Below are 72089 nucleotides of genomic sequence, written 5' to 3'. Positions count from 1 at the left end.
CAGTGTTTAAAAGAATATAAGGAAAAGTTACAAACTGTAACTGCACTGGTTTCCAATGTAGGATAACTATCTGTTTCACCAGCTACACTGTGAGAATAGTCATTTCATAGTTTGTTGCCTAGTTACTATCAATATGAATTCATGTTCCAACTGCAGCATTGACAATGAGTATTTTTCTGAAATTGATTAAGATGCATAGAAATGGCTACAAAAATGTAATAACTATTGTGTATCTATTACTATATGGTGATGACAGACATATATCTGCCGCAATAAGTTTTTTTTTTTGAGGAAAAGCATCCTTTTGTATTTCTAAAACCAGTAGAACAAGGGTATAGCAGCAACAAGCAGAATAGTATGTCAGTAAAGGTGAACTGTTGTATTATGAGCAGTGACAGAAAGCTTTGCTTGAATTGTTATGTTCATATATATCCCTGACTAAAGTACATAGAATTATCAAGGACATACATCATCTCTGTGCCAGTGTAAAAATGCAAAACATATGTAACTCTTTCTCCTGATCGGTTTAGCTGTTTAAAATAACTGCCATTGAGTTGGGGCGTTTAAGTTTTCTCGGTTAGTATAGCCAATCAATAAAGAACAGCATTATGTGTTGCACAGCACAGCTTGTGGTTTACTGTCAAGAAAACACTTCTCAGTAAGGCACTTGCTTTATAAAATAGCAAGTTCTTGGTGGAGGGCTTATTGACAGTGTTTTTGCACTTTTCACAAAGTGTATATATTGTCACGTATGTATATGTTTCCATTAACTACTGTAGTCATTTTGTTATATGTGACAAAAAGTTCACAGTGGATATATTTTTTGGTATCTGCTCTAATTTATATATATCACGTGTGTGCATTAAATGCGCTTTTTAATTTGGTATTTCCTTCAGCATACTTGTGCTGTAGGATGCATTACTGTAGAGGTCATTTACAAGGAAAGGCAGTTCTCTGCAGAATGGCATTGCTTGCTCTTGTTTTCTCTAGTCCTCTTTTCTTTCCACTTCTGCTTCTTCTTAGAGACACGGCAGTGCAAAGTTCAACCTCTTTATGAGCTCCTGCATGATCTGACTTGCACTTTCATCATCTTTTTAAGTGTGACCCAACAATATCTTTTTTATGTTTGCAAAGTTTCACTCATGTTCATTCCATGCATCAGTATGTTAATGATTATATTAGTTTAAACATGCCTGCTTGCTCTGCAGTTCAATGTTTGACCGCACAGATTGTACCCAAACCAGGCAAATATTTAATTTCTGCCCTTGCTGTTCTCTAAATGGCAGATTCAGTCTGTCCATTTCATTTCTATTCTTATTATACAGTGAATGTCACTAATCCCTGTTTTGTCTTGTATAATATTGTACTGCAAAAAGTAATAATATGTATTTTTTATAGGTTCATAGGTAGGTACTAGGCTATCGGCCCAAGGGCCTATGTAAGCCTAGCCAGCAAGGTTCCATAGCTTACGCCACCCAAGAAAGTTATTTTCCTGTGCCACTGTCCAGCAGAGGCACAGAAATGATCCCCGGGGTGTATTTCCTATTTCCCATCCACTCATCAAGAATTTTATTGAAGAGTGCTAATGAAGAACTTTGCTTGACATAGGTGGGTAGCTTGTTCCAGAGTATAGGAAGCCTCTGGGACAGGAATCTATCCCTCCATCATGTCCTGTTTATTGTAGTGACAAGGTTTATGCTTGGGTTGTGTCTGAAAAGGTCCCTGAATCAGTCCAACACCAGATTAACAAGCATATAAGCAAGTAGATAAATGGATAAAAACACACAAACAAATAAATACATACAACCATAAAAGTTATTACATCTTAGTATGAAATTCATTTGTGACCCATTCCAGGGGCAACTACTAGATATTAACATCCTTCAGTCAAGAGCTTGTTCCTTTTCCACGTGTGATCTTCCAAAGTCGCAGTAAGTTGTGGATCCTGATAGCTAACAAGACGCCTCCATCAGTAATTGGTCATTCTCAAATTTCAAATAGCTTGATCACCAGTTGACATCACTCACCAGTCAATGTTTTGGTTCTTTGTGTCTGCTATTCAAGGCTCCATAGTAGAACCATCTTTCAAGTATTAAACTTCCTCTTCCTGGTCATCACCCACAGATATGACATTTCATCCAACTGTGGCTATATTTGCATGCACTTCACAACACCTATATTGTGCAGATATTATGGGCATGTGCCACACTCATCTGCAGCCCCATGGGAGTTGTGGATTACTGATCTTAGTCATACCTCTTAACCTTGTAGAGCAAGAAATCTGGACAAAGCCATAATGGGGGGACAAAGGCCCAAAAATATGGAAAAAAGCTTAAATATTGCTCTTACAAATGTTAAAAGTTGATAGAATAACAGGTTTAGCATTAGCATGAATTTTGTGATAGTATGATGTCTGAAACTCAAATGTCTGTCAATATTTTCTGACTTCAGTCCTCACTGATCTGCCAAAGATCAGCCAGGAAAAAAAAACAGAATTCTATGAGGAACAGACTGTAAATATGAGACAAAAATCTGGACATTCTGTGAAAATCTGGACAACTGAGAAGTGGATAACAAGGAATGTGCAGTGTTAAATATACCATGCACAGGGGCTTTTCAATAACCAACTGTGGACACAGTGGGGGCATCTCAGGCATCTGCCTTGAGAATACTTCATCAGATCCTCAATGCCATGCTGTGGCCTGTTGTGAAGCATTCATGGTTTCTTGGTGTCACAAGAGAAAGATGGCATACCATGTAGGAATTCTTAGATGTAGCCCATTTCCCTTAAGTTATGGGAGACAGAGACTGCACCCACATTGAAATAAAGCCTACACTTCAGGAACTGAGAAGGAAGAATGTGAACAGAAAACACTATCTCTCCCTCCACTGGCAGGCAGTCTGTAATGCAGATATCAGTATCTAGAATGCATGCATAGTCTTCCCAGGTAGTTTCCTTGACTCCCACATATGGCACATCTGTGAGCTATATACCAGTTTGCAAGGGATGATTTTTCCCCATGGCCCTCCTATTGGTGATGTTGGATATGCCATGGAATCCTGAATAATGATGCCCTTAATAAATCCAGAAAATGAAGTAGACCAGGGGTACAGTCTTGCTCATTCACAAACAAGGAACATTACTGAATGTGTGTTTGGGCAGCAGAAGTTATTCTTTCTCTGTCTGGATTAATCTTGTGGTGTCCTTCAATATGACACCAGTACCTGTGAAAAAATATTTACACTATGTGCAATATTACACAAAATTATATCAATGTGGCAGATACAGCAAGAGGGCTACATGCACAAGGAGGCCACTACAGCACATGAGGTAGTGGAAACAGAACAAAATCAGGAGCCAGTGGAGGAAGCAGCTACAGGGGATGACTACATTAGCTGGAGACAGGCACAGTATGTTGCAGCACTCACAAAGGAACATCAGCCTGCATGCAACACTGGCCCATGGAAAAGCAGAGTAAAGAACATTTACTACAGTAAAAATGATGCATGGAAAACCAACAACAGGCTGTGCTTAACAAAGTATAAGCTGGCTACACTGTGCATCAGACTTAGGCAACTCAAGTAACAAAGTACAAAGAGCAGGGCAGAATTATTATTATTTGTGCAGGTGGGGAAGGAAGCACATGTGTGGATGACATTCACATGCAGATGTGTGAGTGTAGAGGACAAGTAAGAGAAAGAGTGCAGTTCTATGTGTGTATGGGATTGGGACACCTTAATGGGAAAAGTACTGCAAAGGGCCACGGTGTAAGTACGGGTTTGTGTGGCCATATGTGTGTGTGTGTGTGTGTGTGTGTGTGTGTGTGTGTGTGTGTGTGTGTGTGTGTGTGTGTGTGTGTGTGTGTGTGTGTGTGTGTGTGTGTGTGTGTGTGTGTGTGTGTGTGTGTGTGTGTGTGTGCTTGTTCTGTGTTCTTCTGGATTGCCTATGGTAATGACTGGGATCGATTTCCTCATGTGTTGTACAATGCAACATCTTTGTCACTTTTTAGTGGGTGTCTTATGATCTTTCGGTTATTGTATATGTAAGGTAGTCCAAAAACACACAGGGCCAAACCAGGAAGCAAACATCCCCACTTACAATTGAAGAAACTAGTTGAATGAAGACAGGAACAGTCCAATTCCAATAACACAGTTTTATTTCAAGTCACAATAAAATGATAATCTTAAAGTGGTGAATAAGCTCTTACTGTGTCATGACTGGCAGAAATGGCTACTGTGCAACCAATCCCATCCTATCCCGCATCCAGGTATTCTCATCCCTGTTTTTTTGTCTATACCTTCTTCTATTAGTTGTCTAGTCTTCCCCATCACCATTGTCTTCCTTCTATGAGTCTGATGTCTCCTTCTCCATTGTGTTACTAATCCCTTATTGGATGAACACCTCCCTTGTCAGACTTGTTTGTTTGTGTACCCCTGTCACCTCTCATCTTCCCTTACTACCTTCGCAAACATAATATCTCCTCATATATATATAAAATGGGCACCTGACCCCCCCCAAAAAAAACACCCTTTGCTCACCTTCATCTTGCTCATTACCTAAGTTTTCATTCTATGTTCTACCCTCTGCTTGCGTCTTCCTTTTATCACTTTCCTTTTTTTTTTCAAATCTTTATTTTATTTTAGTTTCATTATACATATTGTGAAACATAATACCAGCAAATGTTTAACTGGGAATAATCAGTATACATAGACAGAAAAAGCCATTTGTCATTCCGGTAATCAGCAAGTATTCTTAAGATTCATTTTCTCAGTATAAAGAGGAGGAAAAAAAAAACAGAGAAGAATAAATGTACATGTAAGAAGCTTGACAATGTTAACACTGTTAATACAAAATATTGTTCTTGGCACATAGTCAAAAATTCAGTAATTAGCTATATAGTAAAACAGAATAAAGAAAAAAGGGGAAAAACATCACACACAATTATTTACAAGTAGTGCTACATTATAGTATCAAGACTTTAATTACATTTAGTAAAGCTTGATATTTATTTCTTATTTTTCTATTAGCGATATGCACATATGTAACCATTAGAGAGCATAATGGGGTGAGACTCTGTAGAGGGGGGACTGATTATAGTATTTACATAGGATAATAGATATAGAAAACCATTCTATGTTATTTTAGGATGCAATCTAGAGTAATACTCCAGAAACGGAGGAATTTCAGGCGTTTGTTAATATTATTAGAAGTTAGTTTATGAGATAGAATATACTTGGATGTCATGTTTCTAAAGTTATCCCAGTCTAAGTTAGAGCGATCCAACCAGTTCTGTGGAATGTAGAGCTTCATTAACATAAAAAGAGCAATCTGAATCCTAAGTTCAATGGTGGGTATGCCAGAGTGGCCTATGTGTAGTACATCAAATTCCCATGAGTGAGTAGATTTGGCATATCCCATTTTTGTAAGTTTAATCCTTAGGGAGTCCCATAGATTTTGTGCATATTTGCAGTAACATAAGACATGCAAGAGGTTGGCAATCACTGTGGGGCAAAAAGGACAGAAGGGGGAAGTGCTGGAGAGGAAGGTGTTTAAATGTTCTAGTGTATAGTATGCATTATTATTAATCATTAATTGGGTATATAATAGTTTCTTAAAAGGGGCAAATCTGTTCGTATTGTTAATTGCTTGGAAGAGATGGGCATCAGTCAGTTTGGGGTTTTTGTTTCTTCAATATTGTACAAAATTAATAGAAGATTGATATTTAATTGTAGAAACCAGGTTGTAAGTAATTGATAACATCTTCTTTTTAATTATTAGACATTTCAGAAGTGATGTAGCCGTGTTTATTTCTTCTTGCACCTTATTTGGGAAGCTACCTAAAGTAGAGATTAGGTCTTGAATTTATCTCAAAATTATTGTATATTTGTTATTCAGTTTAAATTTAACTTTGATATCATTAAGGGAGTTGTCTTTGAGTTGAAAGAAGTTCCATACAGTTAGGAATTTAATTTGAGTGAATTGGTTCAGGTTTATCATTTTGTTACCCAGTTTTAAGTTTGGGTTCAAGTGAATAAGCTGCATAAGAATGAGTGCGTTTCACAGACCTAGTGAAGAAAAAAGTTTTTGAAATGTGTTGATTTTATGCTTAATCAAATTATGTAGTTTAATTTCTTTTAATAAAAGTTTGTTTATAAAGGGCAGTGACTTGGGGTTTATATTGCATATTTTCACATGTGGATGCCAGAGATCAATCCATTGGGGAGAGTGCATTAATTCACTTAGGTTATGATCTGCAATTAACATGATTCTGCTGGCACAAATTATGTTGTAATACAATCTGAAATCTGGTAACCCCAGTCCACCCTTGTTTTTAGGAAGGATTAATCTGAATAAGGAAATTCTAGGCTTTTTAGGGAACCAGATACATTTAGTTATGGTTTTGTTTATTTTTTTAAAGACGTTTAGAGAGATATTGTTGTCTGTTGCATTGAACTGGAACAGTATTCTAGGTAGGACGTTCATTTTTATTATTTCTCCTTTAGACAGGAGGGGGAATTTCATGTTTTTCCATCTGGTTAAATAATTTTCAATATTTGCCCATGTTCTAAGGAGGTTATTTTGTAGGGGGTTTTTATGACTGTGGTCAAAAATTATCCCCAGATATTTAAGAGTGTAATTCAACTTTATTTGGGTTATAGGAAAAGAAGCTTCTTTATGACTGTTTGGGTTGATTGGAAAGATAAGAGATTTTGAGGGGTCCATTTCATAGTTTGAAGTTTTCAAGAAGATTTCAATTGTGTTTTGAATTTTGGTTAAGTTAGTGTTGGGTAGCTGGAAATATATAATGAGGCCATCCGCAAATGCTGAAAAGGTGTTATTATTACCCAGAATGTTGGATATATGATGAAAGATATTATGGGTTAAATATATAAATAAGGGTTCGATATAAATATTGAAAAGGTAAGGTGAAAGGGGACACCCCTGTCTGGTACCATTATTTAATTTTACTTTGGATGAGTGAAGTTTATTAATGACTAGCATAGTGTATGAAGAGTTATATAGGATTTTAATTGTATTTATGAAGTTGTTTGGAAAGTTGTATTGCTGTAAAGTTAAGAACAAAAATTCATGATTTACCCTATCAAAAGCCTTTGTGGCATCAAGTGCCATGAGATATATGGGAAGTTTGTGTTTTGCAGTAAGCTGTATGGCTGCATCTAGGGTAAGCGCGTTGTCCCATGTTTGTCTTCCCTCCATAAATCCTGACTGCTGTGGGGATATAATTGTATGAAGAATTTTCTTAATTCTATTTGCTAGAGCTGTAGTCATAATTTTAACATCTACATTGATAAGTGAAATAGGTCTGTAATTTGATGGGTTAGATTTGTCGGTATTATGTTTGTGAATGAAGATAGTTTTGGAGTTGTTAAGATATAGCTCAGTAAATCCAGATTAACAAATGTGGTCAAAGACTATCAGAAGGATAGGGGTAAGTTTCATAGCAAATTTTTAATAAAAATTGGAAGTGAACCCATCAGGGCCTGGAGCTTTGTTGCTTTTTAGACTTCTTATTGCCTCCATAATTTCTTCTTTTTTTAAAGGGGACTCGAGGATTTCAAATTGATGATTCTCAATTTTTGGGAATGTAATACTATTGAAGAAATGGTTATAGAATTGAGGATGTATTCCATTCTGTGGGCCATATAGTTTATTGTATATATTTTTGAAGGTAAGCAATATATCTTGTTTATTTTTGAGAATTTCATTATTGTGTTTAATTTGTGAAATCATAGGTGGGTCCTGGTGCACTTTTGTGAGTCTAGCTAGTAGCTTAGAGGGCTGCTGAGTCCATTCAGAATAGTTAGCTAGGAGTTTCATTTCTCAGAAGGAAAGATTACGTTCATGTATTAGGTGTAACTCTTTCTCTTGGTTGAGAAGCTGGGTTTCTAGTTCAGGGCGGAAATTTTCTTGGAGTGATTTTTCACTTTCTTGGATTTTTAGTTCAATTTTGGTTTCATTCTCTCTAGTAAGTTTTTTAAAATAGGAATCTTTTTGGATCAACAGCCCTCTGATTCTGGCTTTTGTGGTTGCCCACAGAATGTCTAGTGTGATGTCTGAGGATGATAAGTTGGCATTAAGTTCATCTAGTATAGTGCTAATTTCATTTATCACCTCTTCTTTGTCTAGGAGATTTGGGTTTAGAGACCAGGAGTGTAAGGTGTTTTGCTTTGGGGTGTTATTTAGAAGGAAAAGTTTCAGAGTTATTTTGGAATGGTCTGATAGAAGTCTTGGACTAGTTGAGTAAAGAGTTTTTTTTTCATTTAGGAGAGATTCTGATACCAGAAAGAAGTCAATCCTAGACCATGATTTATAGCATGGTGAGCAGGATGTAAATTTATCCCTATGACTGGGATGGTTGCTTGAGAGAGAGGGGTCAGTAAAGGTGAATTCTAATATTAGCTCATCTAGAGCAAGTAGGAATTGCTTGTTTTGTTTATTATTATTATTATTATTGGATTTGTCATTTAGGTGATCATTAACCATGTTCCAGTCACCCCCCACTACATAATCATGGTTTGGAATTTTTAACAGTAAATTATATATCTGAACTATGAAATCTTGTTGATTTGTACAGGGGGCATATCTATTTAGAAAAAGTATGGGTTTACGGGTTACAGGATTAGTGCAGCTAAAATAACACCATCTACCAATAGTATCAGTACCATAATCAATAATACCATCTTTAAATATTTTTTTAATCGAAATAGCTACTCCCATTGAGTTGGTTTTACTTCCTGAGGCAATAAATGAGGTTAGCCAAGGTCTAATCCTATCCTTGTTCCAGTCCTCATTTAACAGGTGAGTTTCTTGGAGAAATATAATGTTTGCATGAGACTGGCATACTAAGTGAAGTAGTAGTTTCTTTTTTTAAGCATCTTGCAATCCTTTCACATTCCATGAATCTATCTCCCACAACATAAAAGCTCATAAAGGCTGTTAAGCGATACTATATTTGGCTTTAGAGATTTTTCCTTCCTAAAGTGTTCAGGAAAATTTAAATAGAGATATGGCAAAGTTTGTTGTTTTGTAGCACTACATTTTCTTAGATCTACAATTATGCTTACCCATGTAACTACTAGCTCTAAGAGAGGAATTAGCAAGATACTTTTTGAGTCGAAAAAGTAGCAAAATAATACAGTAGAAGTTACAGTTAAGTATTTTGTAAACCATTTCAATACAAACAAATATAACAAACCTATATACACATTACTCTCCAAAAACCACAAGCACAGCCAGGTGATGAAATAGAGTCGATTTAATAATCCAAAATACTTAGTCACAGTAAGCAGTAAGTGCTTTCATCCAAATCTGACTTCCTCAGACTGAATAATGTGTATAAAAACATTGTACCTTAAATACTTATCTAAAAAGACACATTTCATACTAATAATGATGTAACTTCCTTCTCTTAAGATAGGCTACAAAATCGGATCTATCATTTAGCCCAGGTGGATGGCAAGCATTCAATTGTACCTGCCATACATATTCTTTCCACCCCAACTCATCTTCTGCATCAACTCTGTTGCTAACATTTGTTACTTCATCAAATACAATACAATAAATTTAAAATCTACATGACATCTTATATTATTTTTATAATGTTTACTAAGTGCATTTGTGTCGTCTTTTGTAACAACAGCATACCTATGCTCATATATTCGTCTATTAAGTTGTCTAGTAGTCCGCCCCACATAGAATCACAACACATACATAGTACGAAATAAACAATAAACTTAGATTTACAACTATATCTTCCTTCTATTTTAATGGTGTATCCACTCACTTTTAACTCAATGATATCTGTCATTAAAAAATTGCACATGTTACAATTAAAACATTTTACATTCCTGGATTAGTAACACTATTTTTTAAGGTGAGTGGGGAATTCAATTTAACTTCAAACATATTTCTGAAGCTTTTTCCTTTCTTCTGCACAAATACTGTTTTTTTCACCCATAGGCCTAGCTATCTCTGCATCAGATTTCAACAGCTTCCAATTGTTCATAATAATATTTTTAATCAATGTTGCATCTATACTATTTTCTATCTGCATAGATGTGACATAATCACTAGACGTTACTTTAACATTAATATCCACATTATGTTTTTTTCTATATGATCTACTCTCTTCTAAGGCTTCAACCACTACTTTTTGTGGATATCCTCTATTAACAAATTTTTCACAAAGAGACTCACTTTCTTTGATAAAATCACTTCTTTGTCAGTTAACATATCTATTCTTTTCAACTGACTTTTGATGATATTGTTCTTAGTTTTTTTGGGTTGCAAACTATCATAGTGCAAATAAGCATTATTTTGAGCCTGCTTTTTATAAATAGATGTACAAAGACATTCTCCTTCCTTATAAATGTTTAAATCCAAAAAATTAACACTCTGTCTATACTAGAAGTAAACTTCAGATAGGAACATACTTCATTTAAATAAGATAGAAACAAATGAATGCCATCCCCTCTCCAGATTAAAAACACAGCATCAGTAAAAAAGTTTATAAAACAAAATATTTTTCATAAACGTAGTTTCATAGATATGACATCTTTCCCATTCTTGTATGAAAATATTTGCATAGCTATGGGTGCAGCAAGGGGCCATTGCTGCAGGGTCTATATTATATCCTCGACCGCTTAAAAAAGTGAACGCTGATTGATCTAACTTATTTTCGTGAAACTGCAAAATATCGAAGCAGCAGAAACTCAAATTTTTTCCTAGGGAAAGAATTTGGTTGTCCATTTCTGTTGCTTCGGTATTTTCAGTGTTATGGTGGAAAGTTAACGGTCGGATTCAGGTAAGTGTGCGATTGTGTGGATGTGAGTGTTAGGGTGATTTAGGTGAGTTAGGGTTAGTGCTTGGGTTAGGTGTGTGTGCGATTGAGTGGACATGAGGGTTAGGGCAGATTTAAGTGAGTTAGGGTTAGGGAGCGGGTGAGGTGAGTGTGTGATAGTGACGGACCTTAGGGTTAGGGTTTGGGTTAAGGTAAGTGGGTAGTTAGTGGTGTGTGCATAGTTTAGTGTAGGGTTAGGTATCAGATTTTAGGTGTATGTGTGTGGATTTCTGTTTGTTTGGTGTGCTTGTGTTGTGTGTATGTGTTTTGGATCAGCGATTTTTTTCCCTGGGAAAAAAATCGCTGATCTGACAGTTCGAGATTGTAAGCTTTCGCTTAAATTAGGTCGATCAATCAGCGTTCGCTTTTTTAAGCGTTCGATGATATAATATAGACCCTTGCTGCACCCATAGCTATGCCATTAGTTTGTTTATAAAAATTATTATTGAATTCAAAATAATTGTAACTCAAAATCAAATCAAGCATTTCCATCATAAGGTTAATCATCCCATGTGAAAGTTTATTAGCCCTAATCAATTAAAATCTAACAGTTTCCATTCCCTCATTATTTGGAATGACCGTATACAAAGACTTGATGTCAAGAATAACCAGATAATCATCATCCCTAACTTTTAACTCTTTGATTTTATTTTTAAAGTCAAATGAATCTCGAATATTAGCTTCATTAGCTAGCACTGTGGGTTGCAGATGTTTGTCTACAAAAATGGCCAAAGTTTTAGTCTTGCTCCCACTACTACTTACAATAGGGCGCATCAGCGGATTTTCTAAATTTATTTATTTATTTATTTATTTATTTTATTTATTGCCGTTGGTTTACCAGGATAGTCCATTGGGCCATAAAGAACACGTTTTCAATGGAGTCCTGGGGAGAAAAGCTCCATAACAGAAGGTATTTACAACATTTAACAGTTATAATATTAGTACAGAGAGTTATTAATATTGTGTAAACAAACAAATGTAGAACTCATCAGTTAGAATAGCAGTCATGACAGTTAAAACAATAGGAAGAAATGTACTAGAATTAAATAAATGTAATATAATACTGATAGAGAATAAATGTCAAAGGTATAGAAGTAGAATATGGTATTGAGGGTGAAATAAGTAGAGTTAGTTATGTGGGGTGGGAACAAGAGCATTCCCACTGAGAAGCTAGATGAAAGTGAAGAGACTTTTTGAAGGCAGAGTTGCTAGAGGTGGTGCGGATGAGTGGAGGTAGGGAGTTCCAGAGGCGGCGAGGCTGAAGGAAAGAAGGTTTTGCCTGGGGGATGAGTCGGTCTGTGTACTTCGAGTAGATTTTGATTATTTGACCTTAGAACTCTGTTAGGTAGGTGCATTTTAAAGGCAGAAGAAAGGGAGGGACAGAGGGTAGGGTTGAGAATAAGCTTATGGGCTAGAGTTAGTTGAGTATAAGTTAGTTGATTGGGAAGTTCTAGCCATTTTAGCTTATGGAGGGAGATGCAGTGGTGGGTGGAGGATTTTTGGCTGGTTGCAAATTTTGCAATTTTGTTGTAACAGGAGGTAAGTTGTTGTTTTAAACAGGACTGAAGATTAGTTAGTAGTGGGGCACCATATAGAAGGGATGGTATTAGGAAGGAGGTAGAAAGAGTGATTTTAGTGGCAGATGTGAGGTATGAGTTCTGTCTATAAAGCATGCCAAGTTTCTGGTGTGTTTTTTTGATGTTAATTTGCAGGTGGGAGTTAAATTTCAGTTGGTTATCGATTTGGACCCCAAGAAGCTTGGTTTCTGATACTATTTCAAGAGGTGAGTTGTGTAGAGTAGTAATTGAGAAGGTACCCATGTCGGGAGGGATGGCTTTGGAAGGAGTAAATAACATTAATTTGGTTTTGGAAGCATTGAGAGCTAGATGATTACATAGCATCCATTGTTCTGTGGAAGAGAAGGCATCTTGAGTAAGTTTTTGTAGGGTATTAATAGAAGAGGCAGAACAGATGATAGTTGAGTCATCCGCATATTGGATGATGCTAGAGAAAGGGATAGATTTGTGGAAGTCATTTATAAAGATGTTGAAGAGAAGAGGACCCAGTATGGAGCCTTGGGGAACTCCTGTAGGGGTACCAAGGAAAGATGAGGTAGCTTTTTTCCATTTTACAGCTTGGCTTCTGTTAGATAGGTAGTTAGAGAACCAGTTCAAAGAGGAGGAAGACAGGTGAAGTTTGGAGAGTTTATTTAAGAGCAGGTTATGTGAGATAGTATCGAAGGCTTTGGAGAGGTCAAGAAGTAAGGTAGAAACAATTTTTCCAGAGTCACGGGCTTTATTTACAACCTCAAGGAAGGAGAGGAGGGCTGTCATGGTGTTATGATTGGGTCTGAAACCGTGCTGTGTAGGAGTTATAAGATGGTTGTCTAGGAGGTGAGGAAGGAGCTGAAGTTGGACACATTTTTCTAAGAGTTTAGAAATGGGGGACAGGATGGCTATGGGACGGAAATTAGTAATGTTATTATTGTTACCACCTTTATGTAGAGGTATGATAAAGGCTTGTTTCCAGACTTGGGGAACTGTGTGTTCTTGTAGAGAGCGGTTAATTAAAATGCTAATGGGGTAGGCAAGGGTTTCAGCGGCTATACTGAGAAAGTAGGAAGGGATATTATCAGGAGCATTGGTACATGGTTTCAATTTCTGAAGAAGTTTTTTAATAGTAGATGTTGGTATAGGATTTAATGAGAAGAGGGGGCAGTCAGGAGTGGGGGAGTTTTGGGTAGGTGGAGATGGGGATAGGGTGGATGTAGAAGAGAGGGTAGAGGAGTCAGTGGGTGAGGAGTGTGGTATAGAAATAGGAATAGTGGGGGTGGGTAAGGGTATATTAGATAGTAAAGAGGTGTTAGAGAAAGAGGAGGTTAATTTAGAAATTGAATCAATAAAGAAGGAATTGAATTGGGTGGCTAAGTCATGATCTGTAGCATTTGGGTCTGGGGTGGGAGTATCCGGTTTGCTGGGGTGGAGGAGAGTAGAGATCCCTTTCCAGAATTTCTGTGGGTTGTTTTTATTTTGGTTTTGGAGTGTAGAGAAGTAGTTTTGACGATCAGAAGTAATGAGTTTCTTTACTTTTTTTTGGAGGATTTTATATTCGTTAAGGAGTGATGTTGTCTTGTGTTTTTGGTAGCGTCCCCAGGCTTTGTCTCTATGTCTCATGATAGCAAGAGTAGTTTTGGAGAGCCATGGGGCTGATTTAGTTTTTATTCTTTTAGTCCTTAAAGGGGCTTGGGAGTCGAGTACTTTTAAGAAAGTTGAGTTAAAGTAAGAGACTGCATCATCAAGGGATAGTGTTTTTAGACAGTTCCAATTAATTGCTTGCAGTGAGCTTGAAAAGATTACTGGGTTAAAGTTTTTGTGATCACGGATTGTAATGTGGTTGTGAGTATGCTGAAGGATAGTGGGAAGCCGGTGGGTAAAGGTGGGTAAGTGGTCACCAAGTGGGTCGGGAAGAGTTCCAGTGTTGGTGAAGTAGTGAGGGTGGGAGACTAGAATCCAATCCAATATACTCCCATTGGAGGGGTTTTTAGCAGGGTGGGTTACCAGAGTAATCAGTTGTGAGAAATTGTAGAGGTTGATGTTAGTGGGGTTTGTAGGAGACTGTATAAGGGCCCAGTTAATATTAACATCTCCTAGGATTATGGTTTCATTTTTAATGTTACTAGATAGCCAGGAGGGGATGAGTTCAAGTGTGGAAATATTGTCCCCTGGTGGAATGTAAAGGGAAACTATACATATATGTTTGTGATTGTTGATTTGCAGCATTGTAAGGAGAAGTTCGGCATTGTTAAAGCGTGGAGTAGGTTTGTTATATGGAGTGACTACTAGGGAGGAAGTGTATATAAGGGCTAATCCTCCGCCTTTTTGTGAGGTCTGTCTTTTCTTATGATGGAGTAGTTAGGAGGAACTATTTCAGAGTCTTTAATGTGTGGTTTTAGCCAGGTTTCTGAAATAGTGAGGATGTCAGGTTTATTATGTATGAGCCAAGCATGTAGGTTTGGGACTTTGTTTACTATGCTTTGAGAATTTAAGGAAGTGAATAATAGAGATTTATTTATAGCATTAGTAGTGGTGGGGCCTGGGTTAGGATGGATGTCTCCAGATATGAGAGTGGATATCAGGTGTAATATATAACAGTCTATGTGAGTAGTTAGCAAGGAGATGAGATTGAGTTGTTTTGTGAATTGGAGGGGTTTGTTAACAGTTATGATTGAAAGGTTAGAATAAGAGGAGATAAGCTTATGTCGAAAGAGAAGGAGGTTTTCAGAGGAATATAGGTGGGGGGAAATAAGAGAGTATGAGGGTGAGAAGGCTGTGTTGTGAGGGTTAGTTATATGAAAGGCTTGGGAGTGGGTGGAAATTGTAGGTTGAGAGAGACAGTAGAAGAAGGATAAGGAGAATAGAAATAATAGTGAAAGGAAGGTGAAGGGGTGTTTAGAGGGCATAGTGGAGAGGAGTTATTAGAGTAGTGGAATTGGGATAGAGGAATATGCAATATAGCAGATACTATATGAATAGCAACTGGATATATCTGGTCAGATGTAGTGTGTTAGATTGTAATATAGAACTGCTATGTGATAGATGGGGTAAATGTTTGAGCAAGAGAGATAAGTTTATATAGGAGTAGTTATATATGAGTGTATAAGGTTGGTGGTGGAAAGAAGAGTTGGGATAGGAGTAGGTGAGAAGGGATAGAATGCCTTAAGTGATATAGCTGAGGCAGATAATTAGAGGTTAATGTGGGTGGTGATAGGGAGGGGTAGTTGGTGTTAACAAGTATTTAATTGGATGTGAGTGTCAGAGGGTGTGGTTATGGGGAAGATAAATGTAGATGCACTGGGGGTGGGTGGGATTTGGGGGTAGGGTAGGGGAGCGGAGTGAGCCCGCAGGGCGAACGGAGCGGGAAGAACCAAGAGGTCCCGAGGGTTCCGGGGTCAATCAGAGAAAGAAGGTTCACAGTGGGGCAAGTAGGAAGGAAGAAGGACCTAAGGTGTTGGGCAGGAGTGAAGTATGAGAAGCTAGAGGGAGAGATTAGAAGGAGCTGTGATTACAGCTAGAGTGGCCTAGAAGAGTTAGGAAATATAATACAAGGGGAGAGGTCAGATTGAAGACAGAAACATAGAGATCTGCAGAGGAGTCTGAGGTCTTGTGCCACTTAGAATATCTTAGGGGCAATACTTGGAAAAAGAGTACAGCTAGTGTGGATCGGGTGGGGGGGGGAGCTAAGGCTGCTGGCTATCCTGGCAGGCTAGAGTACTACCAAACATTTATTAGACCAAAACATTAGTGATTAATGGTTAACTGCAGTTACACATACTTTCTTAGATTCCCGTAGGTGAAAAGTCCCAAAAAAACAAGGGGGTGTGAGGCAGCTGAGAAGCCTGCTTAGCTGTTTGATATTTTCTGGAGCAGTTAGGAGAGCTGAGTTTTGAAGGTAGGTTTACAGGTATCCTCGAAGTTTAACTTGCAGGGGTAACTCAGGGCAGAGAGTTTCTTAGATTCCCGTAGGTGAAAAGTCCCAAAAAAACAAGGGGGTGTGAGGCAGCTGAGAAGCCTGCTTAGCTGTTTGATATTTTCTGGAGCAGTTAGGAGAGCTGAGTTTTGAAGGTAGGTTTACAGGTATCCTCGAAGTTTAACTTGCAGGGGTAACTCAGGGCAGAGAGTTTCTTAGATTCCCGTGGGTGAAAAGTCCCAAAAACAAGGGGTGTGAGGCAGCTGAGAAGCCTGCTTAGCTGTTTGATATTTTCTGGAGCAGTTAGGAGAGCTGAGTTTTGAAGGTAGGTTTACAGGTATCCTCAAGTTTAACTTGCAGGGGTAACTCAGGGCAGAGAGTTTCTTAGATTCCCGTAGGTGAAGAGTCCCAAAAACAAGGGGTGTGAGGCAGCTGAGAAGCCTGCTTAGCTGTTTGATATTTTCTGGAGCAGTTAGGAGAGCTGAGTTTTGAAGGTAGGTTTACAGGTATCCTCGAAGTTTAACTTGCAGGGGTAACTCAGGGCAGAGAGTTTCTTAGATTCCCGTAGGTGAAAAGTCCCAAATAAACAAGGGGGTGTGAGGCAGCTGAGAAGCCTGCTTAGCTGTTTGATATTTTCTGGAGCAGTTAGGAGAGCTGAGTTTTGAAGATAGGTTTACAGGTATCCTCGAAGTTTAACTTGCAGGGGTAACTCAGGGCAGAGAGTTTCTTAGATTCCCATAGGTGAAAAGTCCCAAAAAAACAAGGGGGTGTGAGGCAGCTGAGAAGCCTGCTTAGCTGTTTGATATTTTCTGGAGCAGTTAGGAGAGCTGAGTTTTGAAGGTAGGTTTACAGGTATCCTCGAAGTTTAACTTGCAGGGGTAAATCAGGGCAGAGAGTTTCTTAGATTCCCGTAGGTGAAAAGTCCCAAAAAAACAAGGGGGTGTGAGGCAGCTGAGAAGCCTGCTTAGCTGTTTGATATTTTCTGGAGCAGTTAGGAGATCTGAGTTTTGAAGGTAGGTTTACAGGTATCCTCGAAGTTTAACTTGCAGGGGCAACTCAGGGCAGAGAGTTTCTTAGATTCCCGTAGGTGAAAAGTCCCAAAAAAAAGGGGTGTGAGGCAGCTGAGAAGCCTGCTTAGCTGTTTGATATTTTCTGGAGCAGTTAGGAGAGCTGAGTTTTGAAGGTAGGTTTACAGGTATCCTCGAAGTTTAACTTGCAGGGGTAACTCAGGGCAGAGAGTTTCTTAGATTCCCATAGGTGAAAAGTCCCAAAAAAACAAGGGGGTGTGAGGCAGCTGAGAAGCCTGCTTAGCTGTTTGATATTTTCTGGAGCAGTTAGGAGAGCTGAGTTTTGAAGGTAGGTTTACAGGTATCCTCGAAGTTTAACTTGCAGGGGCAACTCAGGGCAGAGAGATTTTTAGATTCCCGTAGGTGAAAAGTCCCAAAAAAACAAGGGGGTGTGAGGCAGCTGAGAAGCCTGCTTAGCTGTTTGATATTTTCTGGAGCAGTTAGGAGAGCTGAGTTTTGAAGGTAGGTTTACAGGTATCCTCGAAGTTTAACTTGCAGGGGTAACTCAGGGCAGAGAGTTTCTTAGATTCCCGTAGGTGAAAAGTCCCAAAAAAACAAGGGGGTGTGAGGCAGCTGAGAAGCCTGCTTAGCTGTTTGATATTTTCTGGAGCAGTTAGGAGAGCTGAGTTTTGAAGGTAGGTTTACAGGTATCCTCGAAGTTTAACTTGCAGGGGTAACTCAGGGCAGAGAGTTTCTTAGATTCCCGTAGGTGAAAAGTCCCAAAAAACAAGGGGTTGTGAGGCAGCTGAGAAGCCTGCTTAGCTGTTTGATATTTTCTGGAGCAGTTAGGAGAGCTGAGTTTTGAAGGTAGGTTTACAGGTATCCTCGAAGTTTAACTTGCAGGGGTAACTCAGGGCAGAGAGTTTCTTAGATTCCCATAGGTGAAAAGTCCCAAAAAACAAGGGGGTGTGAGGCAGCTGAGAAGCCTGCTTAGCTGTTTGATATTTTCTGGAGCAGTTAGGAGAGCTGAGTTTTGAAGGTAGGTTTACAGGTATCCTCGAAGTTTAACTTGCAGGGGTAACTCAGGGCAGAGAGTTTCTTAGATTCCCGTGGGTGAAAAGTCCCAAAAAACAAGCGGGTGTGAGGCAGCTGAGAAGCCTGCTTAGCTGTTTGATATTTTCTGGAGCAGTTAGGAGAGCTGAGTTTTGAAGGTAGGTTTACAGGTATCCTCGAAGTTTAACTTGCAGGGGTAACTCAGGGCAGAGAGTTTCTTAGATTCCCATAGGTGAAAAGTCCCAAAAAAACAAGGGGGTGTGAGGCAGCTGAGAAGCCTGCTTAGCTGTTTGATATTTTCTGGAGCAGTTAGGAGAGCTGAGTTTTGAAGGTAGGTTTACAGGTATCCTCGAAGTTTAACTTGCAGGGGTAACTCAGGGCAGAGAGTTTCTTAGATTCCCATAGGTGAAAAGTCCCAAAAAAACAAGGGGGTGTGAGGCAGCTGAGAAGCCTGCTTAGCTGTTTGATATTTTCTGGAGCAGTTAGGAGAGCTGAGTTTTGAAGGTAGGTTTACAGGTATCCTCGAAGTTTAACTTGCAGGGACAACTCAGGGCAGAGAGTTTTTTAGATTCCCGTAGGTGAAAAGTCCCAAAAAAACAAGGGGGTGTGAGGCAGCTGAGAAGCCTGCTTAGCTGTTTGATATTTTCTGGAGCAGTTAGGAGAGCTGAGTTTTGAAGGTAGGTTTACAGGTATCCTCGAAGTTTAACTTGCAGGGGTAACTCAGGGCAGAGAGTTTCTTAGATTCCCATAGGTGAAAAGTCCCAAAAAAACAAGGGGGTGTGAGGCAGCTGAGAAGCCTGCTTAGCTGTTTGATATTTTCTGGAGCAGTTAGGAGAGCTGAGTTTTGAAGGTAGGTTTACAGGTATCCTCGAAGTTTAACTTGCAGGGGTAACTCAGGGCAGAGAGTTTCTTAGATTCCCGTAGGTGAAAAGTCCCAAAAAACAAGGGGTGTGAGGCAGCTGAGAAGCCTGCTTAGCTGTTTGATATTTTCTGGAGCAGTTAGGAGAGCTGAGTTTTGAAGGTAGGTTTACAGGTATCCTCGAAGTTTAACTTGCAGGGGTAAATCAGGGCAGAGAGTTTCTTAGATTCCCGTAGGTTAAAAGTCCCGAAAAACAAGGGGTGTGAGGCAGCTGAGAAGCCTGCTTAGCTGTTTGATATTTTCTGGAGCAGTTAGGAGAGCTGAGTTTTGAAGGTAGGTTTACAGGTATCCTCGAAGTTTAACTTGCAGGGGTAACTCAGGGCAGAGAGTTTCTTAGATGCCTGTGGGTGAAAAAGTGGCATAATACAAGGGGGTGTGAGGCAGCTGAGAAGCCTGCTTAGCTGTTTGATATTTTCTGGAGCAGTTAGGAGAGCTGAGTTTTGAAGGTAGGTTTACAGGTATCCTCGAAGTTTAACTTGCAGGGGTAACTCAGGGCAGAGAGTTTCTTAGATTCCCGTGGGTGAAAAGTCCCAAAAACAAGCGGCTGTGAGGCAGCTGAGAAGCCTGCTTAGCTGTTTGATATTTTCTGGAGCAGTTAGGAGAGCTGAGTTTTGAAGGTAGGTTTACAGGTATCCTCGAAGTTTAACTTGCAGGGGCAACTCAGGGCAGAGAGTTTCTTAGATTCCCGTAGGTGAAAAGTCCCAAAAAAACAAGGGGGTGTGAGGCAGCTGAGAAGCCTGCTTAGCTGTTTGATATTTTCTGGAGCAGTTAGGAGAGCTGAGTTTTGAAGGTAGGTTTACAGGTATCCTCGAAGTTTAACTTGCAGGGGTAACTCAGGGCAGAGAGTTTCTTAGATTCCCGTAGGTGAAAAGTCCCAAAAAAACAAGGGGGTGTGAGGCAGCTGAGAAGCCTGCTTAGCTGTTTGATATTTTCTGGAGCAGTTAGGAGAGCTGAGTTTTGAAGGTAGGTTTACAGGTATCCTCGAAGTTTAACTTGCAGGGGTAACTCAGGGCAGAGAGTTTCTTAGATTCCCGTAGGTGAAAAGTCCCAAAAACAAGGGGTGTGAGGCAGCTGAGAAGCCTGCTTAGCTGTTTGATATTTTCTGGAGCAGTTAGGAGAGCTGAGTTTTGAAGGTAGGTTTACAGGTATCCTCGAAGTTTAACTTGCAGGGGTAACTCAGGGCAGAGAGAGCGGTAGTACTCGCGCAGCTAGAGTGCACAGCAGCAGAGTAGGGAAGGTTTAAAAAAATCATTTTGTATTTTAGGCTGACCAAATATCCTGCTTATTTTAGGGGCTTGTACTCTCAAATAACGCCCAGTTTGGTCAGTTATGCATCCAGTCATACACCATTCTTCTATTTGGCCATCTATAAACATATATTATTTTTTAAATTCTGTGAAATAAACTTTTTTTATAAAAAGTTACATCTGATAACATTTCTTCCATTTTATTAACATGCATATTCCTATCTAAAATAACTAAAACATTCCCCTTATCTGCCTTAGTAACTAAAATAGCTTCATTATTTAATAAATCATTCAGCATTTCTTTCTGCTTAACACTTAGTTAAAATACTTAAATTCTGCTTTATTATTAAACAACTCAATAATCTGCTGTTCACATAACATAAGAAATACTTCCAACTCCTGTTTTAATGGAGGATTATGAACATTAGGTTGTACAAAACTTAATTGTTGTTTACCAGAATTAGGAAATAATAACTTAAAGTTTAATTTCCTAACATATTCTCTCAATGCTTTGATGGTATTGGATTTATCTGCCCTTTTCGAAGGAACAAAATTCCACCCTTTTTTCAGCCCTTGGCAGAGCTCTTGATTAATAAATATACTGGATAAGTTAACTATAACAAAAGCTGTGTCAACAGTACCTTGTGTGCTCAACGTTTGGAGAATTTCTTTTTGACATTGCACTGTATATTGTTGCTGGGTGATGCTGTTTCTTCTGCCCACGCTCTGTTCTCTTTCCCATTGCGCTGATACACCTTCACTGATTGACTGTAATTCTGCTTCTGAAAACCCTTATTCCCATTTTCCGACACATTGTTAATGGAATTCACTGCCATTTCTTCTTGAGACGTACTTGCATTCTCACCACGTTGAGCTATTCTTTTAGATTTCCTTGGGACGTTATCCCCCGTCTGCACAGTCTCTGTCTCGCTATGCTCACCCGTTGATGATGTTGCTACTGACACATTTGCTCCTCTTTCTCCCTCTGATGGTTTAGGCTCTTTCACACCCACATAATCAGCCTTATCATGAACGAACTTGATAATTTTACATTTTTTTAGTAGTTTGTTCTCTTTCTCCAATTTTATTTGGACTGCAGTCAATTTAGATTGAAAATTATCTGCACTAAGGGAATCTTTAAGTTTAAAAAATGTAGACCTAATATTTTTGTTCAGGTCTTCCATTTTATTTTTGTTATATTCAAGAAGCATTTCTACATATTGTAGCCCAGTTCTTTGGTTCAGCTCTAGCCATTTGTTCAGAAATTCAAACGGATAATCTGTACCTGCTGGCATAACAGAGACGCTATGTCCTTTAGGTACTCTGCATTTGTAAGCAGCATTCAAAATAAACATTATCCATTGCAATCATTTTAACTTAAATAAGTCTTTCTCCAAATGACCAAACATTTCATAATAATTAAAGGACACTGTAGATGCATTATTGGAAATGCCCCTATTAGGCAGACTACTAGACTACTTAATAGAGGAATATATGAGCATAGGTATGCTGTCCTTACAAAAGACGACAAAAATGCACTTAGTAAACATTATAAAAATAATATAAGATGTCATGCAGATTTTAAACTTATTGTATTGGATGAAGTAACAAATGTTAGCAATAGATTTGATGCAGAAGATGAGTTGGGGTGGAAAGAATATGTATGGCAGGTAAAATTGAATGCTTGCTATCTACCTGGGCTAAATGATAGATCCGATTTTGTAGCCTATCTTAAGAGAAGGAAGTTACATCATTATTAGTATGGCATGTCTTTTTAGATAAGTATTTAAGGTACAATGTTTTTTATACACATTATTCAGTCTGAGGAAGTCCGATTTGGATGAAAGTGCTTACTGTTTACTGTGACTAAGTATTTTGGATTATTAAATCAACTCTATTTCATCACCTGGCTGTGCTTGTGGTTTTTGGAGAGATTTTTCTGTTCCACTGAGGTGTGTTTTTTGTGACTATATACACATTATATACAAAATCTTGAGCACAAGATGTGCAAACCTACCCACTTAGAATGTCCCCCCTTAAAAGCTCCGGTGTGAGTTAGTCAAAAGGTAACCTTCATAAACTACTGGAGTTATAACTACATATGCTAGGAGATTAGCTAATAAAACCATTAATATGTTTTATGCAATTGCAAAAAAAAAATATTTATTTTCTTTTTTATAGTTCTGCATTACTCAAATTGTTCCACTGTGAATAAATGTATTGCAAGCAATAGCATATAAAATTTCCCTTTAAGAATCTTTTAACAAAAAAAACATGCCCCAGATCTGAATAAGACATTGGGATCTGACTGTATACAACATTTGCAATCAATTCTCTTAGCTTCAGAGAGAGAAAAAAAGTAGCTATAAATATCACAATACTACTATTATAGCGTCATCTTAGTGTATGCTGTTTGTGCTTTAAACCACAGCTTATTGTATCACGTAGCATATTACTAACCATGTTACTTTAAGTCTCAGTTCTTTCTCACTAGTACAACAAGTTACTGTTCATTAAACTTTACTTAGGTTGCCTTTAAATCCTGTATTTACCAGGTCTTAATGAGTAGTTGCAGGCTTCTTTAATAAACATGATCATTCATATGTCTCTAGTGGAAGTGCTGCCTTGTTTTCAGCCTGATTCTCCTTTTGGATCTTCCTAAAACGATCTAAAACAGAGACTGCTGGCTGGAATGCGTATTTCCCAGTGATTCAGTGCAAGGAGGAAGTAGACAAGGCTGCACCACCTTTTAATGTGCCCCCCTTGGTATGTGAGGTTAACAAAAGGACAAAAAAGTTGCGGACTCGTTACCTGGTGGGACAGAATTAACTGTAACCATTATTGGTTTAGAACATTGCAACGGGAGCCTTGGCCTGTTATTTGGAGCCAGTACTGGTCATGTTTTACTGAAAATGAAGTTTGAAGTTATAAAAAGGCAGCATGCATCACAAAGAGTCTTCTGAAGGATTTTGAACCATACTTCACATCCCAAACAAGCCAATATATCACATGGGTATTTTTTTTTCTTGAATTTGTCAGGCTTCAGGCAAAGAAAAGTACATTTTAAATTTATTTAAGACTTTGGAAGTTCCCTGAATGCCTTAATAAAGGCAATTTTGGCTTCTGAAATATTTTTGGCTATGTATTTCTGATCATTACTTGTAAAAGCAAGGGTACTGGGGTATTTCATTTGAAATTTTATTTTTTTGGTGATGAGAACAGCACAGTAGGGTGCCAGTTGCTGTCTTGCTTGCTTGATAGACATTGGTAAATCCTGTGCAAAAGTTATTTTGTGCCCCTTCCACACTAAAGCACCCTTTTGTTTTGCGGCATGGAGAATTTATTGTACATGTTGAAAGTTCAAGATTTTTGCATAGACTTGTCGTGGATACTTTGGGTCTTGGGATCTTCGGAGAGCTCTGTGGGTTCTTTCCATCACAATATCATTGGCCCTCAGTTGTTTATCCATCAGTGCAGTAAATAACTTTTTGAGGGTATCCTGGAGTTTTGATTGATCAACAGATTCTGGACTTCCATGTATAAGAATATTGTTTCTCCTACTACGAGCCTTAAGATCTGTGATTTTTTGCTGTATTTCCTCTAGGACATTCATATTATTTTTTAGTTATTTTTGGAGTTCTTCTATTTTAACTTCATTTGCTGCAGACTTGGCTTCAGCATGGACAAGGCGAGTAACTATTTGTTCCAGTGTAGATCCAAATTTAGTAATTTGTTCTGAAAAGTTTTGGATGGCAGATTGTATGGGCATTAAAGCAGTTTTCAGTTCATCCATAAAATAGGCCCCTTCAGGCTTATTTTTGACAGTGGATTTTTTGTTGTCTCCTGTTGTTTTTGAGTTCGCTGTCTTTTAATTAAAGTTTCTTTTTCAGGTGAAAATAATTGTGATAGTTTAGTTTTGGTTGTTTGTGAATCCATTTGGTCCTGGTCGTTAGGCATCTTCAGGTGATTTATTTGAGCAGTAAGTTATTGAGAGCAGGTTGTTGTACTGTGCTGGGTTAAGTATAAGGTCTCAATCTGCCATGCGGTTAGCTGTGACAGAGTTCAAGATTTAAAATATAGAGAATGTACATTGTAGAAGTAAGAAATTTTCCCCACTGCTTAAACCAGATACTTGGCTGAGTAAATTGCTGTCCGTTCTGGGGGAGAATCAACGATTAATAAGTCTTGATTACGAAGATTCAAATTGATGTATGTGGAGCTATAGGGAGAGTGTTCACAGGCTGACCACCATCTTGGTATCCCCCCTTTTATCACTTTCCCATATTCCCATTTCAAACTTTATTTTGTTCAGAAATAGAAATGCATGCCTAATCTATGACCCTATATGGCTTCCAGATTACTTCTTGTCACCACTTTATGTGGAGGCCATTCAGACCTTCATCAAAGAACACACACTACCTATAAGCAATGTTTATGCTATTATTTCCCTCCAGCCACAACTTAGTAGCATGTGATTTACCCACAATCCCTGCAGCAGCCACTAGCATGGTATTTAATGAGCTCATTTCCATATGCTGTTTCCTCATTCTGTTCATTCATAATGAGCATTGCACTTCATGATGCAAATTAGGCAAACATTGGTGAGCTAGCAATGACCTCACCCACCATCTTTCTGAATGCCAGGATTAGCCACTTAGCCTTGTTAGTTCTAGCCATTATGACACAAAAACCTCATCTGTAATCAATCAGGATTGCTGCATTAAATGTCCATGGAAGAGGAAAGTTTTGACTTTGCAAAAATTGTATTTTTCCTTCTTTATTTTGTTCAATGGAGTGAAAAGCGCATTTGCTTTTTGTCATACCCTTCATATCAAGATAGATTTAAAATCTTAAAAATTCTGCAATCCAAGGAATTTATTGCTGAACTCAGTCATACATTAAATTTGTTGTTAAAAGTAAACTATTAATTACATATGCATTTCCCAACAGTGCCATAAACTTGCATTGTTTTTGGAGTTCTTTCTATTTATGGCAACCTTTATTGGGTTTCAAGAATTAACTAAAGGTTCACCATAGATGTAAGCCATAAAATCAAGTTGTTAGAAGTTGTGCAAATGAGGAATGTAAATAAAATCCTAAGTATCTGAAATGTTTACAACACAGTATGTTGCTGGAAGTAGCACCTTCCTAGTCAGTTGTTGTTGACATTTATGATGGCAGTTATAAATGCAACATATTAAATGGGCTTTTTGGAAAGATGTTTGAACACAAAATCAGATACTATTTAGTGGATTTTGTGCAGTGAATGTATTGCACAGCAAACTACAGCATACATTTGCTGCATTCCATTGACTTTGCAGGTGTATTTAATAATTGCTAGTAATAAACATTTTTTTCCATATTACATTGCATATTTAATCAAGGCAAAACAGTAAGGGAATAGAAATCAACTAAGGAAGAGGAGAAAAATAACTGTGCGCTAGAAGGTGCTAGAAAGTCATTAATTAACAACTAGGTTAGTTGATGGAGTTTCTTATGCCTCAACTATGGTATTAACATTTTCAACAGTAAATCCCAAATACATGCATAAGGTCACACAAACCACAAAAAATCACGACAAACTAGTTAAAAACAAAAATGCGAACTGTAAACCAATGAGAGCGATAGAAACCAGGTTTAATTTAACGATAAAACAAGTGAATGAATAACACACTTTCGGTAAAGGCTGTGCTTCACCTTCATCAGAATACAAAATACAAAGTGTAAAATCACACATCTTTTAAAATATCGCCAGAAAGTAGTTAAAAACATCACTTCCCTTCCAAAGAAGGCGTGTTAGGTACCTGGCGTTACGAAACAAAGGTATGAATATTTTATATAATGAAAGGACATTTGCCAAAATATATTTAAAAGTTGATAGCTCCTTTTCCAATGTGTAAAATAAATAAAATGAATTAAACAAGCAAATCTTCAACAGCACAAGGCTATTAAAAAGCCCTACATATTAACACCTTACTAAATCCAGCAGCAAAGACATTCAATAACAGTTTAAATAAACGTCATTGTCAGAAAACTAGAAAAAGCCTTTAAGTAAATTGTTAACAGTGTTTCTCTAAGAAGGATCTTTTATCTTGCTTGTGTGCAAGAAATTTGATGCATTACCTTCATCAAAAAATTAGTTTAATCAATTAAGGACACTTATGGTCTATTTTCCATCTATATTTGGAAATTCAATGCAATATTTTAGATAATAAATAAGTTAAATAATATTTAAAGTTTAAATTCATATTCATATATGTCATGTATGTTGGATGTTTTGATATTTTAAATGCGTGACGTGCTTGTAAAAAATGTGTGTGTTTAAAAATTAATAAGTATTAATAAATAGTAAGGTAATCCATTTAAGTTGTTAAATAAATAAATTTGTATTTCTAAACCTATAAATAATGAAATTTGAAATGCTGTGATGTTCTTGCTAAGTTAAATAAAGTATGTATATCTCTTATTATCTTTTAAGGGCTAGCAATTTTATCGAACATTTTCAACAGTTCTTGGTGAAAAAGAGAATTTTCAATTAAACCAGTAGGGTATCACCATTGGCGTAAACCCTTAGGTATAACGTTTTTCTCTATGCACTCTTGTAGATAGGCAACTTCTAGTTGTAGCTTTCTACAATGAAAAAGTTTGTAATCAAAATCATTAACAGTAGTGGATAAAGTACTTACAGTAGGCTGGCTCTGCTGTTGACTGCCAGTTTGATTCCCAAGGGTGAAAAAGTTGTTGTTATCCAAAAAAGAAGTAATAGACGGTGAGCCGCTTTCTTGTATTACGGCTTCTACATGAGGAGTGCTCCGCCCAGCTAGATGTCCATTCATTGAACCTGTGCTGTTGTCTACTTGAGTGGTAGGTGAAATAACTGGGGTAGCCACATTCTGGTTAGGTGCTGCATTCCGGTTAGGTGCTACATTTGGCACTGCAATGTTCCTTATATTTTCGATGTTAAAAGTCCAGCTTTGCTGCTGTAAATTAGCACCATGGGAAACTGGTGCGTCAAGTATTTGTGTTAGAGCATCGACTCACCCCAACAGTACTTGGACAAGTGCTGTTAGATTTCCAATCGAGTTGTCGAAATTCGAGGTTTCCTGGTTAGGAATACGTGGATTGTTCTCTTCATCTTGAGAAAAAAGAACTTGACTACCTGCTCCGGTTTTGTTCGCCATGAATTACACACAAACCACAAAAAATCACAACAAACTAGTTAAAAACAAAAATGCGAACTGAAAACCAATGAGAGCGGTAGAAACCAGGTTTAATTTAGCGATAAAACAAGTGAATGAATAACACGCTTTCGGTAAAGGCTGTGCTTCACCTTCATCAGAATACAAAATACAAAGTGTAAAATTCACATCTTTTAAAATATCGCCAGAAAGTAGTTAAAAACGTCACTTCCCTTCCAAAGAAGGCGTGTTAGGTACCTGGCGTTACGAAACAAAGATATGAATATTTTATATAATGAATGGACATTTGCCAAAATATATTTAAAAGTTAAAAGCTCCTTTTCCAATGTGTAAAATAAATAAAATGAATTAAACAAGCAAATCTTCAACAGCACAAGGCTATTAAAAAGCCCTACATATTAACACCTTACTAAATCCAGCAGCAAAGACATTCAATAACAGTTTAAATAAACGTCATTGTCAGAAAACTAGAAAAAGCCTTTAAGTAAATTGTTAACAGTGTTTCTCTAAGAAAGATCTTTTATCTTGCTTGTGTGCAAGATAGTTGCCTATCTGCAAGAATGCATAGAGAAAAAAGTTATACCTAAGGGTTTACGCCAATGGTGATACCCTACTGGTTTAATTGAAAATTCTCTTTTTCACCAAGAACTGTTGAAAATGTTCGATAGGCAGGGTTTAGAATTTCTGAATGGATTGATTAATCATTATAAAACTGAGATTGTGGACCTGAAGGCTGACTTGGAAATCTTGGAACATATTATTAAAATGCACGAAGAATTTCCAAGGTATAAATACGAATATGCCCGCATTTTCTCAAGTATAGATGCAACCATCACAAAGTTGCTAACAAACAAAAAGAAAAAAATAACGCGGGATGTTTCGGATTATAGTAACAACAAGGCATACCCTAGGCCTCCAGTTTTCCATCCTAGAATTTTTAATGCCTCTAACCAACCTATCAGTCTTCTCGACGAAAACAATTTAGAACTAATAGACAATGAAACTAACAACGACCTCACCCTCGATGAGCCACAAATACAACAACTGAGGCGCAGCGAAAGACTAAATAGTAACAAAAATAACAGAAATAACAACATGGTTAACAACAACAACCAACAGGGTAGTTCTAATAACAACCATAATAATAACGCTGATGGGTCAACTCAGGGTTTTCACAGGAACCCCAATGGTCCTCAGAACAATCATCAATCGAACAAGAGACAATATCCACCCAGGAACAGGAGGAGACAGAGGAGGAGATAATCAATCAAACAACGCTAAATGTTTACCCCTTAATACTTAAAAGTACAGGGGGCGACTTTAGTGTTTATAACTTTACAGAACTTGATATTAAACAAGAATGGGTCGACTTTTTTTCAAAAGGCCTTTCCTTTGTTCCCAGCAAAAAGATGGACCTAGTTAAAACTATCATAGATGTAAAATTGTTTGTTCGTAAACTGAACTTAGATGTTCTAATAGGCAATAGCACATCTTTAGTTAATTCTAGAAGAGTTTCTAGTGTATTTTATCCTGCACTGCACCCCACTCTTGGGTTATTCGAAAGAATGTGCGAAATGGACCTTAGGGATTTGCAAAGAATTAGTGATAGCCAGTTTGACAACAATACTAACACCAAAACATCAGAATACGAAATAATTAACCTTTTGCAAATATGTCAAATACGTGCAATGAAACCAGATAAGGGTGGTGGGTTAGTTCTAATGAATCAGGAGGCATACGTTAAAGCCATGCTTAAACATCTGAACACAGACGTTTACACAAAAGCATCAGTTAATGAGCTCAACATAGCCTATAGGCGAATTAAGAACATACTTGAAGACCTCTTCTTAGAAGCATACATTGACCTAGATTTGTACCAATATTTATTGATGATAGCACCTAGAGTTCCAGCCCTTTTTGGGGTTCCTAAACTACACAAATCCATCAGTAATCCACCATTTAGACCTATAGTTGATGGGAGAGGTTTGGTGACATATGCATGTGCCAAACAAGTTGACAACCTATTGAAGCCCCTCATTCAATCTGAACCTCAAATTTGCAAAGATTCATGGAGCTTCTTACACAATATTAACAATGTAGAATACCATGCTGAAGCACATTTTTTTAACTATAGATGTCAAGGACCTCTACAGGGTCATCCCCCAACATTTAGGTATGGAATGATTTAGAGATTATTTGATTTCTAAAAAGGTCACTGACAACACCATCTACTTAATTGAAACACTGCTTGAAGTAGTATTGTCCAATAACTTTATGATGTTTGAAGGAGATCTGTATTTGCAAAAATCTGGCGTAGCTATGGGCTCCCCATGTGCTGGGAGCTTTGCGAATGCCATCATGGCACATTGGGAAAACACCTTACTTTTCCCCCACCCAATGTTTAAAGAACATGTCTCCTGGTACACTAGATACCAGGACGACATGTTTTTGATCTGGAAGGGACCAAAAGTCCTAGTCCCTTCTTTTATTACAAGTATTACGGAGCTTACCGATTTTTTGCAATTTACTTTTAACATAGAAGAAAACAGTATTAACTTTCTAGACATCTTACTTATTAAAGACAAACAAAACTCAAGTACATTAGTAAGATTTACAGGAAACCCACATACTCCAATGCCTTTCTGCATTTTAGTAGCTGCCATCCTTTCCATCAGAAAAAAGCAGTTGTCAAAGGCCAAATGGTCAGAGCAGCAAGAATGATATAAACTCTCTCAGATTTCGAATATGAATGTGAGAATTTGGAGAATATGTTCACAAATAGAGGGTATCCTTTTAAACTAGTAGCTAGTATTAGGGATGAGGTCAGGTCAAAAAGACTTTCAGGACATTTTACACCTTTATTAAGTGAGCGATCCACCAACATTAGCCTACTGGATGAACAACTTGTAGAAACTCATTCCCTTACAAATGACACTCATAAAAGCAGTTTTTTATGCACTTTTTCTAGTGACCATAAACACATTAGAGGTATTATGAATAAGAATTGGAGAATCATCTGTGAAGACCCAGTATTGTATAACAAGCTAGGGTCGCAACTCAAAGTCATTTATAGAAGAAATTATAACTTGAAAGTTCTTTTAGAAAAAAAGATGAAACCACAATTTATTCCATCAAATGGCATGTACAAATGCGGCACTTGCCCACAATGCACATCAATTTTAGTAACAAAAGAAGCAGTCATTAATGACAGGGTATACAAAATAAATAAAAGATATAATTGTGAGTGCAAAGGAGTTGTTTATGCAGCACTATGCGAACAATGTAAGGCCTTCTATATAGGCAAAACTGAGAGAAAAATTAAGCAAAGAATTTACGAACATAGGTATGCTATCGGCAAAAAGGATATCAATAACGCTTTGGCAAAGCATATACTTGAGTACCCTAACCACAATTTTAAATTTGTTATTTTACATCAAAGAACAAATGACCCAAGAGGTGGCCCATGGCAGTTAACTTTGGAGATAGACGAGTTAATGTGGCAAATTAGGACCACCGCAAGCGCATACCCTGGACTTAACGAACACATATCCATTAAATGTATTCTTAAATTGCTAGCCCTTAAAAGATAATAAGAGATATACATACTTTATTTAACTTAGCAAGAACATCATAGCATTGCAAATTTCATTATTTATAGGTTTAGAAATACAAATTTATTTATTTAACAACTTAAATGGATTACCTTACAATTTATTAATACTTATTAATTTTTAAACACACACATTTTTTACAAGCACGTCACGCGTTTAAAATATCAAAACATCCAACATACGTGACATATATGAATATGAATTTAAACTTTAAATATTATTTAACTTATTTATTATCTAAAATATTGCATTGAATTTCCAAATATAGATGGAAAATAGACTGTAAGTGTCCTTAATTGATTAAACTAATTTTTTGATGAAGGTAATGCATCAAATTTCTTGCACACAAGCAAGATAAAAGATCCTTCTTAGAGAAACACTGTTAACAATTTACTTAAAGGCTTTTTCTAGTTTTCTGACAATGACGTTTATTTAAACTGTTATTGAATGTCTTTGCTGCTGGATTTAGTAAGGTGTTAATATGTAGGGCTTTTTAATAGCCTTGTGCTGTTGAAGATTTGCTTGTTTAATTCATTTTATTTATTTTACACATTGGAAAAGGAGCTATCAACTTTTAAATATATTTTGGCAAATGTCCTTTCATTATATAAAATATTCATACCTTTGTTTCGTAACGCCAGGTACCTAACACACCTTCTTTGGAAGGGAAGTGACATTTTTAACTACTTTCTGGTGATATTTTAAAAGATGTGTGATTTTACACTTTGTATTTTGTATTCTGATGAAGGTGAAGCACAGCCTTTACCGAAAGCATTTTATTCATTCACTTGTTTTATCGCTAAATTAAACCTGGTTTCTACCGCTCTCATTGGTTTTCAGTTCGCATTTTTGTTTTTAACTTTGTTTTAGACATGCATAAGGTCAACAACAGACTGTGAATATTTGAATAAAATAATGTTGAGATAAGAAAATATTATGAAAAGTAATTCTTGAAGTACTTAATGATGTGAACATTCTGAAAAGCTCTTCAAATACTGAACTACCCAATATTAGTTCAAAATGCATGCACACAGGTTTAATTTTGTTGCTATGCTGCATGTGAATTTAGACAAAATAAAGAGAAAACAAATGACTAGTGATTTTCTGTTGCTATCACATATATTGTAATGTTGTTATTTCACAATCTAAAACATTAGTACGACCTCACTTCCCAGGTAGCTCTATTGTTGTCTACTTGCAAAACCAATATTTCAAAACAGATTGAGTTTAACTAAGGATAAGCTCTGTATAGCAATAAAATAAACACACACACACACACACACACACACACACACACACACACACACACACACACACACACACACACACACACACACACACACACACACACACAATATACCTCTCCACCTGCGCACAATGAAAATAAGAACAAATGCCCTTGAAAAGCAAATACATCCATCCAAAAATCTGAACATCTAATTAACATAACATTTGAATACAAATAACACATCGTTCTTCCTGCTTCAAGTAGGAATGTAGGTTTTGTTGGATACTACTCAGAAATACTTGTTTAAAAAATAGAGAGGCAAAATGCTAGAAAAATCTAAGCACATTGTCAAAGAGTCATTGTATATATAGATTTTAATGAACTGCATTGCAAAACTGACAACACCATCATTTCTTTTTGATTATGAAAAATGTAGATGTAAGGTGTGTGTCCTCTGCCCCTAAAGTATCAGTGCCACTAGTGTATCAGTCATGTAATTTGTTTCGCCATGTACTTGACAGATTCAAAAATCACATATGATGAGGGGGATTCAGAAAATTGTGTGAAATGGCAAAGCAAGCCTGAAAATAAGTTCATACTTCCAAAAATAAATCAGGCCTACAAACTGGGCCATTCCACCAAACTAGGGAGAGCTGAGGTCTGACACACATCACACACACACACACACACACATATATATATATATATATATATATATATATATATATATATATATATATATAGATATAGATAGATAGATAGATAGATAGATAGATACAATGAAAACTCTAACTTGACTTCATTTTTCTTGTACTTTAAATATATATATATATATATATATATATTTATATATATATATATATATATATATATATATATATATATATATATATATATATATATATATATACACACATATATATATATATATATATATATATATATATATACACACACTCAGAGAGTGCATGTGTGTGTGTGTGTGTGTGTGTGTGTGTGTGAGTGTCTGCACATGTTTACAGTAACTAACATGAAAAGCACAGTAAGGTGGTGCAGGGAAGAGAAGTCTTTTTGAATTTACTAACAGTAGGTTTTGTGAAATGATCTGAAAAGAAAAGTGCTTTCATTTTGTGATGGGTTTTTCTTTTGATATTGTACGTTTTTGAAAAGGTGAGTTTTAATTTCTAGTTTTCAATTACAGTATATTAAAAAACTAGTGTATCAACTAGTGTAAGCTGTTTTGTATTTATATCTATATCTATATCTATAGCTATCTCTCTCTCACTATATATCTATCTATATATATATATATATATATATATATATATATATATATATATATATATATATAGATATATATATACAGACATACATATGGATGTGTGTGTGTGTGTGTGTGTGTGTGTGTGTGTGTGTGTGTGTGTGTGTGTGTGTGTATATATATATATATATCAATGTTTGTATATATATATATATATATATATATATATATATTTATATATATATATATATATATATTGCTATAGATAGATAATGATATAGGGAGTGAAAGGAAAGCAAGGAAATTATTAAAGATACACAGAGTGAAATATGCCTAGCCAAGACAGGTGATTTGTATGTATCTTTCTGTCTATTCCCCTAGCTGATTGCTTTCATTTTCCAATAAGCTTCAAAGTGCCGGTGTTACTGCAATAAACTGCATAAGAACAGGTTCAGCAGTTGTCAGGATTAATTATTCTTGTAAAATTATGTATTGTTTAAGAAACTAGAGAAGCAAGGGACACATTCCTTTAGAGTATAGCAGCCCCAAATAATTCAATGGCATGAGCATCTTAAAAGTCAAAGACAACATCATAATGAAACTTTAGTAACAGCATAAAGAAAAAATCATAGAATTATTGTTTACACTGGTTGTAAATATATGTGGAGACAACTATTATGACAATACCATATGGTTCTGGCACTTTTCTCTTGTCTAAGGTAGGGAGAGTATGAAAAAATGTGCAATTGTCATGATCTGTCAAATGAACATGTATGACAGCTCTGAATAAAGTCAAAGGGCATGTCACTGCCTGATGTGTGCAGGATTCAGTGTGTAATTAACAATGCCTCACTGTAAGATATTCAGATTAAAATGAAGTTTCTAAAGCGCATTGAGAAACTGCATTAAAGTTTTCATTAACTGACATAATGTAAACATTTCTTAACATTTTTGATGTCTTAGAAATCCATTGCAGAGATGGGTATGACATTATTTTCACTGCTCTGTCGTGTCTGTAATTTTAGCCTTTAAATTTACAGCTACTAGTGAAATCTGATGCTGCTCAGTGTTTCTGATTTCCATTTTCATGCCTGTTTTTTAGCCTGCATATATTCTTCTCATCTAATCCTCTGTAACAAGAAGGATTACATGTGATTGGTTAAGCAGAAATCAACAAGAAGCAGTTCATTTACCATCTGTACCACTGACTACCTCAAGGATAATAAGAAAAGAATTACTTCCATTAGTTTTGCTTTCATAAAATCTAGACACCAAAATATACCTCAGAGAGATTTTGCTTATTATATGGATTCCTGAGCCCTGCATTTCAAATTGACTGTCTGTATGCTTTATTATCCTCTCTCTTTCTGTCTCTCTTTCTCTCTCTCTATATTTATCTATATATATATATATATATATATATATATATATATATATATATATATATATATATATATCTCAACTATACTTAATGAACTGAACTGAAGTTTTTATGTACTTTGTTCAGATAGTGTGCATTGGACTAATATGAAGAAGAAAGTATTTATGGATTATACTTTTAACTTGGAATGGCAAGGAGAAACATTTTATTTCATTGAATATCATGAAGAATATAGAATTTAATGATAGTTTCTTAAAATATTTTCCATAAATGAAGCAAATTATTTTTTTAAAATATGGGAACATGGAGGAGGAAATCAAGATGAATATTCATAAATATTCATGTTTATCTTATTTCTATCAGGATTATACAGGTGGAATTCAAAGTTCCACGCTTCATAGTTCTGTAAAGAAAATCTGTGAATCGTGCCACTATGCTTGAATTTTAGTGCATACAGGGAGTGCTGGGTATAGAAGTTCACAGCCTTTTTTAGGGTATGCCCAGTACAGTCTTGTAAATATGAACTGGTGCAAACTGACATGAAAGAGGTTTAGCTATCTGTGGACAAGTCTGTATGTTCATAAATTCATGAATTCATTAATTCATGAATGATGCCCCATCACCTCACTAACACCTTCTCCACTGCAGCCTCAACCAGGTCCTGAGGCCTAGACTGCTGCCTAGCCAGGCTGCTACCCAAAGTTCTCGAGCTACTGCTTCCACTCTGTGAAGCGGCCCCTGTATGGGAAGGGGGAGGTGGTGAATATTTTCACATCAGAGAGCCCTTTGATTGAACTTCCCAGGGCACTTCTAGACCTGCAGAAAGCAGAACAAAAAAGGGAGGAAAGAAAGAAAGAAAAAGAGTTAGACACACGAAAACAACAAAATACCTCATAAGTGTTAAATAGCAAATGCCTTTATAATGATACAAAAATCCAAGCTGTAACTATTTTATTAATGAATAATAAACTGCCAGTAACTAAATATACCTTGCAATACATAATATCATGAGTTAATAGTGACAAATCGTTCCAGTTCAGGTTCAAAACAGGCATAGTGAGCCTTGTGGAAGCAAGTAATGGCTAAGCAAGCTGCCATAGGGGAAATGAACTGCATCTTGGCATAGTGAAGGAAAGGAGTTGATGATATGTTGGGAAATACCAGGAGAGAGGCTGGACAACAAACAATTGCATGTGGCAATGCTGTAGTCTGTAGTAGCTTTGGTGGTAAACCTTCCACTGTCCAACCTTTAAAACCTGATGAGAATTACATGCTGTCTATAAGTGGTGATCACTTTGATGCAAAGGAGTATGGTGCAAGAATCATTTGCAGACACCTCCAATGTTCACATGCAAGCAGTGCAGAAGATCAGTGTTTTTTAGTTATTGCTAATTTCAGGTTAAGTGTGCATGCCATGTTATCTGCATACATATAAAACTTGAATGTTTCCTCATCAGGAACTCCATCAACAAAAGGGTCACCAACAGAAACAATGTCATGCTCTGCTGCAGCACAACAGGCTAATGCTGACAGCAAAATGGCTGTTAATGATACCATAGTTCTCATTCAATGATATTCCCTCAGGAAAGTGGTACACAGTCACAGAATGTACTGGCAGGAATCACTCTCCACAGCTGGCGTATTACTGTAGGCAATGACACAGGCTCATACACTCAGCATAATGAGGAAAGTACATTACAATGCAGTGGGGGCACCATGTAGTGCAAGACCTTTTTCTTTGGCACAACTTGGACTCCTTAATGAAGAGGCAATGCTATTAATGGCAGCAGTACATACTGTCATACCTATACACTGGGGTGCCAGATGAAGGCATTTTTCAACATTAGTTTAAGAGACATGCAAGGCTGTATCTGCCCAGTAGAAGATGTGCTGAGACATAGTTAAGACACAGGCTACTGCCACTGAAAGTGAGTTAGAGATGGTTAGAGTACTGTGCAGTATGTATGAGGAAATTGACCAATGCATGGGAATGATGGAAGCCAGAAGCAATGTCATCATGATCGTCGTGTGCAGTACAGCTGCACTTGTGGCATTCAAGTCAGGCTTATAGAAGCACTGGTAAGGATTTACCTGATGAATGCTGGGGACATTGCCTGACATTGATGGAGTGTTCACATGTGTGATGCATGAGTAAGTCATTCACTACATGTATCTTAAGTAACCGCTGCAAGCATTCATGTAGATTCCTCAAAGAAGAAGGGAATCAGGCCCTGTCAGACTTCCACAACACGTGGTATAACCCCTCACTCAAGGTCTTGGACCCAAAGCACTGTTAGGGCCACATGAAGAGGCTCTCCTGCACTCAGTAGATTCCATCATTGGAGCAACAAAGCGTTAAGCTCACATGCTAACACTTGCTCATGATCTGTAGGCGCAACACCATTATCTTTGAGGGACACTGTGTACAACACCTTACAAATGTAAGTTAAAGTTTGAAAATGAGTGATAAAATCACTGATCATTTTTACTGCCAGAGCTGAATACATATCTGCCGTAATCAGCTCTACACACAGAAAGATAATGAACACACTCTTTGCACACCTCAACTATCTGCAGGTAGAATCACAGTAAGTTTAATAGTAATTATAATAATAACACAGATACCTTGCATCACTGAACACAAATACCTAGGCCTTATACCGGACTGTACTCTATCCTTTACCACCCACACAAGAATTATATCTAATAAAGTTGTTGCCTAATTTAAAGTATGTTACAATATCAGACACCTCCTTTTACCAACTATTCATAGGGATATTGCTGAAAATATTTTAATAATATTTTAATAAACAAACTGAAATATGGCCTTTCTTTTCTGATTATGCATTCAGCCCACAATACTCAAGGAATATAGACTGCTGAGAATAAAATATGCAGATTCCTTCTATTAGAAGACCCTGAGATGCACCACTGCAACTTGCTAAAAATTCCAGATGTCTTTCAATATCTCAAAGAGCTATTTTTTTTCAAAGTATTCTCATTTACAAGGTTCTAAAGCACATTCAGTACCCCCAACTAAGAGTAAAACTACCTTTACAAGACCACTCTTATGAACTTAGAAGTACGCAGGATAAGAATTTCTCTCCAATATGCCCTCTATTTAAAACTGCTGTAGGTGAGACAGCCTTCCCTTATCTGGGACCAGTTACTTGCTACTGCCTGCTAACTGGCATCAAAAACCTGGAAACCATAAAAAGCTTCAAAAGATGCACAAAAAGTATATCTTTACAGAATTTAACAGCATCAAAACTGTGAAAAACATGAAAAACTTCAAAAACACATACAAAGAGCATGTCTTTATAGAATCTAACTGCAAATACTGCCATGACAATGATTAGATAACTTACCACCCTATAACATAGATGATAACAGAATAAATTAACTTTTACAAGCTTCATAGTGTGATATTTTGTACATTTATATTTCATATGTATATTTGACAATATGTTTATATTTTTTTATGTATGATTGTATTGTATTATATTATTCACAGATATTGGCTGGTATTTTTCCTTTGTAGTTCTCCCAGTTGTAGTGGTTTCAGATTTTTTAATCTTGCCTAGTCTGGATTGAATGTATCTTCATGTACTGAATTCTGCATTTTTCTCATTCTGCGTATCTTTGAGTATGGGTTGTGGCTGAAAAGGTCAGTCGAACAGCCCACTTACCAGGTAAACAAACAGCAATAAATATCAAATGAATGCAGAACTTACGCTCTATGAAGTTACTTCATAAACATTAGGTATATGCATTTAACAAATGCTGAAAGAAAAAAGAAAAACAAATCGAGCAGCAAAGACACATATTATGTTGGTAAACAAAATGCACTTGTTTTACCTGGTAAATATGACTTCATTAACTCTGCAGTGATCTAATCAAGGTATAGCTTTAAACTGTTTCATAACAAGTGCTCTGTTACTATTCACACACAGTCTACAAGTATAACTGGCACTTGTCACTGACCACAGAACAGTGTACTAATGATGGCCTGAATTCAGGAAAAGCCACTGCCCATGTCAAACACTAATATGGGCTGTTGCCTCTCATAGCACTCATAGCAGCCCTTTTTGATTTAGAGAAAGATCTACCACGGAGATATTGTAAGTAGATCTATAGATTCATCCAAAAAAAAAAAATCTATTTTTCACTATCAAATTTAACATGAGAAGAAAAAAAAGCTCCCTATTCTAACTGGGAGTCCTCAAATGAGGAAGCACTAACTATGTCTTCTGTGTCACACCCTAATATTGATGTGCTAATGTGATGAACAGAAAAAAAAAAAAACGTTAAAAAATAAAAAAAATCAGCATTGGTGCTCACAACTGTGCCCCCTAACAACTTGTGCCTAGAGCATCTGCTCCCTTTATCTGCACTAGCTTATGCTTCTGTCTATGTTGTCTCTAGCATCGTTTAGGTGGGCCATCTCCACAGCTGGACAATATGCTAATAAGGCATTCCAGGGGAGTGGCCTATGTTAATTAGCCATGTAATCTCCACCAGAATTGCCTGTTCTAAGGCATTTACACAGTGTAAATTAGTTTGGCCAACCAAATTAATTAACTCAGAGAAAAGTTCACATGCACCGATTACTTCCGTTAACTGAGACTGCATTAGAAGTAACTGCCTGGCAGTTTAGTAGACAGCCAACAGTGGTTGTGTGGGTACATGTGTGCATGTGTGTCACTGCATGTGTGAGGGTATGAAAAGGGTTGAGTGGTCTCAGCTGTGTGTGCTTGTGTGTGGGTATGTATGTGTATACAAATGTGAGAATGTATGTGTGTGGCTGTGAGTGGGGTGTCCTGTCTGTAAACTCAACTAGAGTAACAAGCAAATCCTGCAAAATTGTGGGGATGCACAATATACCATGGATGCTAAAAACATTTATAGAAGATCAGCTTTCCAGCAATATATAGATATGGATGAGGGGGACATTAAATACAAGAGATACTTAAAAAGGTAACAGAACATTAATTTTATAGCTCAATAGCTGTATGACTGGGGGAGGTGGACGACTAGATAAAAGGGATACTTAAGCAGAACAGCAGTGTTCAGAACGAATGGTGTATGGTCAGGGGAGATTACTAGATACCAAGGGTTTATGTGATTACAATAAGCCACAATCGAAATAAGGAAAAAGCTTTGAACCCTCTACTCTCAGCACACAAAACAGCTCCTTAATAGAGCTTTAGTCCTCTGCAATATCTCTAGATATTAGGTACTCTCTTAATATATTACCTTAAGTCTCTGGAAAAAAAAGTTAGAAGTACAAAGGATGAAGAGATTCAAGCCCTGCACTGTTAGCATAGAAAGCAGTTTATTATCAATTCCAAGCCCTTTTGTATAAATTAACTGAGGAAGGCTTATGCTGAGGTGTATTGTTCAAACTAAAAGAAGTGTGAAACTCTTAATGTCTGATTTTACTGACTGACAGCAAGGGCTGCAAGCCAAGAGGGGCAGGGAAAATATAAGAGGTAAAATCAGGATGTTTCTGTAAAATCAGGGACACTTGAGAGGAATGATTGTGTGGCTTTGTGGGGGTGCCATACTTGTAAATGCCTGTGCTGATGACTTTGGGACAAATCAAAGTCTTCACAGTGTTAACATCTTCTGCCTAGGACCAAGGAATTTACTGTTTTCCAAGAGAAAAACAATCAGAAACTTGTCTCACCACAAGTGCATCTCGCTTGGTCTTATTGCAAGTCCCTCTCATCCAGGGAACCATCTAAATGCTCTGTAGTGTTAACACCTTCTGCCCAGGACCAAGGAATTTACTGTTTTCCAAGAGAAAAACAATCAGAAACTTGTCTCACCACAAGTGCATGTAAGCTCCAGTGGTCTTTGTAAAATCGTAAAGTAAATACTGTATGTCACCTCTGTTTGAGCACTCCCTGGTAGCATGCACACTAGCAGGGACCCCCATCTCCCGATATTCTCTGCCTGTACCACCAATAGTCTACCAGTAGGTGCTAGCAGAACTCCATTACTTCCCCCCTACCAGTCAGCCATCCCTACCAGTACAGATCCCCAATGCCCTGCTGCTTCCTTCCGATCCAAAAGGGATCAGACAGCACCTCTCCGTAATCTAACAGTCCAGCAATGAAGCCATTAGCCAGTTTCATTTAAACCGCTTCTTTAGAGGCTGTAATGGACTGTTAGTTTCTTGTTTCTTTTAAATAAACAAAGCTAAGACAAAAACAGCCAAAGGTACACAGTTCTCACAAACATTACATAGCTACTACCTGCATTGTTATCATACCTCTCAACTGTCCCTGATTTTCAGGGACGTCCCTGATTTTGACTTAAATTTTAACTCTGTCCCTCTTAATGCCTCCTAAAACTAGTGACTTTTGGAGAAAAGGTGGTGAATTACACTTAATGAATAATGACAATAATTAAGAGTTATAAACTTCTTTTACCTCAGAAAATGTGCATTAATTCACATGCTCTGATTCTGTCAATGTTTCAAGTTAAAAGCACTAATATTTTAAAAGTGTCCCTGACTGTCCCTGATTTTTTTCTTGACTTGTCCTTGATTCTGTTGAAATTTGTCCCCAGTTGGTTGAGAGGTCTGATTGTTATAAGCTATCACTGATAGATACTTTATCACATCTACTACACATAATTACCCTGCTAACCTCTCTTACTTATCTTACTTATCTCACACAACTCCCTGACCCCAGCCATACCTCACCTTCACATTCCACAACAACTGTCCAACTTAATATCACACCTCCTTTCACCACCATAACACACAAACTCTACTCTTATAACCCAACCCTTCTATTTAACTACAAAATCTTACCCATCCCACCATCACATACACACCCTCAAGCAAACCGTGACAAATCCACCCACTTCCAAAGCTCAAACCCTGCATCGACACTAAACTACCTTAAACTCAACCTCCACCAAATTTTCCTTTCACTCTGGTGACATTTATCCCAACCCTGGGCACACTAACACAACACTAACCACTAACTCCACTCCCACACAGCCTCAGACTCCCAAATCTATTCACCACAAATGCCAAAATGCCCAAAAGCCTCAGAAATAGAATACCCAACCTCAGTGCCTGGCTTTCCCACAATAGCCCTGACATAATAGCCATCCTAGAGACTTGGCTTAAAACCTTCACAAAGGATAATGACATTCTTCCACCAGGCTATCAGATGATTCCCAATGACAGACTTAACAAGACAGGTGGAGGTGTAGCTATTATCAACTCATCCTCCTATACCATCACCCCATACACCAATCAAATTCCAAACTTTGCCAATGCTGAAATAACCATAGCTCTACTAAAAATAAAAAATCACAAGTCGATAGGCATAGCTGCTCTCTATATGCACCCAGGCAATAACATCCCAGTACTAGAGGATATTTTCTGCTGGTTTTCCTCCAACATTAAAAATGAAACATACATCCTAGGTGACGCAAACATTAACTGGGCCACAATAAATTCACAAGCCCCTTCTCACACAGTCAGCCTCTTCAGCTGCATCCAACTAATAAACTCTCCTACCAGGCCAAACAAAGATAGGACCTCTGGCACCATCATTGACTGGATCTTAACATCCCATCCCAACCTTATCTCTAATTCTGGAATCCTTCCAAACCCTCTCAGCTGACAGCGACCACCTGCCTGCTTTTGCCGACCGTCACCCCTCTCCTCTTCAAAAGCAACATCACTACATTAAAACTTGCAGATTCTCCTATTTCAACCCACAAACTTTTTCCGAAAGTCTAAAACTTACTGACTGGTCTCCCCTAAGAACCCTGCCCCTTGACAATGCTGTCACCTACTTCAATGATGCATTCTTAAACCTACTCAACAACCACACTCCTCTTAGAACCAAATGAGTCAAGGCCAAAGCCTCCCCCTGGCTATCAAAAGAAACCAAACTTACCATGCTCCAAAGAGACAAAATATGGAAAAAAATACCAAAAAATAAAAAACATAACTCCTTCCTTGAATTCAAACAACTCTGAAACTCCATAAAAAAATTAATAACTAGAGACTGTAAAGCATACTACTCCAAATTTCAATCCAAACACTCAATGAACTGAATTAATTCTGGGACTCAATCTCCTCCCTCCTCCACCAGGTAACAAAGAGAACTCCTGTCCTAACCTGTACCTTACTGATCTTGAAACTGCCACCCAATTCAACTTCTTCTTTGTTAATTGTATAGTTAAATTGCCCTCCTCTTCCCTCACACCCCCCAACCCCTACCTCACCTGCTCCCCACCCTCCAATCACATACCTCCTACCTCCCCTTTCAACCTAAAATACATTCCCACAAATACTAGAAACAAATATACTCTTACAACTAAAACCTAGCTGCAATGCACCTGATAATCTACCATCAGCAGTCCTCAAACTATCTGCTGACAGCATTGTCTTTCCCATTTCCATCTTAATAAACAGATCCATCCAAGATGCATGTGCCCATCTATCTAGCAACATGCCTACATCATCTCCATTTATAAGGGAGGCAAAAACACAGACACCACCAATTTTAGGCCTTTTGCCATCCTTTCCCCACGTTCTAAAATCCTGGAGAAATTTATCTATGCACAACTGATGCCATATCTAATATACAACAACCTATCACCCCCACTCAACATGGATTTCGCCCTGGCTACAGTACCATGACTGCCCTCTTATCCTTTCTCAAGACCATTAACCAAGCACATGACTCCGGCAAACTCATATCTTCCCTGTTCCTTGACCTATACGATGCTTTTGACACTGTCTCCCACCCTTTACTCCTATCCCAACTCTCCTCTCTCAACCTCTCTACTTTAACCATAGCCTGTTTCTCTAGATACCTCTCTGAATGACAACAAGCAGACCAATGGAAATCCTCAACCTCTCCCTTCCTTCACAAGGTGTTCTGTTCTAGGTCCTCTACTCTTCAATATATTTATCAATAATTACCATCGCACCTGCCCTGAATCCTCACTAGTCCACTAAGCAGATGATTCAGTAATCACCAGCATACTCCCCCTCTGACCTACTTCTACAAACTCAATCAGCCTTCTCTAAAACAGAAACCTGGATGCAAAACAATCACCTGGTCCTAAACACTAATAAAACTGAACTAATGATCTTTTGTCCCTCTAAAAACTTCCCTATTGACAAAAACTCATTTTCCATACTCAGTCAGAATAACATCCCTATCGAAATTGTGTCAAACACCAAACTGCTTGGTGTCATCACTGATGAACATCTAAAGTTTGACACCCATATCCAAACCACCATCAAAACAAACACCAAAAGCTTAGGCTTCTGTACAGACAGAACCGCTACCTCACACATCCACCAAAAAAACCCTAGCTTCCTCCTACCTTCTCCCCTCTCTTATGTACGGTGCTGCCCTACTAATCAATTTCCAACTTGGCCTACAATCCAATCTCGAATCCCGCTACAATAAAATAAGCAAATTTTCTTCCAATTCAAAAAATTCATCACACCATTGCCACTCTCTCCATACTCTGCAATGGCTTGAACTGCCCAATTACCTGAACTTCCTTAAACTCACCACTACCCACAAGCTCAAGTTCAAACCTTCCAGCTGTCCCTCTCTCTCTAATGCCTTAATCCTCTACATTCCTAACTGCTCACTCAGATCAGAAAATCAACAACTCCTACAAATCTACAAACCTTCATGACCCCCTGGCAACCTCCTGCTATCCCGCTCTTTATCTTAACTATGGAACTCTCTCCCTCCCTCCCTTTGCAATACATCAAACCACATCAACTTTAAATCTCTCTTGTTCTTGCATCTATCCTCATAATGAACATGCCCATGCCACTCTCCAACATAACTTCCCCCTCTACCACTCTCCTCTCCATCCTCTGCTACACCTACATCTCACACTTTTACTTGCCTACTACAAGATTCCATTTAACCCATACTGGACAGTCTCATATTGCACCTTGCCTAATCCTATTTAGATGCTCTTATATCTAACTGTATCTAACTTTGTATATACAAAACCTCCACCTATATCTCATTATCTGTATTTCTTTGCATGTGTTTAATGTACCTCAGATGTATTATACTGTATTTCTCAGCCTATGAAAAGAATTGTATAGCTTTGTATGTCTGTTATTGTCATTGGAGCTTTTCTCCCCAGGCCTCCACTGAAAAACTGGGTCTTCTTGGCCTAGTGGACTTCCCAGTTATCAACTGAAATCAATCACTCAATCAATCAATCAATCAATCAATCAATCAATCAATCAATCAATCAATCAATCAATCAGGGAAGAACACTAGATGACACCAGAGAGAAGTTTAAAACATTAGTTTGAGTCACTCAGAAAGTTCATAGTGCAACAGGTCTAACACTATGATGTGCTTTCCAAACAATAAGAATGACATTCTATTATCTGGCATTACTGACCTACTGCAGGGATTTGAGATTTATGAGGGCAGGAAAGAAAATTAGAGGATACATCTGGGCTGTTTTATTAACTCATAGAATGGTGTGTGTGTGTGTGTGTGTGTGTGTGTGTGTGTGTGTGTGTGTGTGTGTGTGTGTGTGTGTGTGTGTGTGTGCGTGTGAGAGAAAATAATTAAAATAATTGAGGGGGTTCCTGTGCCAATATAATGCATGCACTTCCAGAGTAGCTTACCATGGGAAAGTGCTGATTAGCTCTAGGGGTAACACAGTGGGATTCAGAGACATGCAAATTAGCTAATAATGAGGACTTTTTTTTAATCTGGCTAGTTTGTCTCTGAATTGCATTTTTTGCTATTGCGGAACCAGCCCCTTTTGGCAACAGGTCTTGTGACCAGTGGTAGGATTCTTTCTGAATTCCATGGAATAACAGCTAATACTATATGGTCACTATATGCATGATATGTGAAGAAATGTATGATGTTTACTTAAAGCTGACTATGTACCATTCAGCATAGCCCACAAATAACACTGTATGCACCAAGTTCTATATTTCTATGTTTGTACTGTCATGTAGTAAATGACATTCCCCATAGTTGTGAATGAGATGCTGCCTCTTTGCCTACACAGCTCTGTACCATGCACAAGCCTGCCAGAGGGGTTGCTGTTCTAATGTCATCATCTTGCAACCCTTGCTATCATCACTGGTGGGCAATCTATCAGTGAATGGCTGTGACAGTTGCTCACCAGACTGACAAATCATCATGTTATGCAGAATGCAGCAGATCATAAACATTCTGCATGCAGTAGCAGGATCAAACTGCAGTCCCGCCTGACTTCTCCAGGCAAAGGAAGTGGTCTTTGAGCATGCCAAATATTCACTTAGTGGCTGTCCATGTTTGGGAGAGGGCAGTGTTGAAGTTCTCCTTAGCAGCTCCTTGAGGGTTCTAGATTGGTGTCTTTAGCAATGATTTCAATAGGTAGCCTTTCTCACCTGGAAAATAAAACAAGTATGGGAAGTACAACAAAATGGGGGGGTAATTACTTAATACTACCTATTCCACTACAGAGAAACAACAACCTCTTGCCAGTGATAGCAGTAAACATATTAGTAATAACAGTATATATAACAAAAAAAAAACATGTCACTGTGATTCTACATCCTTGAATTTAAAAGATCATTTTCAAGGATGTTAATACTTCTGACCAAGAAATATCAAAGCACTGGAATTAATCTTGAAGTGGTAGGCTGTTCCAGAAAGGGAGATGAGATGAAGCTGAAAAGTTATGCGGTAATAGACAAACAACAGCAAGAAGGGATTTTGCCCAAAATCTTCTTCATCAGATTGTCTTCTGCTTTTCTGCACATGTGCCTGAACCACTGTAATCTGTTGTCTTTGACCTTTTCTGCAATTGGAGCTACTTCGGCTTCTGCTCTTACATTCACATTTCTTCGTCTGTCCCACAGTGTGCATCCAACCACCCATCTCACGCACACCATTCCCATCACTTTTAGCTTCCTCAACTACTCTGCCTTTACTGCCCAGGTTTCTATATCATGCAGTGGTACTGGTCACACCACTGTTTTATGCACTTTACTTTTCAGTTTCTTTGACATTCTTCTGTCACACACTACACCTGACACGCTGTGCCAGCTGGCTGCACTCCCACTGTTTCTAGGTTTGTCCTCCTCATTCAGACTTACTTTCTACTCAACCACCCCTCCTAGATACTTGAAGCTGTTAACCTGTTTCACTGTTTTCCATTTTATCTCAGTTCTCAGCTTCTTCTGATTTCCCCCATTTGCTGCCACTACAACTGTCTTATCTGTACTTAGTCTCATCCCATGTGCCTTCTGTTTTGCATTCCATTCCCCTTGCCTTTGCTGAAGTTCTTGTTCAGTTTGCCTGTAATGTCACATCATCTGCATACAGCAACTTTGTTGATCTGTCCCCTTCAACCTGTTTGCTAATTTAGTTCATCATCAGTATGAACAGCAGTGGGCTCATAGATGAACTCTAATCCACATCCACTCCTACTGGGAACCCGTCTGTGAGACCAAACACTGTCTATACTTGAGTATTTGGGTCCCTGTACTTAGCTTGCACTAATTTTACCAATATTTCTGGGAATTTGAACTGCTGCCAGACTACCAAAATCAGCTTTCTCGGGATCATATCATCTTCTTCTTCTTCTTCTTTCGGCTGCTCCTATTAGGGGTCGCCACAGCAGATCAACTGTTTCCATTTCTTCCTGTCCTCTGCATCTTGCTCTGCCACACCAACCACCTGCATATCCTCTCTCATCACATCCATAAACCTTATCTTAGGCCTTCCTCTTTTCCTTTTACCTGGCAGCTTCATCCTTAGCATCTTGTTCCCAATATATTCACATCCCTCCTCAAAACATTTCCAAACCAATGTAATCTTGCCTCTCTGGCTTTGTCTCCAAACCTTTCAACCTGGGCTGACCATCTAATATACTTATTCCTAATCCTGTCCATCCTCGTCACACCCAGTGCAAATCTTACCATCTTCAACTCTGCCACGTCAAGCTCTGACTCCTGCCTTTTTGTCAATGCCACTGTCTCCAACCCATATAACATAGCTGGTCTCACTACCCTCTTGTAGACCTTCCCTTTCACGCTTACTGTTACTCGTCTGTCACAAATCACTCCTGACACTCTTCTCCACCCACTCCATCCTGTCTGTACTCTCTTCTTCACCTCTCTTCCACACTCACCATTACTCTGAACTGTTGATCCCAAGTACTAAAACTCATCCACCTTCGCCACCTCTACTCCCTGCATCCTCACCATTCCTCTATCCTCCCTCTCATTCACACACATATATTCTGTCTTAGTCCTGCTGACCTTCATTCCTCTTCTCTCTAGAGCATATCTCCACCTCTCCAGGGTCTCCTCCACATGTTACATACTCTCACTACAGATCACAATGTCATCTGCAAACATCATAGTCCACGGGGACTCCTGTCTGATCTTGTCTGTCAACCTGTCCATCACCATTGCAAATAAGAAAGGAATAAGAGCTGATCCTTGATGTAATCCCACCTCCACCTTAAACGCATCCATCACTCCCACCTCAGACCTCACCGCTGTCACACTACTCTCGTACATATCCTGTACCACTCTTACATACTTCTCTGACACTCCTGACTTCCTCATACAATACCACAATTCCTCTAGGCCTCTAGGCACCCTGTCATATGCTTTCTCTAAATCCACAAAGACACAATGCAACTCCTTCTGACCTTCTCTGTACTTCTCCATCAACACTCTCAGAGCAAACATCACATCTGTAGTGCTCTTTCCCGGCATGAAACCATACTGCTGATCACTAATCATCACCTCCCTTAATAACCTAGCTTCCACTACTCTTTCCCATAACTTCTTGCTGTGACTGATCAGTTTAATCCTTCTGTAGTTACTACAGCTCTGCACATCACCCTTATTCTTAAAAATTGGTACCAAAACACTTTTTCTCCATTCCTCAGGCATCCTCTGACTTTCCAAGATTTCATTAAACAATCTAGTTAAAAACTCCACTGCCATTTCACCTAAACACCTCCATGCTTCCACAGGTATGTCATCTGGACCAACAGCCTTTCTGTTCTTCATCCTCTTCATAGCTATCCTTACTTCCTCCTTGCGAATCCACTGCACTTCATGATTCACTATCCGCACCTCATCCAACCTTCTCTCCCTCTCATTCTCTTCATTCATCAACCCCTCAAAGTACTCTTTCCATCTGCTCAACACACTCTCCTCGCTTGTGAGTACATTTCCCTCATTATCCTTTATCACCCTTACCTGCTGCACATCTTTACTAGCTCGGTCTCTCTGTCTAGCCAATCAGTACAGGTTTTTTTCTTCCTCCTTAGTGTACAACCTTTTATAAAACTCTTCATACACTTTATCCTTAGCCTTCACCACTTCTCTCTTTGCCATGCACCTCATCTCCTTACACTCTTGTCTACTTTCCTCATCTCTTTGACAATCCCACTTCTTCTTCGCCAACCTCTTTCTCTGTATACTCTCCTGTACTTCTTCATTCCACCAACAGGTCTCCTTGTCCTCCTTCCTCTTTCCAGATGTCACACCAAGCTCCCTTCTAGCCATCTCTCTTACTAGCTCTGCTGTAGTTACCCAGCTATTTGGTAACTCTTTACTGCCGCCCAGTGCCTGTCTTAACTCTTCCCTGAACATCACCTCACAATTACCCTTTTTAAATTTCCACCATTTGATGCTTGGTGCTGCCCTCACACTCATCCTCCTCTTCTTGATCACCAATGTCATCCTACAAACCACCATCCTATGCTGCCTAACTACACTTTCCCCTGCCACTACTTTACACTCTCCAATCTCCTTCAGATTGGCCCTTCTACATAAGATATAATCCACCTGTGTGCATCTTCCTCCACTCTTGTATGTCTCCCTATCCTCCTCCCTCTTGTTAAAATACACATTCATCACAGCCATGTACATCCTTTTCACAAAATCCACTACCATCTGACCTTCTGCATTCCTTTGCTTAACACCATACCTACCCATCACTTCCTCATCCCCTCTGTTCCCTTCACCAACATGCCCAATGAAATCTGCTCCAATCACCAGTCTCTCACCCTTGGGTAGAGTCATCACCACTTCATCCAACTCACTCCAAAATATTTCTTTCTCATCCATCGCACACCAAACTTGTGGAGCATATGCATTAACAACATTCATCATTACACCATCAATTTCCAGCTTCATAAACATCACTCTATCCGACACTCTTTTCACCTCCAAAACACTCTTAGCATACTGTTCCTTCAGAATAATGCCTATGCCATTTCTCCTCCCAGCCACACCATGATAAAACAATTTGAAACCGCCTCTGATACAACTAGCCTTGCTCCCCTTCCATCTGGTCTCTTGCACACACAATATACCAACCTTCCTTCGGTCCATCATATCAGCTAGTTCTCTCCCTATATCAGTCATACTGCCAACATTCAAAGTTCTGACCCTCACTGTCACAGTCCTAGCCTTTACCAGCCTTCGGGCATGCCTTCCCCCTGTTCTCCTCCTTCGGCCAACAGTAGCCCAATTTCTGTCAGCACCCTGTTGGCCAACAGTACTGGTGGTTGCTTTTCCAATTCTAAAAATGCCAAGATGGACTCACTTCTCATCTCTAGCTTCTTTTCAGCTATCTGTCTCACTGCAAACATCAGGTCAGTTGTGCTGCATCCTGATCTGAATCCAAACTGCTTATCTCCTGTCCTGCTTTCTACTGTTCTGCATATTCATTTATAGATCACCCTGTTCAGAACTTTCATGCAGCATGACAGGAGTTTAATACCTCTTTACTGCCCACAGTTGCAAATGTCCATTTAGTTCTTTAACACTGATACTGGTATGAATATTCTCCAGTTATGTGAGATATTACTTTTCCGCACTGCAGTGAGTACCCTCAGGAGCCATTTCTTCCCTTTCTCACTCAGAAAACTATCATATCTTGACTTAATTTTCCTTAGTGCTGTTCTTACTTCATCTTGGGTGGGCTCCTCTGTTTCTTTCACCTTAGGTTGTGTCTGGGGCAGTAGAGCTTCTGTGGGGTTTTCTTCATTCTGAAGCTGCTGGAAGTACTCCTTCCATGTGCCTTTGATATCCTGTGGACTGGTGAACAGGTTGTTGCTGGCATCCCTTTATGAAGGGTGTCTGTCTATCTTCTTTATTTTTCTGTCTTTGCCTTCACCCTGTTATAGTTTCTGTGTGCCATCTACTGAGTCACTTTCCAGAAGCTGATAGAGTTCCTCTGATGTATTGATTTTGCCATTGCAACTCCACTCTTAGCCTCTTTGTTAACTGACCAGTATTCCTTCCAAGTCTGGTCCATCCTTTCTATCTCCCATTTTTCCTGCACTCCTTCATTTTTAAGACTTCCTAGAATTCTGAATTTGACCACCAGCTATCCTTATGTACCTTATTTCCATACCTGATTTGACCGCATATCTGTTCTGTAGTCCTCACACATGCTGTTTTGAGGTGATGCCATTCTTCTTACGTTTCACTTATTTCCCCTCTTTCTTGAAGTACCAGAGTCCATAGTAATTCCTTGAACTGTTGTGCTTTCTTTGCTATCAACTTTAAGGTCTTCATCCTGGTCTCTATTCACTTCAGAGCCTTCTCTGAACACTACTTGCAGCTGATTGTGGGAACTAGTAGTTTATGCATTGGGCCAACACTTTCCCTGGTAATGACTTCCCAATCACTGATTCTACCCAATACCCTCTTATATGTGATCTTGTGACTGTTTCTCTTTGTGAACCGTGTTTTGGCTACTATCAAGCCATCTGCCAGACATAAGTCTAGAAAGGCTTTATTCCTGTTGCCCCATCCATGTGGGCCGAGGCAATCCTTATATCCTGTTCTGTCTATCCTGATATGTGCATTCATGTCACTCATTATCAACACCAATTTATGTTGTCCTGCTTTATCTAGTAGGTCCTGGAACTGCTGTCTGAATGCACTGTTTTCCTTACTATCAGACCTCTGCTGCAGGGTAGAGGCTGAGATTATGAATATTGCCCTATCCTTACACTGGAGTCTGATTGCCATGAGTATGTAACTAATTTTGATGACATCCTTCACTGTCATCTAAAGTTTATCCTTTACCACAATTCCCACACCATTTCTAGTCTGTCCTCCTGAGTAGTAGACTCTGTATCCCAAGCCAAGTGGCTTTGCTGCACCGCCCTTCCATCTTGTCTCTTGGATACAGAGGATGTCCACCTACTCTATACCATCAAGTCATCCACCTCCAAGTGTCATCCTGCCAGTGAACCTACACTGAGTACAGGATTTCTTAGTTCATATTTGTCAGGTTGATTGCTTTTATGTCCAGCTTTTGCACATCAGAGCTTCCCCAGGTAACTCAAGCTGGGCAACTGGTTATTGACTGGCCAGTAGCTTATTGACCTAGAGCTACTGGGATTCATGGTGGGCACACACTCATCAAAAGGGGCACATACTCTGTTCCCATCATTAGCATGGGTCCCTGGCATAAGTTGTAGTAGGCCAGGTCCTCAACCCAATTATCACTGGCAAATACCCATGCCCATTTAGCAGCATTCAATATCACCTAGAATCATATTTTACACTACCAAGTGGTTAGCCTCTCATGGTATGCATTATGTGATCCATGTTCTCCTATCTTGAGGATGCTGCACACCACTATAGATGCCCAATGCATTCAGTCTGTACAACTCTTCTCCCAATAGGATACCACATAGAGTCTGTTCTGCTACCCACATTTCTATTCTTTGGTGAGCTTGAGATGAAAACACTCAACTTGTTTTTTGAAGGTGAGCGGAACACTGCAGATTCACAGGGAGAGCATGCAAACTCCAAACAGGCATTGGACAGTGATCTGGATCAAACCTTGTACCTTGTGTGTGGTAGGTCAAGATTTTAACAATTATGCCAACTGGCTCTTTTAAACATCAGCATGGAGTAATTGGTAGCCTTAGGCTTTATAAGTATTACAGCATGAGTTTAGTAATAGAACTTTGACATAATTTGAATTAACTTACTCATTTTTGAGACTTTGGTTTCTAGATTATGGATCTATTGATGCAGATGGTCATTTATAGATCTTAGCATAGCTTTATTTATTGGTGGATAGCCTGATCATAAAGAAAAAGCTAATAAGCTTGAACTGGGATTCCATGCTTACTCCAAGCATCTGTGAATGTCTGATTGACAGAAAATGTGAGGCTAGCTCAAACAATGTCATAGACTGGAAATGATGAAAGAAATATTCCCCAGTTTATCAATCCTGAATAAGGAATTTTTTTTTTTTTTTTTTTTTTTTTTTTACTTTTGCATGTGTGACATCAAATTATCCATAGACTTTATAATTACCATAAAATGTGATGACATCAAATTTGTGTGATTGAAATGAACATAGAAGGTGGAAAACTCAAAAACACAGCTCTGTGACACCAAACATAAAAGTGCAAGTTTAAAATGCATGTGGAATCATTTGTAAGGATAAACAACAAATCCAAAAGGCGAGTTTTCGTTATGAGTTCTCCTGTACTGAGCAAGTAGCTTTGCCTCTATTTGATGACTATAAAGACCTAGGTATAATTGTAGATAATTACCTACATTTCTCTCCTTTCAATGAAAATACTTACCTATCAGCCAATAAAACTATGGCAGGAATCCACTGAGTTCAAAGGGAAGAACATCCTTGGTGAGGTATAATTGTTCTAGTTTGCTGCCATATTGAGATCATGTTTAGAATGTGCTACAAGGGCACATATAAAGTGTGATTTGATTTCTAAAACTGAGACCAGAAAACGAAGATAAAGCCCATCATCAGATTAATCCATCTTAACTATCAATATTCCTATGCACATTTAAACTCTTGTTCATGTCTTACAGAACAGGTGAGAAAATCTGGCTATTCTGCATGTCACAATGAATGACTGCTACGTTTTGATTAAATTTACATAGGTGCAAGTACTCTGTGTATCTCACTTATGAATGGCTGTGACTGTTTAGATAAATTTACACATAAACAGATGTGTGTATATCACATTTACAAATGACTGTAACTTTTTCAGGAAATATATACAAAAGCAGTACTCTGCATTTCACACTTATGAACGAGCATGACTTTTTGGATAAATTTACACAAGAGATCTTCCACCTTACAAAATTATTTGTATTTAGCTAATTGAGTAAATTTTTATGTTTAGCTCATATTCTAAGGGGGGTTTAATTCTTCTTGATGCAGCACAAAGAAATATTTACTAGAACACGTTTTACCCCCTCCAGGCATATGTGATGTTTACCATCTTAGCTGTTCTGACAGATTTCAAGTCTTGGGCTTATTTTCATTTACTGCTTCTTCGTGAGAGACAGGTTATGCTTTGTGTTTAAATCCTTACACATTTAGAAGTTAAGAATTTTGCAGGGTTTGGAGTTACTTATTCTGAAGAATCACAATGAGTTAGTAATGTTTGTTAACATTTTGGTATGCATAGAACTATAAGATGTTCCAAATTCATTTCTCACACAATTGCTGGCTTAAACAATAAACTTCCAACTCCAACTCAGTGACTATATTTAAGATGTCAGCAGATTTTTGGCTTGGTCATTTAGTATATTCTATAAGTACAGAGTTTGCATTCTGACATCACCTCTGGCCTGAGCACAGGTATACCTTGAACTATGAACTCTTGACATTTTAGTTAAAGTTGAAGACTCATCTTAATTGCATATTTTCCAGGGGTAACCTGAGGATGCTCAGTTGTGTAGAAACGTGGAGAGTTATACTAAAAGGTTGTGTGTGAAAGACAGCAATTTGCATAACATGAATCTATTTACTTTTATTGGTCATAGGATTTAACAAAATGCTAATATCATGCTTTTGAAGAGTAGACTTCTCATTTTCAGTATTCATTTGTATGCAATGCTAAGAGAACCATTCTGAATGCCATGCAACGTATGTAGTTCAAACTGTTATCTCAGCCAACTTTAGAAACAATCTGGAGCGGTACTCTTCTCAGATAAGAGATGAGTACAGACCTCAGTAGATTAATCTGCTTAACAGACTATCTAACAAATAGCTCTTAAAACAAAAGTAAAGTCAATTATAATGACTATTGCGAGCACCTCAAATGTCCACTACCAACCCTTTTGAGAAAGAAATACACAAATGAACAAGAGTAAGTATTTCTGTGGTTTTTGCATATAAGTTGATAAAAAAGTGTTTAGTCACCCAATCAACAGTTGTTACACTGAGGTTAGATTAATTATTCTTTTGAGAAATGATCAGAGCTTTTTTACTTTGGAAATCATAACACTCCATGAGGTTTTATGACTCTGGAGTTAATTATAATTATACTGAGGTGGCGGATGTATGTACTCCCGTCTCATGAGGGGTAAGGATGAAATCCTACAGGTCAGTTCAGACTATGACCAAGAAAAGTTATGTAAAATGGTCATCAAATATCTGTGTTTAAAAAAATGCACCATTTATGAAATATAAGGAAAAGTCAAAGGAGAGAGACAGAAACAAGCAGGAATAGAAACTAGAAAAGCAAACACTCATACTAAAGGAAAGAAAGTGAAACAATTGGGAAATTAGGCAATTTTATGAATAAAGAAGGAAAGAAAAAAACAAAATATGGGATTAAAGGTGCCATTGCGCTGAAATGACAATGGTACTTAAAGAGCATGTGTCCTTTGATTTATCAAATCATAATTCAGCATGGAATCAGTTTCTGTTGTCTTTTCCTTACTAATGAAAGAAGAGATTCATGAAACAATAAATTGAATATAATCTAGTCTGTACCCTTGGAACAGAATTAACAAGCAGAAAACAAATAATGAAAAGTGTATATACATATAAATAGTCAGAGAAATTTATAGCTGCTCGGGTAAGCAGCATTCCCCAGGATTCACGAATCCTCCGTGTAAGACTAAATAAGTCTTACTCAGAAACTGCAGTTGAACGGTAGGACGTCAGCGTGCCATGCATTTTCATGAGGGCATGCTGGCTCTACTCCAAGTCTAACATGGACCGTGCAGGAAGGCAGGGGGTGTGTCTGACTGCCGAGCAGTCCAAAGGTCCACTCCCCTGCAAGTGTCTGAATTGTGAAATGTGAACACACATGAGCGAGTCCGCTCAAATGTCTACATACCCAACACTACACTCCCTCACATTGTAAACTCCCAGTACAGTTATAAAATGTAAAACTTTTCTTTTTTTTATCATTCTCGATATAGCTGCCTGTATTTGTGCGTGTTTGCACTGGTGTGCCCATTGCTTAGCCACAGTTAACAATTTTGACATTGAAGAGCATAATAAGAAATGTTTATGCAAATTAAGCCAACTAGCAATAGCGTAGTGGTAGAACCTTCGCACAAAGAGGAGGCATTCATGGTTCGAGTCCTACCACTCCCCTTTCCATTTTATGTTTTAAATTAGTATATGAAATAATTCCTGACATATATGAATACAATTTTACTAAAATGCATTGAAATGGCCTATGTATCAGTGAACAAAATGTATATATATATATATATATAAATATAAAAAGGATCCTGACATATAATTGCCTGTAGCTAAGCAGCGCTTTACCCAGCGCAATATAGTTGCCCATAGCCAAGGAGCACATTAACCAGCGCAATATAGTTGCCCATAGCTAAGCAGCGCTTTACCTAGTGCAATAGGTTTGCACGGAGCTGCGCACCACGCTAACCAGTGCACCATATGGCAACGTGGAGCAACATAGAGCAAAGTCGCTTAAACACAGCCACAACCCCTAGCCTATCTGGATAGTAGTAAAATAAAAAGCAATGATAAGGTTCGAACCCAGGGCACTGTGCACCATAATCAAAGTACTGAACCACTAAGCCATGACAGCTTAGGATAAACATGCACTGTTAACATACATATACTTATAAATGGAAGATTAACCATTGCTAAGCAGGTCTGCAGTCAACCGAGAAATTTCAAAAACGGCCAATCACAATAAAGTGTGGGAGATGCGGCATATTTAAGCTCCATAGGCGGGAATACTCGCCATAACTGATTGTAGCTCCCATCTGCAATCAGAGTGGGTGGTGCTGGAGACGGTACTCACTTTTGAGCACAACGCTGGGACATTGAGGAGTCAAAATACATTGTTTGGCTCCTTGTCCACCGTCATGAGTCAAGACTCCTGCAGGGCCAGTTCCAAGGGACAGAGTACAAAGCAGAGGCTTGGAACCGGTTAGCTCATGATCTCACCAGTGCCACAGGTGTCCCTCTGACTGGTGAGCAGGTCCGTCACCACTATGCAGACCTGAAGAGATGGAAGCAGGGCCTACTGAACCAGTGGATACAAGAGGCCCGTGACATGCAAGATGCCCCACTACTGAGTAGGTAGCCATGGAATGAAGTATGTAAGACATGCAAATTTAGTCTATATAATGGATAGGTATGTCTCAATATCCCTTCATTTACTTCACAGCTGCAGGTGTCCGTGCTGCGAATCAGCAAGCCTATGCAGATAGGCTGCTAAGGCTGCGTCACCAGGCAGGTTAGTAATTATTCTGCATGTATTGTTATGTAAAATAGGTGAGAGAGCCTGAAAAAAAGTGTTGTAGCCCAATAATAAAGCCATAAAATGACCGGAATCACTTTCTGCATGTACTGTTATATAAAATAAGTCAGAGAGCCAGAAAAAGAGTGTAGTAACCCATTAATAAAGGCAAAATAAGTCCGGAATAATATCTCTGCATGTACTGGTATATAACATAAGTAAGCAAGCCTGAAAAAGAGTGTTGTAACTTATTAATAAAGGTATAATATGTCTTGAATAAGTCTTCTGTATGCACTGTAATATCAAATAAATAAGAGAGCCTGTAGAAAACTGTGTAATCTAATTAATAAAGGTATAATACTTGGAGTATGTCTGTGTCACGTACTTTGAAATGTTGTTGTACCCTTGCATTATGTAAATAGTACTGTTGCATTAAGTGCTGTCAACCCACAGTTGGGCAGTCCCATATAAAGTGGATGAAGGAAGTGCCAGTAGTTGTGAAGCATATATACAGTCCTCAACAGTTGGTTATTGGCAGGCATGCACAGGTAAATCTGGCACATGAGTAGCTTGTTAATGTGTTCCCCAAAAATGTGAGTGTGCTACATGAAATATAGGTTTCTGTAGAAATATAACTGAAAATGTCACATGAACACATCCAGATATGTAGATATATAAATATAAATAAAATATATAAGTATGTAGCAGTAACATCAGCATCTTGGACAATTAGCATGTCAGATATAGGTCAGGTATATAATGAACTAGCCAAACCCATTGCACAACCTAATGCACGTTGCCTACTGTAATAATACATGTAGGGGATATACACCTGGAGTCAATAGGAATGTAGTGTAGACTAAAAGTATTTATAAGATGTTAATGGAGGTATCTTTTTACACCCTACTGTATGTGCATAAACAATGCAATTCCACACCTCAATGGGTATGTCTAATCTCACAACATTTGTTGGGACATATGTCCTATTGTTCTATAAGTATCTGCATATACTTTGATGCATGTTCCCTGTTCAAACACCACAATCTTGGTGGCCTGTTGCCACCAATCATCCCTGCATGCTGTTGGAATGTCCTCTGTCGTTTAATATATGCATGTGTTATGCTTGCTGTTCAACTGTTGGAACCCTGGTGTGTTGGGTTAATGGGAATATTACTGCATACCGTTACAACTAATTTGGAATGCTGTTGTCTATGTTGTAATTAAACACACCTAAACACAGAACGTATGGGAAGGCCGGTCCCAGCTGACCCACCTGTCCCTCCTCAGCTGGCGATTGCACCTGGCACCATCAGGTCCGGTGCCCAGCCCGGGCTCCCCTCCTCCGTTGGTCCTGTGCCACCTTTGGGTGGAAGCGCTGCAGGGAATGGGGCTTGCCCCCCCCATGCAAGCATGGGCAGAGAAGGGCCACCTGTCACCCTCCAAAGGGTCCGGGCTGTGGTGCGTAGGGAGATCCAGCATTCAGTCGCTGATCCCCTACGCCAGCTCAAGGCGAGAGTGGTGCGACTCACGGATAAGCCTGCCCCTCCTATGCAGCCCCCAGCACAGCCACTCTCGGGGCTGTGAAGGTGCAGTGGTGACTGCCCATGGGTGGGGATCTCAGTTCCACTGTTACCATCTGTGGGCTCATGAGCTTGCGATTTCCAAACATCCGTCCCCGTCAATTGTGTCCACCCACACCATGTGTCATATTCCACCCCTGTATGCGTCTTGTTTGTCTTGTCTGTTTACCTCCCCAACCTACCTCTCCAAATATACCTACTTCCTCTACCTCACATTCCACTCTCACCTGAAAAAAAAAAAAAGGGCAGTCTGTTCCCACAAAAAAATTACGCTCCATACATAGCTGCCCATTTCGCACACATGTCCGCCGGACATGTAAACTGATAATTATAATTGGCAGTACAACATACTCTGTTGTCCTCACCCCTCTCTCAGGGGTGGAAGGTTTCAAATTTCACTCCAAATTTCTAACATATGCACAGCTGTTGCTGGTAAAGAAATGGGCAGCTATGGACCTTCCCTACACCCATCCTGCACATCCCGAGCTGGTTTTCCTACTGTCTTTCCCTCTTTGTGCCCCCTTTTTCACCACTTTCCTATCTCCCCATTTTCTTTTCTTTCAAAGAAATTAGTGTGGGGGTTAGTGTGAGTAAACACTTTTAAGCAGTAGTTAGAGGGTTTGCACGAGTGTGCACTTGTGTGCTTAGCTATGTATTGCTAAGCATTGCACAAACCCTCTTACAACTGCTTAAAAGTGTCTTAGTCACTCTGTATGTCAAGGCCCTTGTTCTGCTCGGTAGCAAAAAAAAACACCTCTGTTAGTCTTGAACCCCATACCTTGGACACACTGCACTGCATGAAGTACTACTAAGCCACAGCATAAATGCAATAACTTGGTGCTGAAATAAATATATCATGCATTATAATGAGTGAATGTAAAGGAAAAATAGGAAGGCCATAACACAAAGCTTGTTCTGTGGATCTTTGCCAGCAATTGTTGTGGAATTGCATTACATGAGTGTGATAAGAGAAGCAGCCATTCTAGCAGCAAATAATGAAACAGAGGCACTTTACAACCCCCACACAGTATCATAGCCGGACAAACACTGGCATATCTGATTAGGGCAGAGACCATACTTCCTAACTGTGACTACTTTTCAGGGATGTCCCTGATTGTGAAACATATTTTAGCATCTGAATCCCTCTGAAAAGTACTAACGTTAGTCAGAAAGGTGGGGTATTACACAATGAATACTGACGATAATAATAGTAGACACCGCTTGTACTTCATAAAAGATGTACTAATCCATATGCACTGCTTCACTCAAGTCTACACTTACTGTCTCTATTATTTGGAAGGTGTACCTCACTTTTAACTACCTATCCCTGACTCCATGCTAATATGTATCTGAGTGTTTCATAGGCCTGGCAGAGGCACAAACACACAGGCATATCAGCTATTCTGCTGTTACATACTCTGCAAATAGCTTTGGGAGGACTTTCACAAGCATACCCTTATGTAGGAGTACAACACAGAAATACCAAAGGATGTAGCCATGTACTGGTAGCAACTGACTGTAACAATGCCATTGTACCAGTGCTGAAAACACTTGTGCGTTGCACAGACAAAGAATAACAGTCTAAGATCTGGCTACCATCTTGATAGGTTCATAGTTGGGAACTATGCAGACAGACCACCTGCCTTGATAAACTAACAGGTACACACCAATCCTTTAAGTCCAGTAAGATAACATTCACACAATAATACATAATGCTCTCTGTATGTCTGCACCCCCCCCCACAATTAAAATATACTTGTGTGTTTAGGGTCTACCAAGGATGTAGGTAGGCATACTCAGTACTGGAATTGTCCAGTTTTCCTGAGAATCCTGTGCTAATGTCAACAATAAAAAACACAAACCCTGCAGAGGTGAGTACATTAATATTCACAGTATAACAGCTCCAATCATCCCTGCATGCTGTTGGAATGTCCTCTGTCGTTTAATATATGCATGTGTTATGCTTGCTGTTCAACTGTTGGAACCCTGGTGTGTTGGGTTAATGGGAATATTACTGCATACCGTTACAACTAATTTGGAATGCTGTTGTCTATGTTGTAATTAAACACACCTAAACACAGAACGTATGGGAAGGCCGGTCCCAGCTGACCCACCTGTCCCTCCTCAGCTGGCGATTGCACCTGGCACCATCAGGTCCGGTGCCCAGCCCGGGCTCCCCTCCTCCGTTGGTCCTGTGCCACCTTTGGGTGGAAGCGCTGCAGGGAATGGGGCTCGTCCCCCCCCATGCAAGCATGGGCAGAGAAGGGCCACCTGTCACCCTCCAAAGGGTCCGGGCTGTGGTGCGTAGGGAGATCCAGCATTCAGTCGCTGATCCCCACGCCAGCTCAAGCGAGTGGTGCGACTCACGGATAAGCCTGCCCCTCCTATGCAGCCCCCAGCACAGCCACTCTCGGGGCTGTGAAGGTGCAGTGGTGACTGCCCATGGGTGGGGATCTCAGTTCCACTGTTACCATCTGTGGGCTCATGAGCTTGCGATTTCCAAACATCCGTCCCCGTCAATTGTGTCCACCCACACCATGTGTCATATTCCACCCCTGTATGCGTCTTGTTTGTCTTGTCTGTTTACCTCCCCAACCTACCTCTCCAAATATACCTACTTCCTCTACCTCACATTCCACTCTCACCTGAAAAAAAAAAAAAGGGCAGTCTGTTCCCACAAAAAAATTACGCTCCATACATAGCTGCCCATTTTGCACACATGTCCGCCGGACATGTAAACTGATAATTATAATTGGCAGTACAACATACTCTGTTGTCCTCACCCCTCTCAGGGTGGAAGGTTTCAAATTTCACTCCAAATTTCTAACATATGCACAGCTGTTGGTGGTAAAGAAATGGGCAGCTATGGACCTTCCCTACACCCATCCTGCACATCCCGAGCTGGTTTTCCTACTGTCTTTCCCTCTTTGTGCCCCCTTTTTCACCACTTTCCTATCTCCCCATTTTCTTTTCTTTCAAAGAAATTAGTGTGGGGGTTAGTGTGAGTAAACACTTTTAAGCAGTAGTTAGAGAGTTTGCACGAGTGTGCACTTGTGTGCTTAGCTATGTATTGCTAAGCATTGCACAAACCCTCTTACAACTGCTTAAAAGTGTCTTAGTCACTCTGTATGTCAAGGCCCTTGTTCTGCTCGGTAGCAAAAAAAAACACCTCTGTTAGTCTTGAACCCCATACCTTGGACACACTGCAGTGCATGAAGTACTACTAAGCCACAGCAGAAATGCAATAACTTGGTGCTGAAATAAATATATCATGCATTATAATGAGTGAATGTAAAGGAAAAATAGGAAGGTCATAACACACAGCTTGTTCTGTGGATCTTTACCAGCAATTGTTGTGGAATTGCATTACATGAGTGTGATAAGAGAAGCAGTCATTCTAGCAGCAAATAATGAAACAGAGGCACTTTACAACCCCCACACAGTATCATAGCCGGACAAACACTGGCATATCTGATTAGGGCAGAGACCATACTTCCTAACTGTGACTACTTTTCAGGGATATCCCTGATTGTGAAACATATTTTAGCATCTGAATCCCTCTGAAAAGTACTGACGTTAGTCAGAAAGGTGGGGTATTACACAATGAATACTGACGATAATAATAGTAGACACCGCTTGTACTTCATAAAAGATGTACTAATCCATATGCACTGCTTCACTCAAGTCTACACTTACTGTCTCTATTATTTGGAAGGTGTACCTCACTTTTAACTACCTATCCCTGACTCCATGCTAATATGTATCTGAGTGTTTCATAGGCCTGGCAGAGGCACAAACACACAGGCATATCAGCTATTCTGCTGTTACATACTCTGCAAATAGCTTTGGGAGGACTTTCACAAGCATACCCTTATGTAGGAGTACAACACAGAAATACCAAAGGATGTAGCCATGTACTGGTAGCAACTGACTGTAACAATGCCATTGTACCAGTGCTGAAAACACTTGTGCGTTGCACAGACAAAGAATAACAGTCTAACATCTGGCTACCATCTGGATAGGTTCATAGTTGGGAACTATGCAGACAGACCACCTGCCTTGATAAACTAACAGGTACACACCAATCCTTTAAGTCCAGTAAGATAACATTCACACAATAATACATAATGCTCTCTGTATGTCTGCACCCCCCCCCCACAATTAAAATATACTTGTGTGTTTAGGGTCTACCAAGGATGTAGGTAGGCATACTCAGTACTGGAATTGTCCAGTTTTCCTGAGAATCCTGTGCTAATGTCAACAATAAAAAACACAAACCCTGCAGAGGTGAGTACATTAATATTCACAGTATAACAGCTCACAAACATTTCATGTCCCTAAAGAATACTTCTCAATAACTACTTTTGTATGGCATTTAATTATATAAGTAGAAATGAAACTACATACTCACATATATCTTGTGTAAGCATTTGTAGGGGTGAGTTAAACTCTACACTGACAGCTGTGTACTGGAAGTGGCAACAGTCAGGCCTGAGTACAACATGTACATCACTGTCTACACCTCTAGCTTCAGATATAAGAAGTATACCAACCTTCTGACTTAAACAACAGTGTCCACAGCAAACAAGCATGGGCCCCACTCTGAAAATCTGAAAAGGCTACACCTACATACCTTAGCAATTTATAGCATTGGGTTGCTATGACAGTGAGTATTGCAATTACCACACAGCAGGCTGTATGCATTTACCAAATGCTGGGCACCAATTGGTGCAGAGGGCATCACATGCGCATGTGCAGATAGTATACCTATAAAAGCAGACTGTACTTGCTATCCCCACATGCAATCATTAAATTGCACGTGTTAGAGAATCTATAAATCCTGGAGAGAAGTAAAAAAAAACAATTATTACTTAATAAAAAAAATTTAATTAAGTAAAAAAAAATACTTAATTACTAACCATAAATATTAATTAAGAAAAAAAATACCTAATTAATAACCAAAAATAAAAATTAAGTAAAACCAAACTTTACTTAATTAATGCAAAAAAAAAAAAATTAAAAAAAGTTGTCAAAGCATACACAGATGGACCTGGAAGTGACAAACAGGTATGTAACAGATATGTAGTTACCGGCAACTAGTGGATGTTTATGAAGAGTACTGTACATACTTTGAAACATGCATATGTGGTAACAGTAGGTATGTATGCACTGATGCCATGCATAACTACTGCCATGGACAAATTAGTGTGTAGCTGTGTGCAGTGGGACATAACTGTGACATATGTAGCTCAGCATTAAATGTCAAATATCTGATCATGTTATCTATGTTCTGTACAGTACTGTGCATAATGGCTGTTTGGGTGAGTAGTGCAAACACCTATACAAACTTGGATGTGACCGAGTAAGACATGCATGATAGTCATATAATGTGTAGCTTAGCATTGGCAACTGCTGTACCAGGCTAGTATAGTAATGTAGCATTTGCAGCTATATATACTCCCTGTAATATTACTGTATGCACACATGTGACAACTGTTCATGTTGTAGCAAGGCCCAACAGGTCATCCGTGAGGTCTACGGACTTACAACAGTGTGGACCTTGTGTGTGTATGGCACACACATATGGAGAGATATTTATGTGTCAGATATATTAGCATCTTAACATGTGCATAGAGCAAGGGACATACTGCAACTGTTTGTGAAGGGTGGACATATATATGTTGGTGATGGTTGTTATGTTCATATTTTTATGTAGGTTGTAGTGTGTGGCAAACAAGACAGCATACAGTGCTGCCATATGACATGTGGTGTTTAAACACTGTGGGTATGATTTGTTAGGTTTTTAGTCTTCCAGACATGGGGTCCTGCTAAAGATACATGGGCTAAGAATACCTTCAATGCATTCTGCACAAGACTGTGCAATATTATTACATAACTGTATCCCTCTCAACCTTTGCATAATTGATATTCCCACCATGAAAGGTGGACTGTATATGTGCCTATATGTATATCTATATGTACGCCAATGGATGTTTATATGTGTGCTCAAGCTCAATGTTGTAAATGTATTGCCATCCCTTTTGTAAAAAACCCTGTACCCATGAACTACCACATAGTCTACTCAACACCAAAAGTGTGATAAGAGACCACGGGACACAGGTGGACAGTAGTGTCCCTTTTGATAATCACAGTGCCACACTAGTCATGTAAACTGTGCACGGCCAACATGTCATCAGAAAAGGTGTGCCATCCATGGAAAAAGAGGTCAGTGTTCCACTCTACTCATCAGTCATAAAACCCATCATAGAGTACAATGGCCCTTTTGGTATGTACCTCAGAAGACATCTACAGCAACTGTAGACACATACCTCACAAAGAGTATAACCAGACTCAAACAGATGCCCGATGCAGACTGTCTTACAAAACCACAGCTACACTGTGTCGCGTACCGCCTACCCAGAGGCAACCTTTGCCTAACATATAAAGCTATGCCAAACCCACAGGTGTTGGACAAGCTCCATGTAAACAGATCAAAATCCCTACAAGCTACACACTGTACTGATTTAAACCTTGTAACATCAAAAAGCAGAACATGCTGGAGTGGTACATTCTCATCTCAGACACATACCATACTCTGGAACTAACTACCTATCAACAGCAAATAAAGGTCCTCATTAGCAGTTGTCATGAATAATCATGATGATTGGATGTGAGATAGGAAATACAACCTGGGAATCACCTCTGTGGCTCTGCATGACAGAGGCACATGAACTTAAATTACATGGGTGTTGAAGGGCAGGGTACCATATGGCTAGGCTTCCATAAGCCCTACGGCTAATAGCCTATTAGCTACCTAGGACCCGATACACACATGCATGTACTTGTTGCATTAATTGCTATGTGAGGTTGACTGAGTACGATGGTGAATGTGGAGGTGAATGTGTCAAAGTTGTGTATATGTGTGATAGCCTAGTGGGAAACTGTTTATATCATGATATGTAGTGTTCTAGCTCTGATCCCAGCAAAAGATATGTATGCTATTGCTAGGCAGGAAAAGCAGTATGGCATACGGTGTGACGTAGTCCCATGGTGTTGACTGGAGTGTGCCATTGTAGGCTAAAGCAGTACATGTATGCATATTGATTGTTAACACTAGTGAATACAAATCCCGTATGAACTGTAGTACTACCTGAAGCTGTAGGCCTAAACAGCACAGTATGGTGTATATCCACATTGCTTGGAAACACTGTTTTGTTTGTTACCTGTAGTCCTCACACATTACATACCTCAGGCATAAGGTTTTGTAAGTGCTGACACACAGTACTGTATGGTACACGGGTAAAGCTCATTTGGGGTGCCATACCTTTGTGTCTTGTAGTTATGTCTGATGTGCGTGTGGGTATGCCTGTAAAATGGCCTCGGTCGTATGTGTGTTACAGGATATAAGTGCATATCTAGCAACATGTATAGTGTACTACAGCAGTATGCCACCTATATTGATAAATGTGCACATATGTTACTTAGGGGTTTGCTATCAACAAGTAGCATGGTGTACTGGTAGTACTGTAACTGTACTTTATATTCATTTCAATGGATGACATATGTCTGTATGCATTAGCTTCATATATACCTCCTGTGGCTAGGTGGTGCATTGTGTCACATACAGTGTGCCATGTACTGTTTTATAGTCTTACATACTGGTTTCCCTTTGTTGCTGTGCAGAACATGGTTTAATATATAGAACATGCCAGGCACTGTCAGGCAGTTGTGGGCTGAGCACTGATATGTGGTATTACAAGTGTGTATCTACTGACAGCCAATAGGTTGCTATATATGGCATTTCATTGATATCTGTACTTTAGAATGTTAAGTGTGCCACATGACTTGCTCACAATTATTGTTTTATTGTCTTCCAGGGACATGTCTCACCATCGCAACCCTGTGTATTCCCCTGAAGAGGAAGAAATCATAATATCCACCCTAGTACAACATCACACCCTGCTGTTCTCCAGAATCAGCCAGGACCAGCATGAGAGCACTGCACTGTGGCAAGATGTTGTCCATTGGGTTAATGACGTAGGCATGCATAACCGGACTTATGAACAGGTACACCATCACTGCAGTGATTTAATAAGACATGTCCGACAGCATGCCTTTGATGTCCGCAGACAACAGCTTGCCACAGGTGGTGGTGCAGCATTACATCTGCCCCTCACCAGAGTGGAGGAGCTGCTCCTCAGCGTGGTGGCTCCTGGCCAACCACTACAACAGACATGTGTCATCATGGAGGCTGGAGTCACCCAGCAAGTTGACTCAGAGCAAGCAGGTAACATGGCATATCTGTAAACTACTGTTAGCTTGATTGTTAGAACATGCATATGTCAGATGTGTACTGTGTATTTAGTAGATGTGGAGCCTGGTGTTGTGCAATACTCATAATTTGGAACATAATCTGTATGCCTGTGACTGTCAACTGTTGTACTACTGTAAAATTTCAAACTCACAGCAGCAATGCCATAGTTGTTGACACTAACAAACTGTCTCATATCCTTGTAGGTCCCTCTGGTGTGACAGCAAGACAGCAGCCCCATGCTGGTGAGTGTTCTACATTTAATATAGCAAATAACATGGGCATGTCATAGGTGAGTTGTAGGCCATATACACATGAAAAACACCTACACATAATGCATGCTGTGCATGTTTTCTGTGGGACTATGCACATCCCAGTAACATGAGTAGCTGCCTCAAACACATGCAATACACAGAGCATCCCAAACAATTGTGGCACACTGTAGTGGACATTGTATAGGCAGAGTCAATACACATGCACACAACATACACCACTTTGTCATACGCAGTACGTGTTAATATGATACACATGGCATATTTAGACACCTGCTGTAAGGCCAGACTCCAGTATCCCAAATGTCATCCACACAGCACACATACTATACCTGAGGGGCAGAGGCCTATCTTGGGGTACTGCAACACTCTTCAACACACAACACATTCATGTTAGGCAATGCTCCCTATTGAACACCTTATATACCCATGTAACAACTGCCTGTGAAATGGTTAATGTAACCACAATGCTGAAGTTCAGGTACAGCAAGATAGTTGCCAGTGTGGCACACAATAGATGCTGCCTGATGATGACTCATGGTACTACACTACATCCAGTTACAGTAACTACAGTACTACACATAGCATTCATTGCTATACACCTGAAGGTTGTCTGCATCCAGCCATGGTATGTATACCTGTGAGTGATGGTGCACAGGACATTGGAAAGCATTTAATACTTGCACAGCAATGTTGTGTCCATGTACACATTGTGTTCCAGGGTGAGGCCAATCATTGAACAACACACATGCATCAAAGACTTGTATACTGTTTTTAACAAGGACTCTCTACACTCGCATTGCATGCTGTTGAGCAACACACATCCTGCATGCTGACATGTGTGATAGGACTCTTTGGCTTGTGATACTGTACTCCACCATCAACCACTAATTAGTATGTTCTGGATTGCTGTTGGTGCGTGTGTTTGTGTGTTTGTTTGTGTGTGTGTGTGTGTGTGTGTGTGTGTGTGTGTGTGTGTGTGTGTGTGTGTGTGTGTGTGTGTGTGTGTGTGTGTGTGTGTGTCTACTTTAGTGAGTAGTGTATTTGTGTTCATGTGTGCATGTGTGCATGTGTTTATGTATGCATGTGTGCATGTGTTCATGTGTGCATGTGTGCATGTGTTTATGTGTGCATGTGGTTATGTGTGCATGCGGTCATGTGTGCATGTGGTCATGTGTACATGTGTGCATGTGTTCATGTGTACATGTGTGCATGTGTGCATGTGTTCATGTGTGCATGTGTGCTAACATCATGTACAGATTGTAAAGTGTGTTTCCTGTCTTCCTCTCACAGGTGCTGAGTTTGGGTTGGTTGAGTGCAGCAGGGAACCTGAAGTCACTGCCACAAATAGTGGAAATGATTATACATGTGTTGCGGCACAAGCAGGTTTGACAGGGTCTGTCGTTGGGCTGCCAATCGACAGTACACAGCTTTCCACCCCATCTATGTGCACATTCATACTGCTAATACATCCCTCATCACCAATGGCCTTAGCTGAGGAACAGCATACAGTAGGCATTAACCAGGATAGTGTGGTATCTATGGCACATGCATCCTCTCACAGCAGCCATACCCAGATTCTTGGAATGGTACCACATAGGCAGATGTCCAGGGGTTCTCATGGGAGCACTGCTGGTCGTAATGCCCCTGGCAGATGTGTCCCCACAGGTCTTACAACCTCAGGTATGTTCCAGGCTGTAATGCAGGCACAGGCACGTATGGAACGGTACACCAGACAGGGACTAAGGGTGCAGAGAGCCCATAACACTGCTATCAATGACAGCATCTGTGACCTTGCCGGTGCCTTCCGTAATTACAGCGAGGTCATTGATAGACGTTGGGGGGAGACATTAGATGTCCCCTGCAATGTCATGTCCATGTGCCAGGACAGTGCTGGATGGTTGAGACATTGACATGGACGTATGCCAGCAACATCATCGGCTGACAGTCATCGTGGACGACCCACAAGTCACAGCCGCTCCTGTAGTGGCAGTACCAGCCCCAGCGATGTTGGGGCTGGGCTGTCAATAGACCGTCCTAGAAGACCACGTGTACGTGGCTCTGACCAGTCCCAGCAGGGACATGGGTCGAGTCGGCATCCCTCTGCCTCTGATGATAGTACCCAGTCTTTCTTAGTACGCAATACTGTCCGTAGCACCCCTGCCAGGCACAGGTACTGTGTCCATGGCCAGAGATGGTGATCTGTACAGCCTGGCAGGTACAGTCTGTGGCTGTCCCACAACCTCCCGTACATGGCAGCCACATGGTGGAACTGTGTGCATGCAGACACACACACATAAACTAAACACCTAGGGCTAACACATACACACACACATTACATCAACATTGGCCCATGCTGTACTGTTGTCCCCCCCCCCCCACACACACACACACACATACATGTCGATTGGATGGGTCAATGTCAGGCTCTGGCAAACCAACAACCCACCCTGTGCATATGATGAAGCTGTGCCACCTCCTATCATCTGTAACATTGATGCAGGAACAGGCTAACATGGTGCTGATGCACAGGATGACTTTATAGCAGTGTAGCAATGTTAGCATGTTGTCAACAGTAAAGTGTAATGATATCCTTGTAGGTATATCTGAGCAGGCATGATGCATTAAAGCTATGATTGTCAATGTATTATTGTTTACACCAGTGTTAATTCCAAAAGTGTATTGTCCGCCCATGTGCCACTTGGCTGATGTGTGTAGTTTTGGCAGCATGTGTTAGTGACTGGACAGTATGTGTGTGTTGTGTGCAGTACAGATTTGCACGTGTACATTTGTGAACATGGTGGAGGTGCACTGTCTGCATGTACATGTATAGTGGACACATGGGAAGGGTGACATGCCCTGTATTACACAGTGTTAACATCTCATAGTTTCTATTGGTGGCCAGTATGCATTTTACTACACATATGTTTTAACTTGGGTACACGTGTGTATGACATGGTTTGACACTATGCTGTGGGTGATACTGTTACTATCTGTCATTGGTTTGCATTCTGGTAGTATACACAACCTCAACAGCCTGACTATAACCAATCATTAGATGATGTCTTGACAACTGACACACAGATGTAGGAAACTCAGTAACATTTGGATCCTTCCGGTACTATACTATACTAGTAACCGGTGGTATTGACCACCACCCATTCCTGGGACCACTCCTGTTTGGCATATAGCCCTCTTAGGTACAAGCAAACACACTAGGGGTATGTCCGTCCACATCTGGAAATGCATAGAGTGGCCTACAATGCATTCTCCAGATGACACACATCCTCCACAAGGGTATCATACAGACAGATACCTGTTGTCCAACCCATGCTGTAAAGCTATAAGCCAACTATAGCATAGTCATCAACATTTACTAAACATAGTATCCTGACAGTTCCAGATAGGTAGTAGCCCCCAACATAGGTTCATAGGTTCATAGGTTTATACTAGGCTATCTGCCCTAAGGCATTTATAAGCCTAGCCCAAATTATTGTGGCTTACGCCACCCCTTATATGAAAAAATACTGTGCCCATTAGTTTGTTGTGCCTCTGTCCAGCAGTGACCCAGAGATGATTCCCGGGGTAAACCTATGATCTCCCATCCACAGGTCATGATTTCTCTTGAACAGAGTCAGCGAGGTGCTCTGCCTCACATGGACCGGGATTTTATTCCACAGCATAGGGAGTCTCTGAGTGATAAATCTATCCCTCCAGCACATCCTATTTATATCCGTGCTAAGGTTTAAGTCGCTTGCTCTAGTGGTTTTGGTGGATTTGGATTTTTTGAGGTGGAGCATGTCCATTAATTCTGGGTTGGACATGGCCTTGTATGTCAGGCACATGTCACCTCTGAGCAGACGGTATGCGACTGAATAGAGCTGGAGTTTCTTCAATCTGGCAGCATATGACAGATTTTGGAGTCCTTTATCCTTTGGTGAGGAACTTTTGGGGTCTCTCCAATTGCTGCAGATGTCGGGTGAGATACATCCCGAATGGGGCATTGTACTCGATCATTGGTCTGATAAGTGAAGAGTACAGGGGAACAATGACCTCACTAGATCTGGATGTGAATCCCTTCATGATCAGGTGGGCAATGTAGAAGGTCTTTCTAACCACTTTAGCAATGTGAGTGTCAAAAGAAAGGCCACTGTCAACTTGG

This window comes from Protopterus annectens, chromosome 2.part0, assembly GCF_019279795.1.
Source record: "Protopterus annectens isolate FY-2018-M chromosome 2.part0, PAN1.0, whole genome shotgun sequence".
In the NCBI taxonomy this organism is placed as follows: domain Eukaryota; kingdom Metazoa; phylum Chordata; order Ceratodontiformes; family Protopteridae; genus Protopterus; species Protopterus annectens.
Note: the sequence above shows the minus strand (reverse complement) of the source record.